The following is a 66875-nucleotide window of genomic DNA, read 5'->3' on the forward strand; positions in this document are numbered from 1 at the left end:
CACGGGCAGTGAAGGAAAAGGTGGTCTGCCGTTTCAAGGATCCCAGGGCAGCTCTCGCAGTGAGATTCTTCAAGGTTGCAAATGTTGCGATAAAGCATATGAGCGCGAGTATTCAGTCTCTCATGGTGAACGAGCCAGCCAAAGAACCGAACCTTGGACGGAAGCCTGGTGTTCCAGGAGCGGGCGGCGTCAGGGTCAGCAGGGTCAGCGGCGTGGACAACTCGGTAGGCAGAGCTAGAGCTGAGAGTTTCTTGTGGGAATTGAGTCAAGTAGCGGCAGTCCGGCGCATCATTAAGGTGAAAGATCTCAAGACAGTTCAACAGGAGCTGCTTTTCATCAGCGGCCGTGCGTGTCCGCCTGGGACGGAGGAGAGAGTCAAGGGGGCGTTCCAAAGTAGCACGAACCGAGAGGTCTTGAAAGATGCAATGGGAAAAGAGCTAAAGAAGCAAAGGTCATTAGCAGCCATTTTAATGGTTTCGGCGTGGAATTTATGGAATGAAAGAAATAGAAGGGTGTTCAGCAACAAGTTTCAGCAGCCTGCACAGGTGTTCGGTTTGATAAAAGCTGAGCTTCTTTTGCATGTTGCGGCCTGTGGGAGGCCAGAGTTACCTTAGGTTTCAATGTTTTGCATTCGAGTATGTTGTCGCTTGAGTAAGAGTAGTTTTTTTTTTTATGTAATATCAACTCTGTAAGACCTGGACTTCTTCTTTCCTTCTTATATGAATGAGCAGTGCTCCTGCCATATTTTCAAAAAAAAAAGAGCGCAGGGAAAGTTTCCGCAAGCGGCACACTGAGCAGCCATTTGTCATGCCAAAAAGAAGTATGGAGACCATTGCCGACCTGGACAGAGGTTAGTTGTCGATACAGAGGAAGTTCTTTGGAGAGGAGTTTAGCCAGGTAGCAGAGGTCAGGGCCCTGGTTTCCTAGCAGCGAGGAGTGAGTCAGAAACCAAGTTTTCCAAGGAAGCGGAGACGCATCAAGGAGTCTGTGCACGAACTTTATCAGGAGGCAGTGGTTCAGATCCGACAGGTTTTTGATCCCAAGACCGCCACATTCCTTGCTGCAACACACCTTGTCCCAGGCGAGAAGGCATTTGGAGCCATGGCATTTGTCCTCACCCGTCCACAAAAAGGCTCGCCGCTTAGCATCAAGAATCTCAATAATAGTTTTTGGAAGGAGGAGCGAAGACATGTAGTAGACTGGCAGGCTCCCAAGAACGGCATTAACAAGAACCAGCCTGCCCCCAGTGCTAAGGAGATGCGCCTTCCAACCAGCCAAGTATTTGTCGACCGAGGTGATAGTGGCTGGAAGCAGTGGCGGAGCCACCACTAGGGCGAGCTAGGGTGGCTGCCCTAGGTCTCTGTGGGCGAACTCCACATCATATAGGTAGTCCGCAGCTCCGGCGAGGTCCCATGGCGGCGCGACGGCGCCCTCCGACGGAGAAGAACGAAAGCGTCGTCCGTCAGCCTGAGATTGGGGGCGACCTGGCGAGTGTGGGCCTCGTGGGCCGCTGGCCTGGTGGGCTGCAGCTTGCGCCCTACGGCCCATAAAAACGCGGGCGTCCTCTTCCAACTAACGCAAGCAACGCACCCACCCGCATCGAGCCGCCGCCGCTCAACGCCTGAACCCTGCGCCCTCCGCTCCTCCCCGGCTCCCCCCTCCACCGCTCGGCGCTCGCGCCCCCGGGCCCCGGCCGCAGCCCCCGGTCGCCCGCCGCCGCGGGGATCTGCCTGCAGGGGCGCAGGGCAGCAGGGCCAGGGCAGCAGCCCGCCTCCGGCCGGCCTTTCCCCTGCCGCCGGCACGCACCGCCCCGGCCGGCCGCCGCCGCGGACGCGGGACGCCTGCAGGCCTCCTCGCCCCCGAAGGCCGAGGCCCCGATCCCGCCATCCCAGTGCTCAGACAGAGTAGAGGAGTGCACGTGCTCACTGCTCAGAGGACTGCCCAGATTTGTTCATTTCATTTGGATTGGATTTTTAGAGATTTTTAGTTAATTGGTTATGGACAGAGAAGCAGATGAAGTTGTTGTGGGTGGGGGAAATATATCTGGAGACCAAATTGGTTCAAACAGCAGTGGCATTGGCACTACAACTAGGCAGGCATCTTCAATTCCAGTAAGAAAGAAGCGCTATAAGAAATTAGGTATTGCCAAATCTGTGCTTTATTATTTGATTTGATTATTTATAGCCAATTGATTGATTCCATTCGTTAACTATACAGATTTGAAAAGCTTCTATGGTACTACTAGTAGAAACTCAGGAAGTGATGGTAGCTCGGGCCCAAGCACTCATGAAAGTGCTTCGTATTACTAATGAGTTATCCCTCTTACTACAAAAAAAGGATCAGAATATTGTTCAGGCCATGTCATTGCTTGTTGATGTCAAAACATGTTTGGTAAATTTGAGAAATGAAGGTTGGGCAGCATTATTTCAAGAAGTCAAAGATTTCTGTGTTGCAAAAAAGATAAAGCTGCCAGATTTCAGTGAGCTTAGACCAAGATGGGGTCGTTCAAGGCTTGATGATGACTTGATAACTAAAGAACACCATTATCGTGTTGATACTTTCTTGGCTGCACTTGATGCTATTCTCACAGAGATGGATCATCGCTTCAATGAGGCATCATCAGAGGTACTTGTTTGCTTCTCTTGTCTTGATCCAAGAGATTCATTCTCCATGTTTGATATTGATAAGATTGCTCGTCTAACGGAGATCTATGATCAAGATTTTTCACTTACTGATCGCTCAAATATAAGGGATCAACTTGAGACATTCATTTTACATGTGCGAAGAGTTGATGCTTTCAGATCTTGTAATGATTTTGCAAGTTTGGCCATGAAGTTGGTCGAAACTGGGAGGCATCATGCATTTCCATTGGTCTATCGCATCATTGAGCTAGCATTGCTTCTTCCAGTGGCAACCGCATCAGTTGAAAGAGCCTTTTCAGCTATGAATATAATCAAAACTGATTTGCGCAATAGAATGGGCGATGAGTGGCTTAATGACTTGGCTTTGTGCTACATTGAGAAGGCGATTTTTAGAGCACTTGATCCGGAGAAAATTAAGAGGACTTTTCAATCCATGAAAGATCGGAAGATGAGTTTTCCACATCAAAAGCGGCCTCGAAGTCCTTAGTGCTTTAGGAAAGGTATGTTTAGACGTCCTTTTTACATTCTTCAATGTTTTATGATTAATGTTGTTTTCTAATTGACTTGTGTAAAAAAATGACAGGTTCTGTACTTCATTTGTCTATTGAAACATCTATTATTGATACTTCCATTATTAAAAGGTAACATCTTGATTTTTGTTGGTTGTTCTACCATTTTTGCTCAAAACATGCAAGCTGTCGTTAGTAGCGAAAATTTTAGAGTATGAGTCCGCCCTAGGTAAATTCTCGGGCTGGCTTCGTCACTGGCTGGAAGTCAGCACCCCGAAGTTTGTGTGGGGAGATGGGGAGGCCAAGGTATGTTAGAGGAAAGGAAGCTTGTGCACACCCGAGAGCAGAGGCCATTGCAGAAGCAACTTGACCAAATGATTCGTGCATCGTTGGTGTACCACTAACGTTGTCGGCATACTACTCCAGTAGTTTCTACAGGGGTCAAGTCCGACAGACGACCGTATGTTTTACCAGTGACTTGGTACACGTACATTGTTTGGATTCCACAAGATGCATAAGCTAGTTTTTTTATAAAAACAAATATGCCTATTATTAGAGAGCAGTGGTCGCACTTTTTTTAAAACGAAAAGGGGGGGGGGGGGACTTGGATAGTGGTCACATAACCCATCGGCATGTAGCAAGAGTAACGTCAGATCTATCTGGCGGGTGGATCGATCCAGCAACAGTGTTCCTGTCTAGCTAAAAGCAGGACTGCAACCTTCACATCACGCTTGGACAACACACACACACGGAGCCTCCGAGCAAGTCGTGAAGTCGCCCACCGTCCCAGCGGTGGTTGCTTCCATGATTTTGTTTTCCCCGTCCCCCTGCGAGACTTCACGACTTGCTTCAGCAACACTCCTCTTGGGCGATCGACGAGCTGCCCTGCAACAGTCACGGTCACAGACACAACCACACGCAGGTATAGAACTTGCCCGAACAATCATGACCGGGCCTGTTACATTCGGACTGTGCTCCAGGGGAGGGGGAAAATAGGCAGGCAGGCAATGCCCGGGACGGGACGGATCGTGCGTGGCAAGAGCAATGGCCGAACGACCGCCGCGCGCATCGATTGGGCCGTTGCAGGACGCCGTATCGCGCGCGGGCGATGGATCGGTTGGAGCGAACGGGCACGGGCAGCGACGCGGTGCGCTGGCATTCGTGCATGGACGGAGATGGAGCTCACCGTCACCGATTGTAAGGATTGTACCAGAAGGGGTTTGAATCGGGATTTTTTCAAATTTCTACCAAGTCCTTAACCTAGACTAGTATTGTCTAATCTATAAATTTAAAAACTAGTCACTAGAGCATGCTAGCAAAAGATTTTTAGATAGGTAAACACACTATCATGATCATTTTATCTAGATGGTTGCACACTAGCAAGATCAAAACCTAAGCAAGAGTTCACACTACCATGCAAGTTGTCCTAGTCAATCTATAAGCAATCAAAATCAAGAATAACAATAAATGGATTTAATTGATTGAAATAAAAGTAACAGACACGAGACAACCAGATTTTTTTCCCGTGGTATCGAGGAGTTGACGCTCCCCCCTAATCCACGTTGGAGCACCCACACAAGGGTATAGCTCCCTTACTTCACCAAGGAGCAAGTGATCACTAAGAATGTTCCTTCTCTATCTCCGGAACGGCGAGCTTCACACCGTGTACAATCTTCTTGTCTTGGGGCTCCCACAAACTCAAAAAGCTCACCAAAAACCTCCCGATCACCAAGACCGGCTAGGTGCCGTCAAACACCAAGAGTAACGAGCTCCTAAGCCTTCACTTGACTTACACTCAGTTGGCCCTAACTCAAGCACACTTGCTACATTTGCAAATGTTGAATTCTTCAAGGTTGAAGCACAATCAATGTACTAGATCTTCTCTCTTTTGCTCAAATCACTTTCTCTTCTTCTCAAGGGTGGCCTCAGGTATTCAAGGTGTCAAAGGCACTTCAAATGAGCCAGGGGGTGCCCTTATATAGAGTGGAGAGGGTCACATAGCCGTTGGAAGTTCACTGCAGAAAAATCGTGACAACCGGAAGAACCGACGGGTGACAAATTTGAGGCGTCGGTTCAACCGGTCTCTTTGTGTCCAATTAGTAGCCGTTGGGGTTTCTGACACAGTATTCAGGCTTGCGTCATTGCACCGGTGCATGCTCCGTAGAGGTATCGGTTCAACCGGTGCTGAAAAGGTTCATTGATCAACTCAAACAAGCTCTCTGGAATATAGTACATCCAATGCACCGGTGGTTGATTCTGAAGCGTCGGTTCAACCGGTGCTGAAGACGAGTTGAGGTCCACCAAAACATGCTCTCTGGAACATAGTACATCTAATGCACCGGTGCTTTGCTTGGGACCATCGGTTCAACCGGTGCTATAGAGATTGTTGATTTGATTTCTGCTTGCATCCAGAGAGATAGACCGACAGGAGCGTCGGAACTTCCGCCAAGCGTCGGATGCACCGATGCTAAGGCATCGGTTAAACCGGTGCTGCTGTTTTTATTTGTTTTCAACAGAATCGACTTGGATTTGAATGTAACTTCGATTGTTTCTTCTTCCAAGCGTTGTGTTAATTTTTATTGACCATCTTGGGCTGTTTTTGAGCGAGTGTGCAAGATTTCTAAGGCCAACTCAATTTTGGTCAAGCTACTAACTCATGAACCCGGTCAAGAACTAAAAACTATAAACCCTAGCTAAATCAAGTGTCCTTCATCTCCTTGTGACACTTGAGACTAGAAAGATCCTTAATCTTTGAAATTGAGTCCTTGGCACGCATGATTGTTCCGAATTGAGAGGTCTCCTTTCACATTTCATATGAGACTAGACTAATCACTAATTTTTTTCTTTCAAAACACACATTAGTCGCATACAGTCATCATTAATCACCGAAACTTATCATTAACATTTATCGGCCTAGATGCGTTTCACCTTTCTAGCTAGCCCGGGCCACCGGGCACCGGCTGATGCGGTGCGTGGGCAAGCAACCCCGCGAGCCCCTGCTGATTCCTTTGTCCCTTAGCGTTGCCCTGGGCCGACAGATTGGGTCCTGCAGGATGGAGGAATAATTTGTGCATGCCATGTATCTCGGCCTGTGTATACTTGCATGTGCGGGGGGAAAAAACGAGCGATCACTGGTGTGCTTCCTGATCCGTCAGCGTCAGCGTCGCCATCGTTCTGATGCTTGTACGGTGATATGTAGTAGTAGTAAAACCTATTTTTTTTCCATGGATTGCTATTTATCAACGCGTGAACATTTTTGTGATGATGCTTGCACCCAGAGTGACCTTTTTCTAGCAATGACAATTTATAATTGACAATCTCCAACTAGCAGGAACGTCTACCTCGATCATTTCTGCTAGCAATGAAACAAAAAAATTGCTCGCATCACCTGGTGGAAGGGAATCTTACAAACTCAAGACATATGGGCTCTGTTTGGTTTGTGCTACGCTAGAACTGTAGCAACTTTGACCAATAATTAGGGGTACTAAATAATAAATAATGATAGTTTACAAAACTAACTTCAGAACTCCTGCGCTAGAAACCCTGAAGAATCTAATAAAATCTTTGACCGCATGATTTGAGGATGGTTACTGTAGCACCATGTAGCACCACTGTAGCCAATCATCGATTAATTACCGTCATTAGATTCGTCGCGAAAAGTTACACTCATCTCTGAAGAGGTTTTGCAAATAAATTTCATTTGGTATCCTATGCATGCAAAAAAAATCTGTGCTAGGAACTAGCACGGACAAACCAAACGAGGTAGACAAGCAGCTCTTTAGAGTAAGTACATATGTGCAGCTGGGCGATGGCAACAAAGCAACATTCTGGAACTGCAGCTGGTTGGATGGAAGGGCTCCAAGAGATATTGCACCAGGATTGTATAAACTAGCTTGGAGAAAGCATAGAACAGTGAGGGAGGATATCACAGACCAACAGTGGACAAGGGGGCTATGGAGGATGGATACAGTACATCTGATGGCACATTTCATGGTCCTTTGGGATGCTGTTCAGCAAATCCAGCTCACTAACACACCTGATCAGATTGTTTGGAAGTGGACAGCTAATGGCGCATACACGACCAAGTCAGCTTATCTTGCTCAACTGAAAGGAACATATTGCTCCTTTGATTCTGGCGCTGTTTGGCACGCTCATGCGGAAGGAAAACAAAGATTCTTTGCTTGGCTCTTGGTGCAAAGCAAAATTCCGAGAGCCGACAAGCTTGTGGTTAGGAATTGGCCTTGTGATACTAATTGTGCTTTGTGTGATCAGGTGTTTGAAACAGCGGCACATCTATGCCTGCATTGCCCTTTTGCAAGGCATGTTTGGCATCTGATTAGCACCTGGACGGCTGGTGTGATTCAGGTACCAACAAATCAAGATGAAGGTGTAGAAGCTTGGTGGAACAGAAGCATGGAGCATCTGAATCAGGTACAAAAGCGCTCAGTGGCAGCAATTCTTTCTTACACCACGTGGAATATTTGGAAAGAGGGGAATAGAAGGGTCTTTCAACACAAAAGTCTGCAGCCGCATCAGGTGGTGCTTTTGATCAAGGAGGAAATCAATCTGAGGAGGGTGGCTTGTGGCGCACCGGAGGCGTTCTAAGTTTTATAATGTTTACTTCATCGTGTCGACGAGTTTTAGTTTATTATGTAATATAAATCTGTAAACCTAGAACCTGCTTGCTTCTCTTCTTAAATGCATCGGCAGTGCTCCTGCCTAGTTTTCAAAAAAAAAAGGCATATGGTTAACATATCATGAATTTCTCGTCTCCTAGTGGGGACTTTGGAATCTAGCCTCTGGACCAATCCATGCATAGACGGGGGGCTGTGTGTGTGTTGGCAGCAGGAATCAGGATGGTGGGGTAGTATGTAATTTGCAGCATGTGTTCTAGGTTTTCCAGCTTGCCGAAATGGCCCTTGCGCATTCGGGATACTACCGGTGCATGCGTTTGTGTTTCCTTCGATCGGTTTAACGTTTGCTCAACTCGCCTGCCGCCGTACGACTTTTATCAATATGCAGACTGCAGAGTGCAGACCAAATTAAAACCAAGAGCCCGTCCCAATGCCATGCCCCATGCATGCATAACATAACAGTATATACTGTATAACACATGAACACTCGCTGCTGATCTCAGTACGTACGCCTCCCTGTCCGGGCGCAACGGCACCAGATCTCCCCGGCCGGGACCATTAACCATACATACGCGAGCCATGCCATGCCAGCAGTGCAGTGACGCGACGGCCTGTGCATCGTAATCTTTTTGTTTTTGAGGGGTCTCATCATCGTAATCCCCTCGCCTCCTCGTGCTTCCTTGGCTTAAAACCCAATCAACAGAGACAAGCGAGCGCGACAGGCCGGCGCTTTGAAGGATCACCATCAAGAGCGCATCGACGAGCCTCACCTCGCGCGCGCGCGCACGGACATGCCATGCCCGCGCCCAGCCTCGAATCGGGAGGCACCCCGCCAGCCAGGGCACCGCGGGCACACGAGACGCGCGCCGGGCACGGGCCGCCCGGGACCAGGACCACCCGGCTCCGTGCGGGCCGACGGCCGAGCGCCGGCCGCTCGACGGCGAGGCGCGCGCGCGAGCGGCGCGCGGGGGCTTGGCGACGGGAGCAGCAGCAGCCAGAAGGTCGGGCGGGCCGCGCGCGCGGGTTGTTGTGGGGGTACGGACTACAGAGTACTAGTGCCGGGTGGTGCGGATGTGCCCCGCGGACCACGCTAGCTCGGAGGGTCCGGCGCCGGCCTCCCGGGCCCGGCGGTCACATGGCTCGGGTCCGTGCAGTCGCGCCCCGGCCCTTCTGGCTTCAATGCGCGATGGCGACGTTTATTTTTGTTTGTTTGGGGCTGGGGTTGGGCCCGTTGGGGCTAACAAACCGTGGGTCGGCCATACTTGAGCTAGTAGACGACAAAGATCCGTCTCTGTACAATTTTTTCTGTGCACGTGTAATCTGTCCACAATCTTGCGAAGTAGTACATGTAGCCCAGCAGAAATGGTTGTGAAGGCCAGAAAGATCAAATGCTACGGCCTAGCCCAGTCACTAGCCCAACAGGCCCTTTGTTGCATCCCGGCAGTTCTCCGTGCAAGCCTGGGTTCTCTGGGTCCGGGTGCCTCGCTGGTGTCTGCCAGACCGAACTGGTTCGGCTTTCCTCTGAAAGATCCCATTCGAAGTGATTACGCCAGAATCATCAAGTCCCCAAGCCGAATCCAACCAAATACGTTATGCTCGTCGAACAAGCAGGCGAGTGCAGGCACGGAACGGCAAGCCGGCAGGGAGCGCCGGCGTGGGGACGCAGGACACGGCGGGAGGACAGAAACGTGGTCAGGGCGGGATCACCGTCGCACCCGGGCATAAACAGGCGCGCAACACAAGGTCGCAATGGAAACAGGCTCTGGGCCCATCACACGCACGGGGACAAGCTGCTACAGACGTCGCGTGGCGTGGACAGGGCCGGCACGCGGCCTTGCGGGACGCCGTCACCGCGTCGCGCAAGCAGGCGGCCAGCCCGAGGGGGGGGGGGGGGCGACGGACGGGCAAGCGGAGTGGAGTTCGATCTGGAAAGGTAGCTCCCGATCGCATCGAAATATGCCGGAACAGGCAGCTAGCCAACGGCACGAATCCGTCGAGATTCTGGGTTCTTGCTGAAACCGGATTTAATTACCACATCAGCTCGCAACCTCTTATCCGATCCCTGCATTTTCCCCTCGTCTGCCCCCCGTTGCCCCGTCCGGCCGTCCCCCTGGAGGTCTGAAAGGATAGGATTAGCTCATAGGCTCGTAGCCTCTACGACGATCGAGTACGTTGTTTGTCACTCTTGAAAGAAAATAGATGGAACGTGGTTGCCAAACTCGGCAGAGCCATAGCTGCATGTTATATAGGCCAAAGAATCATGGCGAAAGATTACAGGATGCGGTTGTAATTTTATCCGAAGAGTTTGTTACAAGAAAACAAATCTATCTCTAATTCTATCTCTAACAGTCCGGATATTTGACAACCACAACTAACTGCATTACAATCAAACCTGACTACTTCTAATAGCCCCTCTCAATCTAAACCTCCTTTACTCTTGAGATTTAGATTGCTTCGAAACTCCTCAAACTTCTGAACATATAAAGCTTTAGTAAACCCATCGGCTAGCTGATCTCCTGTTGATATCAACTTGATCTGCAATTTCTTGTTAGTGACACGTTCTCGAACAAAATGAAAGTCAATTTCTATATGTTTAGATCGAGCATGGAAGACTGGATTAGCTGATAAATAAGTTGCTCCTAAATTATCACACCATAATACTGGATGTTGCTGTAAGCTTATGCCCAACTCTTTTAGTAGCAATTCTAGCCAAATTTCTTCTGCTGTTGCATTTGCCATTGACTTATACTCAGCTTCAGTGCTTGATCTAGAGACAGTAGCTTGCTTTCTAGCACTCCATGACACCAGATTTGAACCGAAGAACACAGCAAAGCCTCCAGTAGACCTTCTATCATCAACACTTCCAGCCCAGTCCGCATCTGAGAACGCACTAATACATATTGATCTTGATTTTCTAATGTGAATACCCCAATCTGTAGTGTATCTCACATATCTCAATATTCTTTTGACCGCTGCCCAATGAGTTTTAGTTGGAGAATGCAAGAACTGACACACCTTGTTTACCGAGTAGGCAAGATCAGGTCGAGTAAGGGTGAGGTACTATAAAGCCCCAACTACACTTCTATACCTTGTACTGTCTTCAGCCGAAAGTACTTCTCCTTCATGCAATGACAGCTTCTCGGTGGACGACAAAGGAGTTGTGGCCGGTTTGCAATTTTTCATCCCAACTCGTGTTAAAATCTCCTTTGCATATTTCTCTTGTGTCAGCAATATTCCATCCTCTTCTTTTCTTACTTCAATTCCCAAGAAATAGTTCAATTCACCAAGATCTTTCAAAGCAAAATCTCTCTTAAGATCACTAAGCAAAGCTGTAATTGCCTTTGGAGAAGAACTAGTAACAATTATATCATCAACATAGATCAACATATATATTGTTACCTGTCCCTTCTGATAAATAAACAACGACGTGTCTGATTTCGATGTAACAAACCCAAGATCAAGAAGTTTAGAGCTTAACCTTGAATACCAGTCTCGTGGAGCTTGTTTCAACCCATAGATGGCTTTGTCAAGTTTACACATCATTCTAGGATCTCTTTCAAAGCCTGGAGGTTGCTTCATATACACCTCTTCTTCCAGAACACCATGAAGAAACGCATTCTGTACATCTAGCTGCCTCAGACATCATCCTCTTGAGACTGCAACTGACAGTACAAGTCTAACAGTAGCTATTTTAACAACAGGACTAAAGGTATCCTCATAATCAATACTATATCTCTGTTTGAAACCTTTAGCTACAAGTCTAGCTTTGTACCTGTCTATTGACCCATCTGCTCTTCTTTTGACCTTATATACCCATTTGCAATCAATTAAATTTTTACCTTATGAATTGGGCACAAGACGCCAAGTTTTATTTTCCAACAATGCATTATATTCAACTTCCATAGCCTTTCTCCACTTGGGATCTCCAAAAGCTTCCTCAGTGGTTTCTGGTTCTCCAGTTGCAGAGTAAAAACCAAACCTGACCATATCATCACGAAAGCGCTTTGGCTTAACCATTCCACTTTGTGACCACGTTCTTGGTCTAGCCACTTCAGCTTGTTCCGTAGCAGGAGAAACACCTAAAGCAGCACCGGATCCACCAGCCGCACCGGATCCTGGGGAGGCTGTCGACGTCGGCGCGCCCTGATTGGCCGCAGCGGATGGAGCCGTAGGCGCACGCGCAGGAGAATCTGCAGCTCCCCCTCGATGCCGGAGACGCTCCTGCAGTGCCGGAGCCGGACCCTGGATCCTCCTGGGATCGCTCGCCTGCAGTTGTCGGAGGATCTCCCTGGGATCGGACACCAAGATCTTCTGCAGCACCCGGAGCTTGTATATCGCCATTAACAGGAGCTACACCATCATTTTGAATACCGTTTTCTCCTGTGTCTTCCTGCAAATCATGTGCTTCCAGTACAAGATTAGTAAACATTTGGCCAATACTAGTTTGATCTCCAGAACCTAGAAGATGATGAGGCCAAAGAAGAACTTCTTTTTGAAGTAGAGCTCCGGCATTAGGATGGAGTTCAGAGAAGGGAAAAATAGACTCATCAAAAACCACATCTCTGGAGATATAAACTCGGCCGGTGGATGGTTCTAGACACTTATAGCCCTTGTGCATGGAGCTATAGCCGAGAAAGACACACCTGGTGGATCGAAAAGCAAGCTTCCTAGAGTTGTAAGGTCTAAGATTAGGCCACACAGCACAGCCAAAGATGCATAGGGAATTATAGTTAGGCTTCTCAAGGAATAACTTCTCAAAAGGAGTTTGATAATTAATGACCTTACTAGGAAGAAGATTAATGAGATGAGTTGTTGTGAGGAAGGCTTCATCCCAAAATTTAAGAGGCATGGATGAGTTAGCTAGAAGAGCCAAACCGACTTCTACAATATGCCTATGTTTTCTTTCTGCGGCGCCATTCTGTTGGTGAGCATGAGGGCATGAGACTTTATGAGAAATTCCAATCTTTTGAAAGAAAGAATTTAGTTTCTCATATTCTCCTCCCCAATTAGTTTGCATACAAACTATTTTCTTATTGAATTTCCTTTCAACAAGACTCTGGAAATTTTGGAAAGCTTGAAGAACATCAGATTTTCTTTTGAGGAGGTAGATCCAGGTGTATTTGCTGTAATCATCAATAAAACTAACGTAATAAGAATAACGCCCAACAGAAGAGGGAGCCGCACCCCATACATCGGAGAAAATAAGATCCAAAGGATTCTTAGATATACTAGTCGAGATGTGATATGGTAGTTGATGGCTCTTGGCCTTTTGACATAAATCACAAACAGTATCCTATCTTTATTGCTCACATACGAGAGTTTATTTTCCCTAAGAACACGATTAACAATGGAAAAGATAGGATGCCCTAAACGACTATGCCAAACCGAAGAAGATGGCTTATTGACTCCATAAACTTGCTTCTGGGAGAAATCTTGCGAGGAACGACACTGGAGAGGATAGAGCCCTTGCTTGCATCTACCCCGATGGAGAACTTGCCTCGTTGCTTGGTCCTTGATAAGGAAATAGTTTGGGTGAAACTCAAGAAAAGCATTGTTATTTGAAGTTAAACGATGAACTAAGACAAGGCTTTTGTGTGCACTAGGGACATGAAGAATTTTCTCAAGATGCAAAGGGCGAATAGGAGTATCAAAACTTGTACTACCAATGTTACTAATTTTCATACCTGCACCATTTGCGGTGTGTACTTGATCCCGCCCATTGTAGCGATCTCGAATTGTCATCTTCTCCAATTCCCCAGTGACATGGTCTGTGGCTCCACTGTCCACGTACCAATTTGTGTCGACACCATAGCTTGTTGTGGCTGCACCTGCAGTCTTTTGTTGCTGATCATCATCATCATCATCATAGCGGTACCAGCATGATGGCGCTTCATGTCCAACTTTCTTGCGGATATGGCAGCGAGGTTTTGAGTTGGAACCCTGGCCGCTGCCCTTGTTGGAGTCGATGTTGGAGTTGGAGTTGTTGCTGCGCTGTGGTCCTGATCGACCACGTCCTCATCCGCGACCAGCACCGCGACCATGAGCGTTTCCACACCCGCGACCAGCAGCATTTGCCGAGGATGCATGCTGTGAGCCTCCCTGAACATCTTGGTACATCTCAAGTCGTACATCATATGCAAGAAGTTGAGAGTACAGATCGTCGAGAGAAGTCGTGTCGACCCAGCCAAGGACAGAAGACACAAAAGGATTATATTCATAATCAAGATCATTGAGAGTTTGGGTTACCAATTCTTCATCTTCAATGGGCTTGCCGATGGCTGCAAGCTCATCCTTCCTTCGAGTATGCTCATAAGTTGAGCACCACGAATTGCTGGAAGAACTTGCGCCTTCCATAGGCGAAAGTTGTCCCTGGTCAGCTTCTCTGCGACCGGAGGACCAAGGCTTGGCGAGGCGTAGTTCGATGACGACGCCATGGGCAGTAGATGTGTTTAGGAAGAAGCTGCTCTGATTACCATGAAAGAAAATAGATGGAACGTGGTTGCCAAACTCGGCAGAGCCACGGTTGCATGTTATATAGGCCAAAGAATCATGGCGAAAGATTACAGGATGCAGTTGTAACTCTATCCGGAGAGTTTGTTACAAGAAAACAAATCTATCTCTAATTCTATCTCTAACAGTCCGGATATTTAACAACCACAACTAACTGCATTACAATCAAACCTGACTACTTCTAACAACTCTATGTTTTTAAGTTGATCTTGCTCCTGCAACTTGCAGTAACGCTTGGACAGTGTTTGCCTGCCATGCCTCTGGCGGATTGGAACGAGTGACACGGCTGCAGAGGTCACTTGCACTAGGTGCCCCACCATGTGTCTATACTTGGTAGCAGTCGAGTATGTAGGCTCTTTCCAGCACCGCGCATCCGGAACGGCTTCAAGCCTTCAACTATTCACTCTGTTCTGCTGGATGCTTCTGTTCTGCTGGCTGTGGCTGGTGACTGGTGCTGGTTTGTTGTGAGAAAAAAATATTGTTGGTTGTCTGGTGGCTGATGCTAATTTGGTGTGAGAGAAAAATAATGTTGGTTGGCCGGAGAAGCATCCAGCAGAAGAGTGAAGACCTATATTGTGGTACTGTAGATTGATAACATAGTTTGGCCCATGCTGCAAGTAGGCCTCTGATGGAAGATTGCAGAAGTGAAATGTGAAGAGACTTTTGAGCGTCTCAGAAGAAGAGATATTTTTATGGTTATTTTCATAGGTTGGAAATCTTTAACACGGAATTTATCACAGAGTTATTCTGAATGAAAATTATTTATGAAAAAAACATTAAGTCTTTTTCTAGCATGAGAATTATGTTAGAAATTACATTGCATAATTTAATTTGAAGTTAAAATTTCACTTGTATGTGGAGAAAAAAAATAGAAATCTTAGTTGGGCAGATTGGACCAGTCGAAATAGTATATTTGCCGCAGTAAATTGAGTCTAAATTTTGTTTAGAGGGTTAGGTGATAGAGTGGATTGGTGAGAGGACTAAAATAGACCTTTCCTTTTTTCCTCTTTTTTTTTTGAGTCACTTCCTTTTTTTACTTTTTTTTAGGGGTCCCTTTTTTTTACTGAAATCCTTATTTTGGGGCAACAATTGCAGGCCCATAAGCATTGTTGACATAGCCCGGCCCACAATTTACGAAACTGTTGTCCACGGAGCCCAGGAGGAGTCGGATGGCCAGGAACGTTACAGACAGACACGTCGGACAGAGAAGCAATCCTACGCGGCCGGGCCGTGCCACCCCCGTATTGACAAGTCACCGCCGCGATGGCACCTCCGCGGCCAGGTGTCCCTCTCCCGCTCGCCGACGGGTCGCAGTTAGTGGAGGCTCCAATACTACTGATCATGTCGAGTGTTTTTGAACTTACATTATTTAGTCGCTAATGATGAGAGTAAGTGCGGTTTTGGCGCCCGCCTCTTTTTTTGTTGTTTCAGTGAGCCGCTCTCGGCGCATTTTGGTCATACAAAAGTCAGCTTAAAGCCTTAAACACGCAATCTTCGGTGTTTGTTGCGCTCTCTTCTTCATCTTGTGTGAACTTTGTTCCCCACACTCTGATCCGGCAACAGTGGGAACAGCCTTTTGCAATTGCAGCCTCATGCCCTCATCTTGCAGGACACCCCCTCAGAGAGAGTAATAATCTCTGTTTTTCAGACTGGTGGATTGTGGAAACCTCAAGTCAGAAACATGTCTTTCCTTTTTCTTAGACTTGTTTCTGAATTGTTAATTCTAGACTTGTTTCTGAATTATGCCGCGCATCTGGCTGTTCATCAGGTGGCTATAGACTAGTGAGGTGCATCTTATCTCCATGACTCGATGTTGTCCCCATTGATCCACGTTCCATTAGTTTAGATCGATCGACAAGTCTATCATGTTAAGCTTAATCTCCTTTTTGGAATTGCCGCTAAACAATACACCGAGGGCGATCCCAAATATCTTACTGCCACTCCCAGTTCCTATATAAACCCCCTCCCCCGCGCCGTGCCGCGAGAGAACACTCTCCCGCTATAACAAGGTTGCTCTCGCAGTCTCGCTCTACTGCGCACCCTGATTTCTTCACGTTGTCGCAACTCTGCCACGATAAGATGGACGTCGAACAGCTCCGTGCAAGGAGGCTCCTGTCGCCCGCCGCGGCGGCGGCGGCCCCGTCGCAGGGGCCGGCGGCCGTGCACGAGCAGGTGCAGGCGGCCGAAGCGCGCGCGCGCGCCGCGGCGCCCTTCAGCTCGCTGAACGCGACGGTGATCACGGTGCTGTCGCTGCTCCTGTGCGGCCTCGTCGTCGTGCTCGCGGTGCACGCGGTCGTGCGGTGCGCGTTCCGCGTCACGTGCCGCGTGTGCTACGGCCAGGAGGAGCCACCTGGCGGCGGCGCCGGGGAGTCGGGGGCCTCGTCCTCGTCCTCGTCGTCCTCCTGCCAGGCCAACACCAGGAGGAAGGCCGGCCGGTCCCGGCGCGCGCTCCCGCCGCCGGTGGTGTACCCGCCCGAGGTCGAGCTCGCCGGGTGCGGCGCGGCGGAATGCGCCATCTGCCTCACCGAGTTCGCGCACGGCGACCGCGTGCGCGCGCTGCCGCACTGCAACCACGGGTTCCACGTGCGGTGCATCGACCGCTGGCTCGCCGCGCGGCAGACGTGCCCCACGTGCAGGCGGGCGCCGTTCGCCGCTAAACCCTCCCTGCCGGAGAGAGCGGAGGCGCCGGAGGGCGCGGCGCAGCTTCAGGTGCAAGTTGACGCCGGTGCCGGGCAGAACGAGACTCATCAATAGCGGAAAAAGGAATGGAGATTAACTGTATAGTGTTGGTGGACAGTGAAAATTTTTGGACGTGATCTCATCTGTGACACTGAGGTCATAATGCTTTTTTCTATTTTTTTTTCTCCCCTTATAAAGCTGTTAAAGTGGCTCGGTCCAATGGTGTGAGAGTGATACCTGCAATTGCAATGAGGCCTTTGTACAACTAGCATTTCCACAGCTCCAATTTGCAATGCTGGCACGGAAATTGTCCATGACTCACCCTTTTTGGTTTTGCAATAATTACGTGTTGGAACTCGGAAGTGATTGAGGCCCGATGTGTTCGGCTTCAAGGGAAACATGAAACGGCCCACACTAAACATTCAGCCCATGATCGTAGTGAACAAAAACCTGCTCTATGAAGAACTTAAAACACCTCTCGAGAAAAGTTATTAGGAGAAAGTATTGGCAGAAAGAACTATTGTATGAACTCTGAAGCAGTAATAAAGGGACCTCTTTCACGTGTCAAATATAGGTAAGCTTGGTTGTAAGCTTTTATGTAAGTACCAAAGGAAATTAAAACTAAAAGAAATAAAAGAGATTAACAGATACTCGTACGACCCTTTTTTTAAATGGGTACGACATATATTTCTTCCTTTTCCGAAGAATCAGAAATGAATGTTGCATTGTCTCCTGACTTGGGCGGTTAGGAGCATGGACATTATATAGAGTATGAAGCGTCAAACTTCTGATTTCCTTTTGACCATTTCACATATTTCCAGTGCGAAGACATGTTAAACATTAATTAGTCAAAATACTCCATCCGCTTTGAAACACCTGACGTTTACATAATAAATCCAAAACGCCACTTATTTAAAGATGGATGAGTAAAGTTTTTTTTTCTGAGAAAAGGAATGTGGAACCATCTATGCCAACAACACAACAAGAAAAGATTTGTCAGTTGAGCACTTCGTCCAGGGAGATAGAAAACGTCCATCCCAAGGATCTCATGACTTTCCACCACCTTCTTATTAATTAATTAATGACAATAATGGCACCATTTCGTCAGACGAGCACACATTTTTTTACCCTGAAAATACCATGTGCCCATCTTCGATTGCTTCCTTCGAAACCATCATCTCCTATTCTAGGTGCGGAGCTTTGCATTATTATTTAACAGTATTCACCGCAATAATATTATATTAATACGCGGGCCGATATAATGCGGAGCCATGAAGCACGCTTTTGGCCTGGACGTCGGAAGCTTCTCCCCGACCACCCCCTCCCGTCGGCTGGCTGGCGTGAATCACGTAGGCCTTCCACCACCGGAAGCATCACGGCGACGCGCGTGGCTCGCCGGCGCCTTTTTCTCCGTCGCCGGACGCCAATAATGCAGCCACCACGGCTGAAAGCGGCAGGCTTTTCTGCGAGCCCTGACCACCCAGATCCCAGTACGCTGGCTGCTGAGGCGTATTCGCGTATCGCCTTATCATGCGCTCGAGTGCTGAAAGCACCCACGATGTATCACCCCTTCACCACCCGGCTCGATCGGTTCACCGTGCCTGGCGTGGCGTGGCCTGTTCCGGCGTCAGAGGAACCTGACGGAATCGCGTCGGATCCCCGGCAGAACGTGCGAATTATTGCCACTTTGAGGAGCTGGGGAAGAAAAAAAAAGTCAATGATTAGACCTGTTAAACCCAGGGAGTTCGGTCTCGCGCTTTAATTTTGCCGGTCCGGGCGAGGTGATACGGGCCGGCCGGGCTAGTTTTTTTTTTTTTGGCTAGCTAGTGCGGGGCGATTTCGACGCTGATAATGGCGCGGTCGACGCGACGGTCTCCAACTATCGCGTTTAAAATCCCTTTGATAAGTTTCTGGGCTCCAATTGCTGCGGTTCTCGTTGCGATCCACTGGGGAGTAGGTTTTGAGGGTAACTGACGTCCTACCTAGTAGCTAGTCGTTTAGGGCACGGACGACAGGATCACATGAATGGCGGAAATCGCGATCATCCAATGAGGGATTGGGTTGGAGGTGAGTAATGGCATGTCGCCTCTGCTGAGTCTGCTATGCTGTGGTAGATCTTTGAGCTCAGATCGCACTCGGTAAAAAGGGTGAAATGGGTGTCCTCGAGAGTGGAACATGATGGGGGTTCATCTGAAGATCTCCGAAAACATCTTCCCATGTGATAAGTGACGTGCTAGAAAAGCGACTTTTCAAACTTTTCTTAAAAAAAAAACTTTTCTTAGGGCGGTATACATGGAAAGGCCGGCCCGGCAGAACGAGAAATAAAAAGGCCTAGCCCCGTCGGTCAACAAAGCCCAGGCGTTATACATCATAGAGTTTTTTTATATTATTTTTTTCGATTTATCAAAAATATATGTCGCTATTTTTTTTTGCAAATATGTCACCCTGCCGCCGGTTCGTTTGGCGGTAAGGAAATACCACCGGATGAACCGGCGGTATGCCCCGCCTGACATCATTTCGCCGGATCAAATGGCGGTAGGAGGCCGGCCGATGGGCCTTGGTGGGCCGGGAACTTACCGCTAGTTGAAACGGCGGTAGATGGAGCTTACCGCCGGCTCATCTGGCGGTAAGTACCTACCGCCAGACCAACCGGCGGTAAGACCCCCCACTTATCCCCGCCCGGCTCCGCAAGCGCCGCCGCCCAGCTCGCACCCCCGCGCCGCCGCCCGCCCAGCGCCACTGCCCGTCCGCTCCGCCGCCCGCTCCTGCGCCCGGCCCCCGCGCGCCGGGATTTGGCCGGCCGGCGCTCCCCCGGCCGCGCGTTCGCCACCTTGCGTCGCGCGCCTACTCGTGTCAGGTATATTTTAAAATTTAGTTTTATTAATAATAATTGGTAGATTAGTATTAGAAATATTAGTGATTTAGACATAGTTTTAGGTGTAGAAATAGTTTTAATAAATATTAGTGATTTACATATAATTGTTTTTAATATAAAATTGTAGAACATGAAATTGAAAATATTAGTTTACATACGAATATAATTGAAAATATTAATGAGTTCAAACAGACATATTAGTCTCATAAAAATATTATTAATTGATATTATATTACATGAAAACAGAAATTGTTGTCAGTAATAGAAATTGTAGAGAAACAATTAAGATAGATGTAAAAATAGCAGAAATATTTTTTAGCGTTGATTAAATTCTAAGGACGAGTAATTATTGTCGTAAATATTGGCAGGCATGTCAGATGATTTGTATTTTCAAGTGTTTTATGGGTCAGGAGAAATTAGATATAGTCCTGAAGGGGTAGATTTGTCAGAGTTTAGCTCGATCACAAAAAAGTACCCCGAGCTAGAGAGAGGACTTGGATTTCAATATCCAATTGGCTATTTAAAGCTTTCGGCCTTAGTCGAGATGAACATGAGATCTCTGTCATGCCAGTGGTCAGTCGAAGGGAACCAATATTTTGGGAGCTATTGCCGCTTGAAGGGACGCAAAACTGGAGGAACTATGTCAATATAAGTAGTAGCCGAGGCTTACCGCTTGTGTTGTTTGTTCAAGCATTCGGGAAGATTAGTTTTAGAACTGAAGCGGGTGGAGATCATGAAGGGCAGGGAGATATAGTATCGGAAGAAACCGAAACGATGCATGAACCTCATGAAGAAGGTGGTGAACTCGAGATTTTAGAAGATGATAGACATGCTGCACACGAACCTCGTCAAGCAACTGGTCAGGCTAATGAAGGGGAAAACATTCCAGAGATAGTTGAAGAGTTTTAGAGGGAGGGTGAACAACAGCACAATGCAATGAATGATGACTCCTCGGATGATAATGATAACGATGATTATCATGTCCCACAAAACTGGTCCGGGTATGATTTTTCAAAATTAAGTGTAAATGAAGGTGAAGCGGTCCCTTGGGAGTACGGGCAAAATGAAGTATGCATCGGTTCGGTGTATGCCAACAGTGACAATATGAAGGAAGCTATAAAACATTGGTCGACTCTCACTTTGCAAAGACAGTTCAAAGTTGTCAAGAGCAGTCCGAGAACATATGACGTGCGTTGTGTGAAGAGCGAATGTCCTTTCAGGGTGTACGCTTCTATGGGCAAGTGGCAGGATTTTTGGGAGGTCAAAAAAATTGTGGAGCACACATGACTGCTTGAGCAATTAGAACCACAGCACCACAACCTCAGTGCAGGTTTCATAGCTAACTACATGTACCCTTTGATCGTTGACAATCCTAGTTATGAACCTAAGTCAAACATTTGTGCTGTTGAGGAGGAGTTTAAATATAAAATTAGCTACAACAAAACTTACAGAGCGAAACAGAAAACACTGCAGATGAGGTGGGGGACGTATGAAGTTTCGTATCACAATATGACGGTATTGCTGCACACTATATGTCTTAGAAATCCTGGTAGCTACTACGACTTGAAAACGTATCCATGTGCCCAGAAGCCTGGAAAGCAGGTACTCCAACGGTCGTTCTTGGCCTTGGGCGCTTGCATTGATGCGTTTCCGCACTGTCGGCCAGTCATTTGTATAGATGGTACATTTTTGATAGGAAGGTATAAAGGCACAATCCTCACAGCTGTTGCAGCTGATGGTAACAGACAATTGTTGCCTTTGGCAATTGCCTTTGTGGAGAAAGAATCAGGGGATACTTGGTATTGGTTTTTGCAGAGGGTGAAGCAGATGATTGTCAAAGATGTAGAGAACGTGTGTTTGATTCATGATCGGCACAAGAGTATATTACAAGCAATCGATGACATACAGAATGGTTCTACTGAGCGTAGTAGGACTGCACTTTGGCCGGACCTAAAGATTAGGTGGTGCATGAGGCATATGGGGGCAAACTTTCATAGCCAGTTTAAGAACAAAACCCTTATGAAGCTATTCAAGCGGTTATGCAGCCAGAATTAGGAAAGGAAATTCAACTTCCTATGAAAAAAATTGGATGAGCTAACAAAAAAGCAAACGGCGGAGCAAGCGAAGAGATCTGTCAATACAGAGGAGGACGACCAGGTCTCACTTGAAGACATGGGCTTGGACGGTCTGAATGTTAGGCGCAAAAGGAGAACGGCAATTAAGACATTCTCGGAGTGGATTGAGCACGAACCAAAAGAGAAATGTGCTTTACTGTTTGATGAAGGAGGTGCTAGGTACGGTTTAATGACTACAAACCTAGCCGAGGTATACAATTGGGTGCTGCGTGATGTAAGATCATTGCCACTTGTTGGGATCGTGGAGTTCTTCTTGTATCGCACTTGCGAGTACTTTAGGGATCATTACGCTGTGGCACAAAAAGATATGATCGATAATCGCAAAGTTTACTGATACAAGGTTACGAAGTATATGGAGGAAGCTTTCAAAAAGGCCCGTTTACATCGGGTGACTCCAGTTGGCTCTATGGAACGTCGGTACGATGTGATGTGTAGGGACAAAGGCCGAATGGGGGGCCGGCGTGAGAAGCATGTGCAGGAGTGTGTTCTCTGTCCTGATGCTTGTATTTGCTCATGTCATAAGCCAAAGTTGCTGCACCTGTCGTGCACACATGTCATTGCTGTCTGTTTTGAAGCTGGTGGACTACAACCTCGTATGTATGTCTCAAATTACTTCATGAAGGAAACTATTTGGATGACTTGGAGGCACGAGATTTATGGGTTCTGCATCCTGGGAGACTTCATAACTGATCCTGGACACAATACAACTTACATTCCGGATCCAGATCCAGAAATGTTTCAAGGGGTGGGCCGACGCAAGAAGAAACACATTAGAAATAACATGGATCGATCGGAGGCTGGTCGAGACGTCCGCCTCTGCTCGAAGTGCCATGAGACGGGTCATACGTACAAGGATTGTACGGCATTGAGTTATGGTGGCCGCACAGATGGAGCGGGCCCATCAGAAGCTGCTCCAAATCCGGCAACACAGGCAACGGGTCGTCGTGGCCGCCGTCCGAACAACGATGGCCTTATGTGATCGATGACGATTGTCATCTGTGTAATTCGCTATTGAATCATGTTCGATGTTAAATTATGAAATATTAATAACTAATATGTCGTAAACTAATTTCGTCTTAGCGTACGAATATTTGTTGTAATGTGTGGCGCAAACGCATGTTCAATTTTGTTACTGTAATTGGAAATTGAAATTATATGATATGTAATTTGTTGTGCATTATTTATTAGTTTATTACGTTATGTTTTATTTAGTATTTTATTAAGTATTTGTTGTATTACTTAATGTTATTATGCTTAATATTGTTATTTATGTTCTGAAATTTTTTCTAATAAATCTTATTATACAGGTATGGCGCACGAGGAAGGAGCCAGCCCTGAGTTGCTCGATGCTCTCGTCGACAAGCGCCACCGGTCATACATGTCTGCGGTCCGTGGCATAAGCTTAGGGACGTTTCGGGCTCGTGTGCCCATGTCGACGATGCCGATACACCGTCGCTGGGTTCTTAGGTACGGGTTACATTTGTCACATATTTTAATTGTTTCCGCAACCGTTTGTTCTAACTTGATGTTTCATTTTCGCGATGCAGGCTACACGCTTCAGGTCTTCTCTCGATTGCGTGACTTGTGGAGGGAGATATGGCCGACCCTGCACGTCGACCAAGGGACAGGGCTCCACGATTTCAGTTCGACATGTCCCTCCTCGCGGCACTTCTCGACCGTTGGCGTCCGGAGACGCACACGTTTCACCTCCCGGTCGGTGAGATGACCACTACTCTTCAGGACGTGGCGATGCTTCTAGGCTTGCCGTGTGCTGGATGAGCTGTGGGTGCAGAGGACGTGGGACTCTCGTGGCGCGACAACCTTTTGGCTCGGTTCGCCGGGGTTCAGCGCAACGAGCTAGCGTTGCCGTACCGGCCCTTGCCTGCGAACCACGCACACGGACCGACAAAGAGGTGGCTCCTACAGTTCAGTGTGAGTACATAAATGTTGAATCTTTCCGTACTTATATTCGTACGTATTTGTATTGACGACTCATACCATTTTGAAGGCGGACTACATGAGGGCAGACGCAGACAACTTTACGGTTGCCAGGCACTTCGAGGCCTATTTACTGTGGCTATTCGGCTGGGTCATGTTCTGCAGCTCCCAGGGTGACTCGTGCCCCAAACAGCTCATTCCTTTGGCGAGGTCGATAGCTGATGCTCCACTTCACGAGGTCCCACAGTTCAGCTGGGGTTTTGCCGTTTTGGTAGCGACTTACAAGGGTCTTTGCACGAGCGTGACGAAGGCCTCAGCAGAGGAGCCCATTTTTGTTGGGTGTCCTCTACTGTTACAGCTCTGGTCGTACGAGCGCTTTCCCGTCGGTAGGCCAGAGATGGACTTCGAGCCGTACGTCCAGCTTTTCGCAGACCACGACGACGTCGACAGACCTACGATGGGTTCGTTATGGTGTCTCAGGAGGGTATGTTATATCGTTTGTTTTACTTATTGTTACATGACTTCACAACTGTACGATTTAGCGGTTAACATATTTTTTCGTTATGCAGCCTTCTTGGGTCAGCGTGCAGACGAGGAAGTCGTACCACGACTTCGTGGGACAGTTTGACGCTCTTGTGGACACGGATGTGAGGTGGACTCCGTGCACTGCAGCCGACATTTACGCCCGGGCACCGAACGGTTTTTCTTCCTTATGCCTGCGAGATCACGAGTACTGGATGACGAGGAAGCCGATCCTTTACGACATCCACGTCGAGGAGTACCACGTGAACCGGGTCATGAGGCAGTTCGGTCTCTACCAGCAGACCCCGGTCCCGATTGTGCACTCAGTGGAGGCCCACGTCCACAGGTACCGAATAAATAGTTATGTTAATAATTCATCTTTTTTTATAACCTACCATTTAGCATTGAATCGCTCAAGCTTTGTATTATAGGTGGACACGTCAAGGCCAGCCACCAGGCTCGCGGTGGGCCGACAAGGTCCGTCCTTACGTCGACTCTTGGGCCGCGGCCCTCGACGACGTCGTTTTCGAGGATCGGCCGCACAACGACGAGGCGTTCGCGGACTACCTACGGTGGTACCTGCCGAGAACGTGTACACGTGTCGTGCACGTTCCACCAGATGCTCGGATCGAGGCCGCAAGGGTGTCCGAGACGTACCCCATAGTTTGAGACCAGAACTTCGCCATAGCGGTACGTTTCTCTAATTGATTTTGCAGTCTACAAAAATGATTGCATATGATGTTACTACTTTCTCGGTTCAGTACGATGTCATACGAGCGATTGAGTCCGAGGCTTCGTCGAGCAAGGGCCAGTACCATGACATGACGCCCGTGCAGCACCAGAGCACGCTGCAGAAGGTCGTCGACATGTGCAAGCGGTTTTGACGAGCCGTGACCTGTCGTGAGGACGACACCTTCCTCCCACCTCATAGTTCGGGGCCGGTGCCTGTGCCCGGTCCATCGTCACGACGATCTGCACCCGTGGCACAGTCAGGTCCACCGCCACCGCCACCTGACACGATGGCGACACCTTCGGGTTCTGCAGTTCGGCCCACGTACGTGCCGCGGCCGGCACATTTGTACTCGGCAGGTAAATCGTACTCTAACCTCGTGTCACTTACAATACCGTATCATGTAAAACTTTATTCATTAACTTGTACTTCTTATTCGTGTAGCGCCCGGCTCGTCGTTGTTTCCGTCGATAGATCCGTACGGCGCCGGATCTTCGTCTCTTCGTCGTCCAATACACGATTTAGGTACGTCTAAGACGAGTTGTTAATTTGCGATAACAAATACATACTTAATCGAACATTGATGGATGGAGGTTTGTGAATAAGAGTACCGGCAGGTGGGAGGGACAGACGACGATGAGGAGATTCAGGAGGTGGACGACCTCGCGCAGATGGAGTGGGTGAACACGTTCTTCTCTTCTGCACCGATGCAGGAGGTTGTCGGCACTTCACAGCTGGGGGGTGCCCCACTCGCGACGCAGGACTACAGTCAAGTGGAGCAGACGCCTATTCCTGAGCAGGGTCGTCGGTCCACTCGCGAGACCATCCCGCCGGATCCACTGATGTACTCGCAGCACCACACTAGGGCGGCCCAGGCTGTAGAGCGACGTGGCAGGAGGAGAGGGGGCAAGCGCGGACGCATCTAGTTTACAGGTTGTAGCTTGTTAATTACTTTGTTCCGTCATACTATGTTATGTAGGCCTGTGCAGACTATGATGGGATGTGTCCATTACGTACCATTATGATGAGTATGCCGGTGCAGTATTTCGGGCGATGGTATGTGTCTGTGCAGTGAAATTATGACGATTAGGCCGGTGACGTGCAGTGTTCCGGGCGATAGGATGTGTCGGGGCAGTGTAATAATCACGAGTAGGTCGATGCAGTGACAGTACGACGATTAGTTTCGTGCGATAATACACTCGATGCGGTACCAGTGAGCGCTGTGGAGCGTGCAAGTGCTAAAGTTATGAGCAGTGAGATGTCGTGTCGTTGTTTAAAGTGGGAGGAGTGAGCGGTGTTGAGCATGCGAGGGTACAAATCAAGAGCAATGAGAGGTCGTGTCCGTGTTTAAAGTGGTAGGAGTGAGCGCTGTGGATCGTGCGAGTACTATAGGCTTTTCAGGTGCATTTACACTCCACACTCCAGGTATCAGACCTTTGTGCGCCTATAAATACTCCGAAGTTTGTGAACTCCCAGCAGCACTCAAACACCAAAGCTCATTGTATACCCAATGTCTGGAGGTGGGTCTAGCGGGAAGAATTACTACGGTTTTGGAAAAGGAAAAGGGGAAGAAAGGGAGACCCCATAATATGGGAGGGGCCTCTTGGACCTGATTCCTTTCCGGAACCAGTGTTTGAGTTTCCGCCACAGCACAAGAGTGAATTTACCAATGAAACTCCTCTTCGACATTACGATAACCGTAGAGAATCGTGGCCAAAATGCAGACATGGTGAGGATTGCTTAGTGCAGATGTGCACCGACGGGATGGATGGCGGTCAGCGTTTCTTCAAATGCCCACATGCATGGATAATACTCGGTTGTTTTATTTTTTTTATCTTCATTGAGACACCTTACATGAAATTTGTTTTGCAGTCTTCAGATGCTCCAGAAAACTGTGGTTTTACCAGGTGGGTCGATCCTGCACCAATTGATTTAGTTCAGGAGTTCATCGAGTACCTCCAGATAAAGATCTTTGATCTGGAGTGCAAGGTGAACCATTACGAGGAAGTGAGCGAGGGTAACAAAGACGACGAAGATGATGATACCAGCAATGCTGCCGCTTCACAGGATGAACCATGCACTATTCCTTACTGCAACTGCCCTTGTCGCAATAAGAAGGGCCCTGCCCCTCCGGCACCACCGCCTGCACCACCTGCAATGGGTGGATACTGCGGAGAAGGCTATTGCAGTGGTTGAAGAAGGTGAATGAAGATTTACGCAAATACGAGCGTGCAAAAGCAGACATGGTGGGACGTGATAAGGGTACTGCCCGTGAATGATTAATGTTGTACTGCTCCGTCTGAATAAATAATATAACGTTTGTTCGAATTACCTAAGGCATGTTAGATTTAGTCTTGGACCTCATTACCGTAGCTTGCAACAGGTCCTGACATGCCATGTCATGTGTTGTGTGCATTGAATTGTGTGGACCACTATTTTATTTGTGTTCAATGTATGAACGGTGATTGTTTTGTTTGTTTTTATTGTGTGTACGGGCCGATATATGCCCATGGAGTTGTCATCACGTCAGTCTGAAAAGTTTATTTGTAGAGCAATGCTTTTAAAAAATCTAGTTGTAGCTCATATTTTATGAAATGGGTACTTGTAGTAGAAAGTACACAATCCAGATTAATTAGACATTCAAATTACAAAAACAATTGCACTGGCATGTACATGGAACACGCTAACATCGTGTTCCATATATACCTAACATGCCTTAGGGAATATGAAATTCGAACATTACATGATAGTCATCTACTGAGTGCACCGAGGATACTTCCCCTTCCTAATAGCCTCGGGCCCCGCCTCCTTCGCACGGCGGGCCCTCTCTCGCTTCCTCTCCCTATCAGTTTCACGCTCCTCCGCCTGCCGACGTTCCACATCTGCGAACCTCTTCTGGATCTCTTCTTTATCTTTCTTGCGCTTCTCCATTTTTTTCTCTTGCAGCATTCGCTGCCACCTTTCCGCAGCCCACCTTGCTTCACGCTCAACGTGTTCCTTAGCTTCGGTCGATTGCTCCGTGCCCAGCCACTGTATGAAATCAAAAAAGGTGGTGGACTCTATTTCCAAGCCGAGTTAGAATTAACTTACTGAACTCCGAAGGCGCAAACTAGATAGGGCGAGGTGATACCTTCGATTTGTCCTTGCCGTAGCGCTTTGGCGGATCGTACTCGTAGTTCTCACACATGAAGAACCTCCTGCCGAAGTCATCGCCCAAAACTTTGGACTCCATCAGCTTGCACAACGAACCGCAGAAGCACATTGGAACCTGCACTCCTTGAGCCACAGGTTCTCTAATCATGTTCCACGAAATGTAGGTAGAACCAGAGAAAGACATGGTGGTAGTGCGGGGATGGCTAGTGACTTCGTATGAGATGATGCGATGTTCTATTTATAGATGGAGCTATTTGGTCTATAGGCATGGTTCACGCATGTCTATTGCCGTTTCGAACGGCGGTAGGTCCTCCCACATTTTTAATTATAGTGAGGGTGCAGAAGAATCTGATGCAAGGTGACAAGACATCGAAATCGTAATTGAAACTCATGAATATCTCATAAAAATATATTTTCACATTCTATTAGAGTTAAATCTAATTTGTATTAATTTTTTAAAAAATATTTCCCTAACCTCCGCTATCTCTATTATTTTCTGAAATATCTCTAAACGTAAAGAAAATAATTACAGTTCAGACAGCCTATAAAATAATTAAACCATTATTTACAGCAGTGAGAACATATAAAATAATTAAAAAAATATGGGAATACCTACCGCCGTTTTAAACGGCGAAAGGACACTGGACGTCTACAGTCCGGCTACAACCGGCTAGAGCCGCGCTGTAGCCCGGCGGTACCACCTACCGCCAGTTCATCCGGCAGTATATCCTTACCGCCAAACGAACCGGCGGCAGGGTGACATATTTGGAAAAAAAAATATAACGACATATACTTTTGATAAATAAAAAAAATAATATAAAAATAAAAAAATCTACATCATAAAGCCCATCAGCCCAGCTCAACCGTGGGGAGCTTGGAGCCTTTGGGCCAGCGGAAAAAAATCCGTGGGCCTTTCTCATTTTCCGTGCGGTTTTGGGCTGGTTTTTAGAACCTTCTTCTTCCTCGTGCGCGAGTTTGGTTGACGACGGCTCGGTCGCCGGCCAAGCCCAGGCCGCCGCCCGTGTCCCACACTCCCCAACCGCCCTGTCACCCGACGTGGACGTGCGCCGGTCTCGGCACCGAAAGCTCCCCCCCCCCCCCCCCCCCCCCCCCCCCGCGGCCGCCGTCCGCCCGCGATGATTAATCCCATCGGGCGGCCGCTGCGCCTCCATTGACCCGGCCCCGGCGAGGTTCAGAGGCCGCTGGCTGGCCCGGTCGCCGCCTGCGGTCGCGCGAGCGCTGCCGTCATGCCGTGCCGTGACATACACTGACGCTTCCCACCGGCGCTCGCCACCCTGCAGGCTGCAGCCAAACACGCGGTTCCAGCACCTGCAGACCAGTCCAACCAGGCGGGCTCGTATAAAGAGGCTCCCCGCTCTGGCTGCCGGCGGCTCTCTCTCCCATTTGTCTCGTCTCGCTCTCAGGCTCGCGTCACCGGAGCTCTCCAGAAGCAGAGGGCCGGGCGATCCGATCCCCTTCGCCTCCTCGTCAACCCGCCAAGGTACAGCCGTCCCGGGTTTTCCCTTGCTCTTGCACCGATTTGATCGGAGGCAACGATCGGCCGCTGCAGGCAGTTGGTTCGATAGATCGCCGCGCGAGCTTCTGACGGTGTTGACTTCGATTTTCATGTGAATTTTGCTTTTGTTTTGGGTGTTTTCCTCTGACCAAATCGTAACGAGCAAAACTACTGGCATGTGTGTATATGTGTCCTAATTTCTGTCTCTGTGGTGTTTGATCGGATTCTCTGTTTGTGTGATGGGCCGCTACGGTCCAACCAATTTTGTACGAGGTTAATTTAGCCATTTTAGAGTGTGCTAAAACTGCCTAAGACCGTGGTAGCATGTGCTAAGATAGGATGTGGCCTTTGCAATCCTTGATGCGTGCTATGCTAAACCGTTGCAGGATAGTGGAAAGCTCCAGGTCACTCTGAAGAACTGGAGATGATCTGAAGCTGCGGAATCACATTATTGTTTGTGTCGAATATCAAATTAACCATCTTCTTGAGTAAAACGCCCCCACCCCAGAGTCTGATTTGTCATTTGTGTAATATTTATGTTCACCGAATATGCATCCATATATGTGTTTCAGATAGGTGGTGTATTTTGGCTAATTTCTGTTACCATACAGGTATGTGTTTTATCATTGTGCATAAAAAACCAAAACTCTGATGTGTCATGCATGTATTATGTCACCGAACTCGATGCTAATCAAGATAGTAATGATTAGTACTATCAGCCGCCAATGAAGTCTAGTCATTACATTGCTTGGAAGCTTATACTTAAACAGTCAAGTAGCAGTTTCTTAATCATGAACAGTATCTGAACATTAGTTTTTGACTAATGGGTGGTATACTGAATTTTGATGCCATCATAGCATTTTCTGTTGTCTACTTGGGTCCGTGGACCACTCAAGTTGTGTGACGCTTTTAACGCTACTGCAGAATGCACTGAATTTGAGTGCATCCTGTGTATACTGAATATCGTAACATTCATGATTTCTGAATACAACTTTCTGCTGCAGAAATACTGTGAGGAATGGCTGAAGAGGATATCCAGCCCCTTGTCTGTGACAATGGCACTGGAATGGTCAAGGTTGGTTCTCCTGCCACTCTGCCAATCAATCCTTAGTTGGCACATAGGTCTTCAGCTTCGTTTTGCCAGTTTATGCATTTCTGACCTCGACTGACAACCTCTTGATGCCGAACAGGCCGGTTTCGCTGGCGACGATGCACCAAGGGCCGTCTTTCCGAGCATTGTAGGCCGACCACGCCACACTGGTGTCATGGTTGGCATGGGCCAAAAGGACGCCTACGTGGGCGATGAAGCTCAATCCAAAAGAGGTATATTGACACTGAAGTACCCAATCGAGCATGGCATTGTCAACAACTGGGATGACATGGAGAAGATCTGGCACCACACTTTCTACAACGAACTTCGTGTGGCACCTGAAGAGCATCCTATACTGCTGACAGAGGCCCCTCTCAACCCAAAGGCAAACAGGGAGAAGATGACCCAGATCATGTTTGAGACATTCAACTGCCCGGCAATGTATGTCTCCATCCAGGCCGTTCTTTCCCTGTACGCAAGTGGTCGAACAACCGGTATGATCACTGTGATCAGAACATGTTTGATGTAAACATTCAACTAGCAGTGCAACTGAGAACTATTTTCCTTGCAGGTATTGTGCTCGACTCTGGTGATGGTGTGAGCCACACTGTCCCAATCTATGAAGGGTACACGCTTCCTCATGCTATTCTTCGATTGGACCTTGCTGGTCGTGACCTTACAGACAACCTGATGAAGATCCTTACTGAGAGGGGTTACTCCTTCACCACGACCGCCGAGCGAGAAATTGTCCGCGACATCAAGGAAAAGCTTGCTTACGTTGCCCTTGACTACGAGCAAGAGTTGGAGACTGCCAAGACCAGCTCCACCGTTGAGAAGAGCTACGAGCTCCCCGATGGCCAGGTCATCACGATCGGTGCAGAGAGGTTCAGGTGCCCCGAGGTGCTCTTCCAGCCATCCTTCATTGGCATGGAGGCCCCTGGTATCCATGAAGCCACGTACAACTCCATCATGAAGTGCGATGTCGATATCAGGAAAGATCTGTACGGTAATGTCGTCCTCAGTGGTGGCTCCACAATGTTCCCTGGAATCGGTGACCGTATGAGCAAGGAGATCACTGCGCTTGCCCCCAGCAGCATGAAGGTGAAGGTAGTTGCGCCACCAGAGAGGAAGTACAGTGTCTGGATTGGTGGCTCCATTCTGGCCTCTCTCAGTACCTTCCAGCAGGTTGTTACTGTCTCAAAATATAAATGTAGAGTATTTCTGCTTCCTTTGCATTTCTGTTGCATCTGAAAGATGTTTCCTTGTTTTGTCTGTAGATGTGGATCTCCAAGGCGGAGTATGATGAATCCGGTCCATCCATCGTCCACATGAAGTGCTTCTGAGTTCCTGGAGCAGTATATCTGTACTTGTATTTTGAGTTGGTTGAGAATTAAGGTGCAAGATTTGGAGGTCCCGTGGCTTTTCTAGCATTGTTGGTTCTTTCTGAATCATTGAACAACTGTTGGCCACGGAGCATTGTAAAATTGTGGTAAAGTTGAGAGATGTACTACATGAAGACACCTGTGTAGTACTTCACAGTCTAGATCGTCGGGTCAGTTTAATTTTTTTTTTGTTCGACGACAACATTCATCAGGGCGTCCTGATGTATGCGGTCGATGTGGGTTTTTACAAGATGCAAGGGCATGGGAGGCTGTCGCCCTTGCAATTTGAGTCTTCGAGAGCTTTGAGTTGGTTTCAGTACATGGAGCAGAGTTTGCATTTTGTAGCCAGCGCCCCGGCGTGTGCGTTGATGATCTGTACTTGTAGGTGTTTTTTTTTCTTCTATTTGTTGATACAGATGTTTCTGTTTTCAGGGGATTAAATTGTTTATCCTTGAAATTTTCTACATAGTGCGATGATTGAAGCAAGCTTTATGGCGTACTCTCTTTACCATTAAACATAAGGGGCTTTGGAGTTTGTCCTAATTCAAACAATCCTAAGTTTAACCATATTTGTAAAAACATAACAAAAATTTATAATAAGAAATGGACGGCAGTGGATCCATTACAAAATATACTTTGAATAGTCCTATATTTAGGGAACAACATCTTTGATTTCATTCAAGTAGTATGCATAACTCTCAATCTTACAAGACAAATATTTATTTGAAAAACAATGGCAACCAGTGACGTTACTATGATGCGATAACCATATCATACATCTTTGATTTCATTCAAGTAGTATGCATGACTCTCAATCAGGGTTCACATTCTCGGTGCTACTGTAGCGAAAACCGTTTATTTTAAAAAATTGACTTTTGTATTTTTAAATTTTGAACCGAAAAATATTAAAAACCGGACCGGTTTTCACCTCCCGGTCATCACCGGGAACGGGAAATTTTCCCGGTTTTCGGCCTTCCCGGACCGGAAGTTGAACCCTGCTCTCAATCACCATATCGTGCATTCACGCCTAACACCACACATCCCCTGGCGGTTGCTTGTATTTTGCTGGGCGTACAGTTGCAGCTGGTGACCACTGTTCCGGCTGGAAAAAGTTGCTGGCTTATCCACTGAGATGGTTGGTACCCTAGCTGAGAATGTGCGACGCGAAGAGCGACGGGGGAGCCAGTCGCGGACGCAACGCAGCCGTTCGGCTGGGCTTCCGGATCAGCTCCAGCCTTCGGATCAGCCCAGCCAATTACGAGCAACCGAACAGGCTGCCTGAGGCCGTGTTTAGTTTGGTAAAAAGTTATTGGTTTTGGTACTGTAGCACATTTAATTGTTACTTGACAAATAATGTCCAACTATGAACTAATTAGGTTTAAAAAATTAATCTCGTGCTCTATACATTTGTCGATGTGACGGGGTAGTGTAGAATTTTTTTTTGAAAACTAAACACTATTTTTCCAAAAAAAAATTCTACAGTACCCATCACATCAAATGTTTGGACACATGTATTAAGCATAAAATGCAGTTGAAAAAATAACTAATTATATAGTCTAACTGATTAGCACAAGATGAATCTTTTAAGTCTAATTAATTTATAATTAGATACAATTTGTCAGTACCAAAATCAAAAACTTTTCGTCAAACAGAGCCCCGATGCAACCGGGCATGATCCTTCAGTTTCACTGTCCAGGACTGTCCAGCGCCAGCGGTGCTCCAGGGCACGCCCCACCGCAGTCCATGGGCTCGTCAACCAGCCAATCAGAACGCAGGAATCCCCTACCACGGATCGTCCGCATGATCCGCGTGACACCATACCCTCTCCCCGAACTCCAGCCAATAAGAACGCAGTATCCTCCTTCCCACGGATCCCTCCCCCACGATCCGCGTGCTCACACCCCAAACCGAATCCGCACCGTCCGTTCTCCTCCAATCCAACGCTCCACACCCCATTTCCCTCCACGGAGCCCCGCCGCGCGCCCCAAAATTTCCCAGTATCCCGCCCACTCCTCCCCCTATTTAATCACCCCGCCGCTCCATTTCCCCATCGCACTCAGCAATCCGCAATCATCCCGAGCAATCCCTCGTCGAATCCACCAGCGAAGCAAATCCCCAGCCTTCCTCCCCCTCTCCCCCGATGGCCCGCACGAAGCAGACGGCGAGGAAGTCCACCGGCGGCAAGGCGCCGAGGAAGCAGCTGGCGACGAAGGCGGCGCGCAAGTCGGCCCCGGCGACCGGCGGCGTGAAGAAGCCCCACCGCTTCCGCCCCGGCACCGTCGCGCTCCGGGAGATCCGCAAGTACCAGAAGAGCACGGAGCTGCTGATCCGCAAGCTGCCGTTCCAGCGCCTGGTGCGGGAGATCGCGCAGGACTTCAAGACCGACCTCCGCTTCCAAAGCTCAGCCGTCGCCGCGCTGCAGGAGGCGGCCGAGGCCTACCTCGTCGGGCTCTTCGAGGACACCAACCTCTGCGCCATCCACGCCAAGCGCGTCACCATCATGCCCAAGGACATCCAGCTCGCCCGCCGCATCCGTGGCGAGAGGGCCTAGGCGCCGTCGCCGTGGAGTGGAAGTAGTACAAATGGTAGCTTGTCATCTGTGTCCAATCGGAATGGTGTAGTGATGTGCTGGGTTCCTTAGCTTTGGTTGTTGGTCGAATCAAGAAGTGGTTGGTTGGTCTCCTGCTGTAATTTATCCCATTGTATCTTCTGTACCTTGGAGTGGCAATGGATCAATGAAATGGCAATGGGCACCGAGTTATCATGATGTGGCGAGATCCCTGCTTGTTCTTTGTTCTGTCATTCGCGGTGGTGCTGCGAATTCGCTCTTCGGAGTTCAGAGTTCGTGTTGATCTCGACAGGGTGGTTTCGGCTGTCAAGCTGGGCCCACTGTCATTGACTCACAGTCGTCTTGGCTTAGTGCGTTGCGACCGAATCTGGCAAGAGGGGAAAGTGGCGCTTGCTTCATATCGTCCTCGTCTGCGAGCTCCGTCCATCCAGCCGTCTCGGGGCAGCCACGAGATCGCGAGCGGCGTAGATCTGCGCGTCAGGGGATGAAGATTACCGCGCTTCTGGTGCTGAAGCCGTCGACCTCCGGCGCCGGGAGCTCCTCGTCAGGCGGCGGGTCGGGCCCGGAGGCGGTGGTGCTCGCGAACGCGACGGACGTGAGCCACTTCGGCTACTTCCAGCGCGGCGCCGCCCGCGAGTTCATCGTCTTCGTCGCCCGAACCGTCGCGCAGCGCACCCAGCCTGGCCAGCGTCAGTCCGTCCAGCACGAAGGTAACCTCAGATCTGCTTAGCTTTCTGATCCGATGAGATCCAAGGCTCGTACGGGTTTGGCCGGGGAGCATAGGGCATGGGCATCCTTTGCCTGCGGATCCGCTGGTAGTTTGATTTCTGGAGCAAGGAAGATGGTGACATTGTTTGGAGCTGGTAGCGATGTCTGATGATACAGGATGTTCTAACTGATCTTATTGGTCAAGTTGTGTTTGGGCTAGCTGTTTGTTATCAGAAGAGATTTTGGCATTTTGGGGCACCCCGTGAACCAATTCTAATGATTATAATTTGTCCGTACTTGCATCTTGTAGTAGCTACTAGCTAGGGGAGGATCACAGTTCATGGCTGATCCTCCTTTGGTTTAAGATTTGAAACACATTTTTATTGTGCATTTCCTCATGCTCTGGTGATGTACCATGTTTTTTCAGAATATAAGGTCCATTCACACAACAGAAATGGTCTTTGTGCGGTGGCATTCATGGACGATCACTATCCTGTACGGAGTGCATTTTCTCTTCTGAATAAGGTACCAACCATTATTCCAGAGATTCCGCTCATGTCTTTGTATTCTGCTTAGGTCGAGCTTACTGATTAAAAGTACAGCTTGCCGGTCAAAAGGTTGTTAGTTCGAAACATATTTAAGTTGGATGAATCACACTATAAGTTGCTGCTTCGCAGCACCTTTGATAATTGCAGTCATACTCAGCACTGTTACAATGTTAGCGTGCATTATTGGACATGTTTGATTGGCAATGTCAAAACCTAGACTGCTTGATAGCCAGCTGGTCCCTTAAATTTTTGTTACAAGGCAACCATCTGCGTCCACTATCAAAATGTTGTACTTCTTGTAGTCCCTTTAAGAAATCCAGTTGTTGATATGATGAATTTTGTGTAGGTTCTTGATGAGTACCAGAAGGATTTTGGGGACTCCTGGAAATCTGCTACTGCAGATGGAACTCAACAGTGGCCTTTCCTCACGGATGCTTTGACAAAATTTCAGGTTCACAACTTTTTTCGAAATAGAAGTGACTTCTTTCCATGCATTGATTGATATAAGCTTATAGAAATAATCACCATCTATTGTTAGGATCTAACAGATTGTCACTGTTTTATGCTACCTTCTATGGAAAAGAACAGCTAATTGAGTTGAATTTCAACAATATGTCTGTTTCTGGTATATTCATCGCAACATGCCATTTTTATTTTGGATGAAACAAGAGGCTTTTGGGGCTTGGCCTTTTGGGCATTATTACACAATAATACATTCTGCTTGTGCCTACTTGTCCTAATATTTGATCATTCCAGATTGTCATATCACTGCATTACCACTAAAGAATTATTCATGCAGCTGGGTTGCTCTGATGGCTGCCCAGAAGGAACATGTTAATTTTTGGAAGTAATATTATATCATGTAATGCATACTGTGATGTTTGTGGCTAAATGAACTTGGTTATATTTGTGCAGCAGATTATGCCTGTGTTTTTCTTACTTCCTATATATCACAAAAGGGAACATATTCACAACTGTTCTCATTTTGTAGGACCCTGCAGAAGCTGACAAATTAATGAAAATCCAGAGGGACTTGGATGAAACAAAAATCATCCTAGTAAGTGTTACATATTTAAAACTTTCTTTGTTGGAGATGTTTCAGTTTTGCAGAATGCGTCCACCATGAAATTAAGTTTTTTCTTGGATTACTGCACTAGATGATTACATTTCATTGCTATAACATAAAGTTTGGGCATTACCTTTATAGAATATTCACTCAAGTACGTGCTCATGCACGGTCGCGAAAAAAAAGAATATTCACTCAAGTATGGCTTTAGGCCATATATGCTTGTGCCGACACTATATCTAGATGGGCTTAGAGATCCTGCTTCAAGTCTTTTTTCGAGCAATCATCCATTCTGCCCCATCTCGTTCTGAAGCTACTATGTTTGAATATGGGAGTGATTTGTCAACTATTGCTAATTGTGGATCATTTATGCTTGAATATTTTAACAGCATAAAACTATTGAGAGTGTCCTTGCCAGGGGAGAGAGACTGGATAGCTTGGTTGAGAAAAGCTCTGACCTGAGCGCTGCTTCACAGGTAACCCTATCTTTGCTTTGTCTGGTTAATGATTGCTTTGATGTCGTACAATGTGAAACATATTAAAGCTTTGCTACTTCCTGCTGTCATAAGTTAAGCAATCAACAACTTCAGATCCTCATGTACTAGCACTGTTTTCAGGTTTATATACTCTGTTGGATGTATATTGCTGACTTTTCTAGCTAGCAATTCACTGTTTGCAGGAGTATTAGAAGCGAATTTTTAACATGCCACAGTCTGTTAGTAATAAATCAGACATTTATGGATTGGAATAAGCTAGTTTCCGACACACTTCAGTCACTTTGATAGTTATTACCATTGGTGAATATCAGTCTAAAGTGTAATGCTCAAGTGGTAGCGCTTGCCTGGGGCCTATGATCTCTTTATAGCTTAGAGCGTTAGAGGAAGCAGAGCGTGGCTTGTTAGTTGCAGTATAGGTTTGCTGAATACTATTAAGTCTCTAATGCTGTAGTGGCAGCGTTTGCTAAGGGGCCGAACAGTTGCGGTTTGCATATCATGCAGAGTGACTGGTGCAAAGTGTAATAAAGGCTTTAAGGCCCTGTTTCTCTAGGCTAGATCTGCGCATTTAGAACTTGTTATTGCTCTTCAGCTTAACCTAAATTTAATTATTAGTATCCATTATCTCAGAGTTCGTTCGTGTATAGTACTTCATCTTCTTGCGGGTTATTTTTGTGTTCCAGATGTTCTACAAGCAGGCAAAGAAGACAAACCAGTGTTGCACTATACTTTGAACTCCGCCGCATGTATCGTTGTTGCAAAGTGCCAGGTTAAAGCTGTTCTTTCACAAGATTGTAGTTATTGTGAGGCTTTGTCTTCTCTTTTCATCTAATAAATTTTTCAGCAATCTCTTTTATTCCTTCTATTTTTCAGAGACAAAAGGATCTATATTGTACGAATTTACTGTGAGTTAAATTACCCATGGAGCGTGGTTACAAGGCCCGAAGTCGATGCTGGTGGATTGATGTTAGGCAGACAGCGGTTTTTTTCCTTGAATATGTGGAATTGAGTTTTTTCCATGTGAAAATCGCTGTGTTACGATCAAGCTCTGTACCGTCATTCTTTGGTGATTATGCAACCTTGTAGCGCCCACTAACATCATTTATTGTACTATAAGGCTTACCGCAAACTACAGAAATCACCGACATCTTTGTTTCCCCTGCATAGATTGTTGAATTCTCATTAGGTGTCCTGTTCCCAGCCCATACGTTACATCCTTGCATTACTTTACCAAGGTCCAAGTACAGTATGTTGTACGCTTGCTGGTGTTGCTACTCTGTTTACGTGGTCATCCGGATGCTGCCAAATCGCCAACATGGTTTTGTTCCCTGTGAAATCCTCCGTTCTGATTTACTTCAAAAAAAAATCCTCCATGTTGATAGTCACCCTCGCCCGAGCTTGTGGCGTGCTGGCGTTCTCAGGCTCACAACCTCCCTTTGTGCGGACAATCTCAACCAGTCACTGGACCAGAGAAGGCAATTTGTGTAAAGCAACTCCCCCAACGGACCGCACCTGCCTAGCGTAAAGGCGAACTGTCCAATCGGCATGGTATCGTAATATTCCATGGCGTAATATTACGATATTATTTTTTGAATTATTATTATTCATAATAATAACGTAATATCGTAATAACGTAATTACGGTATCGTAATAATAACAATATTATTAATAACGTAATATCGTAATATACCATGGTATCGTAAAAAAAATATCGAACATGCCCAGCCATGGCGCGGTCTCCCTTTTGAAGCTGGACCAGGCATATTCCACGCGTAATGGCCAGGCCATCACGCGGCCGGCATCATGGATTCCTGGAAGCCTGTGAGCTCCCATTTGCCAGTGACGCCACACATACAGCCATACACTGATGAGTGACGACTGATGAGAGCCGTCTCGCTGTCTTGCGCGTCGGATTCAGGCCGTGCTGCCGTGGCTACTGCCTACTGCCCCTAATCCCCCCTGCCCGCGTTGCCGCCTTCCCCCGCCGTTTCGTCGGCAGGCGCCGCGACGGGGCAAAGCCTCGCTCTCGTCTCCTCAATGTCGATCGCTCTCCCCTACCATCCCGTCGCCCTGCGTTGCCGCGCGCCACGGACGCCGCCGCACCCACCACCACAAGCCGCAGCGGATAGAGGGATAGGCCTCCGCGCCGATTCCGTTGGATCTCCGCGGCCCTTGGCTCCCAGCCTCACTTTCCGTTCGCCCGCCGCGCCGGGCCGCGCTACCCCACCCGGCAGAGGAAAGGAAAACCACCGCGCGACACGTCACGCCGATGCCAGCCACCCACCCAGCTCCCGGCCGCGCCGGCATATACCCTGCGCCCGGGAGCAGCCGGTGAGCTCGTGCCCCGCGCGCTCTCCGCACTGCGCGATCACTAGCTAGCCAGCCAGCCAGCCGAACGAACGAAGAGGGAGCGAGGAAGGGCGTGCGAGCGCGGCGGCGTCGTCGGCGGCGAGATGGACCACACGGCGGAGGCGCACCAGACGGACCTGATGACCATCACGCGGCACGTGCTGAACGAGCAGAGCCGGAACCCCGAGTCCCGCGGCGACTTCACCATCCTGCTCTCCCACATCGTCCTCGGCTGCAAGTTCGTCGCCTCCGCCGTCAACAAGGCCGGGCTCGCCAAGCTCATCGGCCTCGCCGGCGAGACCAACGTCCAGGCAAGTGCGCCGCCAGGCTTGCTTATATATATACCTCGATCGATCGCGCGCTTTGGATGGATCGCTCACAATTTTCTCCTGCAAGATCGAGCTGCCTAATTAACTTGGTGCGAGCGACGGCATGTGACAGGGAGAGGAGCAGAAGAAGCTGGACGTGCTGTCCAACGAGGTGTTCGTCAAGGCCCTCGTCAGCAGCGGCCGCACCGTACGGATCCAGAATCCTCCTTGTCCATTTCCCCTCGTCCGTTCCAGTTCTTTCTTAGCGTTTTGTTCTCTGACCCGTCGCCGGTGCACGCAATGCATGCAGTGCGTCCTTGTGTCGGAGGAGGACGAGGAGGCAACGTTCGTGGATCCTGCGCTGCGTGGGAAGTGAGCCCTGCTTGCTATTGCCCATGGTGCGAGCTTAGCTTCTGCTACTCTGTTCCTGGAGATTGAAATGCGTGCGTCGATTTTCTGCAAGGTACTGCGTCTGCTTTGATCCGCTCGACGGCTCCTCCAACATCGACTGTGGCGTCTCAATCGGAACGGTATGAACACGACCCGGTCCTTTTGCGGAAAGTAGAAATTTCGTTTCAAGATCTGAGGATAGTGACGCCAAAAGCAAGGTTTAGCAAACGAGAAGTTTATTTTCTGATATTATCTCTGGAATAACAGAAAATTTCAGCACTGACAGTGCAGAAGTACATGCTGTATCCAATTTGATTTTTTTTCTCATCAGTTACTTTACTGATCAGTAACAAACTGCGCACAGCCAAGCTTTTGAGGTTTTACATGCCCCTTTTTCCTTCAGAATATGGGCCTTCTACATTCAGCATGGGGCATGTTTTCTCCTTCCTCTTATTTTATCACATGAGCTTCATTTAGGTAACTTTTTTTTATAGATCTTTGGGATTTACATGATCAAGGACAAGGATAATGTGACTCTGGAGGACGTGCTGCAGCCTGGCACGAACATGCTTGCTGCGGGATACTGCATGTATGGCAGTTCCTGCACGGTAATCAAGTCTTCTAACCCCGTCTTCCCTCAACACAATCTTCTTTTAAGTGTCCCATCTGAAATTGACTTGTACAATCAATCTGCTGCAGCTTGTTCTGAGCACTGGGAGTGGTGTCAATGGCTTCACACTTGACCCATCACTTGGCGAGTTCATACTGACTCATCCAGACATCAAGGTTAATTTGAGTCACCGACCGTGGTTCAATCATTTTTTGTTTAATGGTTCAGGCAATACTGATGACCGTGGCATTCATCCTTCACTCTGTGCAGATACCTAAGAAGGGAAAGATTTATTCAGTCAATGAAGGGAATGCCAAAAATTGGGATGCGGCTGTTGCGAAGTATGTATTGTTCATGTGCTCGTAGTGCTACCTTGCTTAAGACTGCTCAACCTTTTCTGATGAAACAAAGCTCCAGCTAAAATTTAGACCATAAATGTCAGGTTTGTGGAGAAGTGTAAATACCCCAAAGATGGTTCGCCACCTAAATCTTTGAGATACATTGGAAGGTGAGTCAATCTTTCACTAGATTTTCTTCTTCTGAACGAACATCTTTCACTAGATTCAGTAGTAAAATGAACGTATGAGTCCTTTGTCATCTGGATCAAATATTACGTAGGATTGTACTACTTGGATATTAACACACACTCTGAAGTTGATGGTTTACTTCTTTTACAGTATGGTTGCTGATGTTCACCGCACCTTGCTCTATGGGGGTGTATTTTTGTACCCTGCTGACAAGAAGAGTCCGAATGGAAAGCTCCGGTAAGCTGAGGCCTACTCTGATTTGCTTGGCATCCGTTAGCCAGTTGCATACATACTTCTGAAGACGGCTCGATTTGGTTTGGTTTTGCAGTGTCCTGTATGAAGTTTTCCCCATGTCATTCCTCATGGAGCAGGCTGGAGGTCAGTCCTTCACAGGCAAAGAACGGGTAGGATTTCTGCTTCTGTTTATTTTCTTCAGAAATAGTATAAACAATTTTGTTTTCTTGTCCACATTGCGCGTTCAGTTTGCCGCAAAACATGCTGACACATTGGCACTGGCAGGCTCTTGATCTGGTCCCAACCACGATCCACGAGAGGTCCCCGGTATTCCTCGGCAGCTACGACGACGTGGAAGAGATCAAAGCATTGTACGCCGAACTGGCAAAGACAAGCTCCGCTTGATCAGGGCATCATACGAGGTGTAAATCGACTTCTGGCCTTGCTGTAACTTGATTCAGACATTTCTTACTTTTGTGTCGCCTTAAGCTTGTACGGGGTAAGATTCAGTATAATAGTATGGAGGCCTTGAACAGTTTCACAAGCAACTAAAAAGGCCTCCTTACAAGTTACACCATGACCCTAATAATACATACATGTATAGTACATCTCTAGCAGCCAAGGCTTGTGTTCTCTGGCTAAGCATACTCATAGTTCAATTCGACTTCTCGACACATGGCAAGTACTGGACTACTGGTGGAGAACCAAGTGCCCAGGCGCCACAAAACTACTGCCGCAGGCTCTGCAGATTGTACTGCGCATAGAGATCCCTGCAGAAATGTGATCGTGTCATCATCAGTCAATTATTCGATACCGGAAGGCGAAAATTCACCCTCCGAGGCCTGAAAATGCTCGATGACACATTGACACTAACATGGAGTACTGGATGGCATCGCGGGCAGTGCTCGCAGGCTGAACCTCGTCCACAGCAACCTCCTTGTTCTCGTTCTTCTTATCTGAATATTTTGTGGGATAGTTACATGGAGCAGCAAAAACAGGAGGGGAATGGAAGGACGTTGGGGAAGCTTACAATCTTCGAAGAATCGTCGGATCTCCTGGACCCGGTGAGGCGAGAGCTCGCTGAGGTCATTGTAGTGGCGGTACTCGGGGTCATCGGTGCAGACGGCAATGATCTTGTCATCCTTCTCTCCCTGTCCCAAGAGTCCCAATAACAGACCGATCTTATTTTTTTCTCGACGACAACTGGTCTGAAGATACAGGGGCATACCTGATCAATCATGGGCATGAGCCCGATCGCTCTGGCTCGGAGGAAGCAGCCAGGAAGAACCGGTTCCTGCATGAGGACCAGCACATCCATGGGGTCGTTGTCCTCGCAAAGCGTTCGCGGGATGAAGCCGTAGTTGTGCGGGTACACCACCGACGAGTACAGCACGCGGTCGACCTGACAGCAGGAGCTCGGATCAGTTGCGTTGCGCTGCAGTGGGCATGAAATGAAACAGAGAGATCACTGATCGTGACCGCGTTGGCTGACCTTGATGAGCCCGGTTTTCTTGTCGAGCTCGTACTTGACCTTGCTCCCTTTCGAGATCTCCACGACCTGCCCAACGTTCAGGAACGAAGATACTCCACCTGTCAAGGTGTGCCGTGAGAAGATCGATCGGTACTTGGCTTGCACTTGGTGCTACTTACAACGTTGAACGCAGCAGGAGCGTCAGGGCCTGGGCGCGCGTACGTACACAGAGTCACAGAAATTGTCGAGCGTTAGCGCCACTCATCCGAAGGTCACCCACCGGGACCAGAACGCCCGGTGACGCTGGAAAGAAGAAGAAGAAAATTCCCTCTCACCGATCTCGAGGTCGTGCCATGGGTGCGCGGCCACGGACCTCCGCGACAGGGACGAGAGGATCCTCTCGTTCAGCCGCGGCGCGGGGCGGCTCGGCGGGTCGCCGGCCGCCGCGCGCCCGTCCGCCTCGCTCATCTCCTCCTCTCGCGGTCTCGCCGTCCCGCGTCCCCCGCGCGCTCACTTGCCTCACTTGCCCTGCTCGGCTCGGCACGGTTCCGCCGCCTCGCCCGCCTGCTCCAAGCGGCGGCGGGCTCGGCCGATCACCCAAGCGCGCCGCTCGTGTCCACGAAGCAGGTCGTGTCCCGTAGCGTGCGTGGCTCAGACGACGGACTGTCGGACTCCCCCGCGCGTGCCCGTGTATATGGGGGCGGGGCCGGGACGTGTGCCCGGTCGGCTCTGGCAACCAGCAGGGGAACACGAAGGTCCCAGTCCCAGGCGAGTGTTGCGCACGCGGCACCGCTTCTCGCGAGTTCTTTCGGCTTCCTCGGCGTCGAGCCACAGGCACACTCCAGGTTTCGACCGGCCTCGCACGGTGAGGATCCATTGGCGGCCCACGTCACGGCCGAAGCTTCGAGCACGGATTCGGGTACCGGGCGTTGCGTGCCTGCCCTTCCGGTATTCTCGGGCTGGCCCTATCAGGATCCGGCATCCCACACGGTGCGGTTTGGCGCAGATGGTCCTGGAGTGTGGCTAGACGCCGATGGTCTTGTTCTTCCCGTGGCTGACACGTTTCTCTGGGATCGAAAATAAAAAAAAGTTCATTTTTTACCATCCAATTCTGGCCTCAGTTTTATTTTGGCCATCGAACTCCAAAACCGGATATTTTTGACCATCCAACTATCAAAATCGTTCAAATTTGACCATCGAACTGTTTTTTTGGGTGGTTTTAATTTTTTTATTTACAATTAAGTCATTAGATTTTAAAATAATTATTACTTTTTGCCCGTACCTCCGATTTAGGTAATTCTTACTGTCACGCATTCATAACGGTGAGCTTTATTTTTAAAATATTCTTCATACTATTTTATCACTAGTTGTTATATTATCCTTATATTGTTGTGCAAAAACAACAATATAAGAAAAGTAAAATAAACAGTTACAAAATTATATAAATAATATTTTAAAAAATAAAACTCATCATTACGAAGACATGACCACAAGAATCACTTAAATCGGAGATACGGGAAAAAATAGTAATTATTTTAAGATCCAAGGACTAATCATTTAAAATAATTAGTCCTTGGATCTTAAAATGATTACTATTTTTTCCTCATATCTCCAATTTAAGTGATTCTTGTGGTCATGTGTTCGTAACGATGAGCTTTATCTTTTAAAATATTGTTCATATTATTTTGTAATTAATTATTTTATTTTTCTTATATTGTTGTTTTTACACAACAATATAAGAATAACATAATAAATAGTGACAAAATAGTATGAAGAACATTTTAAAAGATAAAGCTCACCGTTACAAACGCATGACCGCGGGAATGACCTAAATCGAAGGTACGGGCAAAAAAGTAATAATTATTTTAAGATCTAAGGACTTACCCACAAAAACAGTCTGATGGTCAAATTTGAACGGTTTTGATAGTTGGATGGCTAAAGATACACAGTTTTTGAATTTGATGGCCAAAACCAAACCGAGACCAGAGTTGGATGGTCAAAAATAGATTTTTTTAAAAAAATCAAAGGGAGTACTGGAGGACTAAGTCTCCCGATGGACACGATTTCAGTTCCAGGACTCGGAACGCGCCTCCTGGAAGAAAATCCGGGCAAGAACAGCGTTTTTTTTTCTCAAAATGTGCTGTCACAGGAAACAAAACGGCAGCACAGTTTAGCACGAATTCTGCATTGAAGCAGCCACGCCCATATTTTCTAGCTTAATCGAGGCCAGGAGCAATTGGAGCGTTACTCAAATCAGGGCTTTTGCATTTACAAAGAAAAAACAAGTCTAGGCATTGGGAGTGAGCTTACCCTCCAGATGTGTCCGTCACCACCTGAAATTGCAGAGGCACAGCGGCGGAAACGGTTAGGGTTTAGGATGGAGATTGATGGGTTAAGGGAAGGGGTTAAGAGCGAGTGGAGGCTTACGAGATGGGAAGGGCTGAGGGCGGAGGTGATGGCCGCCTCGACGTCCTCCTTGGTGACGCCCATCGCTTCTTCGCCTCCTCTTCGCCGGTGGGCTCAGGTGGAGCGACGGGATGGGCAAGCAAGAAGATGACATGGCCTGGCGTCTGGCGGCGAGCCTCTTTATTTACTTCTTTCCGGTTTCCAGAAATTGTTCTTGCTGAGCACAGTTGCAATATTATGTTGCTCCTCCAAGAGCCCTAGTGGCCTGGGAATCGAATATTTGGGGGATTTGTATGGTTGGAAAATTTTATACTATATTCGACTTACGTTGCCAAGTTATAATCTCCAAGTAACTGACGATTCGGGCTTAAGGCGTTGCACATTTTTCATTTCAACCACAGCTTTCCTGTCGAAACATTCCCGTTGGTACGACATCAGTAAGCTATCAGATCCAGATCAGACACTCAGACAACAAATATTGCGCACACAGTACAGATTTTGCTCCGAGTCTTATGAATGTGTAACTTGCCAACTCGTTACTCAAGTCACTTAGGCTGTTATGCAAGCGCGTTGAATTAGCTGAGAACAGCACATAAGAATAATTCGACTGAAGATTCAAACACCAGGCAGTAGTTACATGATCGTATCACTCGTTAAGCCTACAATCCATCAGAAAACAGTAACAGTGCAGCACATGGCATACACTCCAAGCCATCAAGTGGCCAAATACAGAGTAAATAGTTGGCAATCAGCTCCATCTAACTTCTAGCATCATGCAGTTCGCAGGGGTGGAGAAACCAATATGACACCATCACCTCGGACAAAAAGGAAGGGGATAGTGCGTTTCGTTGTCTGCAAAGATTATCTAGCAAAGAGTTAGTGTATCAACATCTTCATTACACATTTCAATGATTGACAATAGATAAAGTAAATAGCTGTCCTGTGTCATCAGGTTACCAGTAATACGAGTCATTAACTCATTATCAAAGTATTATGGAATTATGCCACCTTATAGCAGCAGAAATCAGAACCATGAAACTCAAGGAGTCTAAAAGTTCAAATGAATAATGATAATTTGACAACCAAAAGTTTGACTTTACAAAACATTTTCAAGAATTAGGGCAAAAACGCCAATGGACTTACGCGCACAATTTCTTCATATGTTTCATCATCTATCTCAACAGTTGTTACAACCTCCTCAACATCACCAAGGATCATGTTTAAGTGTTGATCGTATGCCTGAATTCAAAAGGAAGACGTCAGCAACAGTCATCCCATAATACAACAACCAAATTACAAGATATAAAAAAATGATGTGGGCTACGGGGAGGTATTAAATACCCCACCTGAACAAATGTGAGGAACCAGGATTTGAACCCTGGTCCGCTAGTTCTTTCCCAAGGACACTAGCCAGCTGCACTAAGGCAGCTTCTCAAATTACAAGATATAAATCCCCACAGACAAAAATAATTGACGAACTCATGAGAAAGATGGGAGTATCATGTACTTGTAACTGAAAGCAAGAGACAGTAGCGGAGAATGCAACTGAGAATTAGGGCATCAGCAATGGCTCGCTCGAAAAGTCGACTCATGCATGCCACGTATGGACCTAGCAAATAATTTTATTTTTCTCCTAACACACTTTATTGATTTGGTATTCCTCAATGGGCCCACAATAGAATAGTTAAAAGGTAAGATATCTTTCAAAGTTTTGGTTTCTCTCTCCCTACACGGTTGGAACTTTAATACTGAGTTAATCAGCAGGAATCGACTCCTCTTAGGAGGTCACTCTTCCTCTCTCCTTTAAAGATCGGCATGCTCCAGCGGTGATGATTCGGTTCATCAGGTCCAAGTAGGACTATGCACCGGCCACTGGAGAAGCCCTTATATAGCATAGCATGAGGTGGAATAAATGCAAGCCATGGAAGGGATCACAAAGCTATAAAATGCTCAGCAATAGAATTTTCATTCATCATGAGGTTCTGAACAGATTAGTACAAACTCACTATAATGCCACATGCTTACATGACATTCATGAATTCCAGGAGTCGTACTGATAGATGCTATCCATTACCTTGTTAAATGATAAAATGCCCCAAGGGTTTCATGTCAAATATATGCTTATTATTTAGTCTGCAGGACTCATGCATTAGCTCCCCTCATCAAAAATGAAAGAGTCTCAAACAGTTAAGCCTGACTTGCAAAGTTCAGAAAAAGGGCTTACAGTTGAGACATCACCTTATTCTAAAAAGAGAATAATTCATTACATATGAATAATGGAACTTCTACACGTTCCAACCCTCCCCCTTTCTTATGAGCTCTCATGTCCCTTCCATGTTATTGAGATATTAATCCTTGTAAATGGTTTCGAATTCACAGCACCTAGTTCTGGCATATCTAACCTCTAATTTTCATCGAATTGTTGCCCTGCACATCAGCACATGAACTGCCACATTTAGTTCTGACAGATTTGACTAGTGGTAATACAAAGCAAAGATACAATTTAACTAAAGGAGCCTAGAAGCTCAAATTGGATGCGTTGAATCCCATATAACAAGCCAGCCCATTGCAAATCGTTCACTTAAACCCGTCGCTTCGTACCCAACGCAACAGCCACTGCAACCAGCCAATACGCTACTACACACCCAACCAACCACGAGCAGAGAACAAAATAGAATAAATTGTCCAAAGAGAAGTAGACAGGTTAATTACATGGAGCTTGCCGCGGAGCTCGCGGTCGGACCGGAGCTTGACGTAGATGCGCTCGTCGAGGCTGAGCCGTATCAGATCCAGCGGCTCCTTCACCGCGATCTCCTCCTCCGCTGACGCCATCGCCTCCGCCTAATCTCCTGCCTGTCCGCGCCCAAAACCCTCTAAACCCTAGCAACCCGATCAATCGAACGCCCGGTCGCAGCAAGCACGCACTGGCGGCGGGCGGCGGCTTCGGCGGCGGATGCGCTCACGTTTTTTGGGTGGAGGTGCTGCGGCGCCCACCGGACCTGTTTGCTGTAAAGCATCTTGCGGACCCGGGCCAATGGGCCTTAGCTTTACTGTAAGTGTGACCGTGGGCCTTATGCCTTATGGGCATCCACGGACCAATGGGCCTTATGCCTATGCCGTAAAGCATCCTCAGTATTCTTTGGGCCATCAAGTATCCGCATCACGATTTCTTCAGCTGCAGAAGGATGTGAATCTTTTATTAAATAAATGTTCTTGTATTTTCTCTATTTTTTTTGCGAAATGGGGGTTATATTAAAAAGGAAGGACAGTTCATCCATGGAAGTTTACAAGAAATACTCTGGAACTACTGAAATTTACAGCATCACACCCCCATCGGAGAGGCGAGCCTCTGAGGTCCGGTCGCCGGCGACGAACACCCCGACCAAGGTCAATCCACCTTCCTCCTCCACGAACGACTCCAAAGTATGGTTACGCCACAAGAGCCAACGCCTCGACTCGCCAGCACGCATCGTAGACTTTGAATGAAAATCGGCCGCCGACACGTAGAGAAAGGAAGAGGCAGAGCAGTCCATCGCCGCCAACACCGTCGCCGGCAAGCAGACCCACAGTCCAGCGTCGGTGACCAAAGCAGCAACGCGGACAAAGAGCACACCCCCATGGATGCACAAGATCTCCCCCCCTTTCGCAAGGACGAATAAAACCAAACCTAGTACCGTTGCCGACGATGATGAAAAGGAAGAAGATGAAGCCGCCCACCACGCCGAGGATGGATCCGGATCCACCGTCTTCCCGACCGCCGCCGGAGACCCAGTACCCCCCCCCCCCCCCCCGCAGGTCGCGCAGGGACCAGCAGGAGCAAAAGACGCCGCCATGAAGCAGTAGACGCTGCCGTCGCCGGGAACGAGGACATCGTCGCTGGCTTCACCGGCAACCTAGCTACCTAGCACTAATCTACCATAATACTAGTAGCAATAAGTACGCCAACCTTCAATCCACCCGATTCCCCACCCCCGCACGGCCGCCGGAGAGGCCGCCGGCGAGGGGAATCGAGCGGATCGGCGCAGCGAAGCACCCCTATTTCGCCTTCTTCGGTACTGTGCAGAAGGGGAAAGAAGCACCAGAGTAGCGCACATGATGGCTTGTATTTTCTCTAAAGAACGCTTGCTACGAGAGCAGTAGAATAAAAAAATTGAAAGAAAATCGGCGCATCACGTTCTCACGTACTTTATCATGAGTTACGATTTTCCCTCCTGGAGCCTTGCTCCTGTTCTCAAAGAATCCAGGCAGCGGCACCTGCTTGTCAGCAAGGTCTGACGAAATGCGTCGCAAGAGCTGCCGATAGTGGAACAGTTTGATGACAGCCATGGGCGCGACGCTCAGCATCCAGGTTGCGCCCTCTTGTCCTCTCCGTGACGCCTCCCCGTTGTAGTTTTCCCCATGGCTCCTTGCTGGCGTTCGGAGCTCGAATTTTAGCTCGAACTGTCGCTTTCGTTGATGTTCCACTGACAGTTTTTTTAAGCAGAAGAAGGAACATGTTGACTGACCTTCATCTGATGATGATCCTCGGCGTTTACATCCACACAGCACACATATCTTTTTATACGCAGAAACAAAGGCTATCTAATTTCGTGTCAAAATAAAAATAGTCCCTGGACGGCAAAAGTTGTCCTCAGCTGGATCAGGCAGTCGCCGTACACGATCGGTATTTGTACGCCCCTGTTTGACATTTTCATTCACGCGTCTCGTATAAACGACTTGTTCTCTCCTCCCAAAAGTCTACAGCTTTATTGGTCTTGCTCTGGCAACGAAAGAAAGAGATGTCTGTAGTTGTTTATATTCTTATACTCCCTCCATCAGAGTTTAAGTGGACGTATAGATTTAAACTAGAAGTCTTACTGTTCATGCAAAATTACCATAATGCCCCTATAAATGTGTCAGCCATCTTTCCTGCACGCGCAGGTGACAGTGCACATGCAAATAAAAAACAAAGTCTGGCCAAAGAGAGATAGCACGTGGCAGCATACTTTCTCAACAAATGTGTGGCTATGAACAAACTCAACACAATAAAAAAACAAAAGTCCATCAAAGACCAGTACAGAAACTTCTAGCAACTCTTTGGACGTTTCCAGCAACTCACGAATAAAAAAATCCTGAAATGCGTCCGCCAGCTGCCCATGCGTGCGTCAATTGAGGCACCAGGTCTACGTGACCGTTTAATATGAGAAAAATTTTGAACTCTAAACGTCCACTTAATCTTGGACGGAGGGAGTAGGCATTAGCAGCGTTATCCTGCTGTCCCTGTTACTGTTTCGAACGTTCACCACTCGATCTCTGGCGTTCATGTCTACCCTGCTTTTATCCTCTTTCATGCTGCCGTTGAATGGAAAGAAGCATCGGTAGCATCAATCCACCTTTTCTTTATCCAGAGACGCAAACGTATCGGCTGAAAAAGGAGAAAACATACAGCAGGATGAAACCAAAACGTCCTTCTTTGCTCTGCCAGGCAGCCTGCAGCTACAAGAACTGCAGGGATTGGACGAGACGAGACGAGAGCTCGGCAAAAGCCCTGATTGCAATCGCTCGGGCCTGCCATCCGTGTCTTTCAGGGCAAAGAACCAAGAAACTGGTTGCAGATAGATCACAGAAATTAGGAGTAGCCGAGTAGGGCAGAGATGACGGAACAGCTCATGCTCGTTTCTTCGCGTTTCGTTCTTCCGTCCGGTAGCTGACAAAGGCGTGGACTCGTACGCAGTATTACGAGGGTGTTCGGCTGATTCAATTTCGACTTGTCTCAGCTTATCTCGATTTATCTCCTCTCACATAATACTATTCATTCTACCAGTCGAATACTATTTACTGAATCAGCCGAACAGCTGGATCAGGCCTGGCCCCTTGCTGCATGATTCATGCATCGGCTGGGGTTTAGTTACGCGCTGATGCGAGCAGCCGGGATTGTTTAGACGGTGCAGTGGTTGGAGCGATAACGCCGATGAGTTCAGCCTTTCTGATGCATCCTTTTGACAAATGCTCGTGTACAGGACGACGCCATTATTTCCCACGGGGCGCAAAAGACATCGAGATTCAGTACAGCGCTAACTGCTAAAACCTGATCAATCGATTAATCTCGATTAGTGATGGGAACCTGCCACCGGTGCCCTACCATAATATAATATAATATTTTAAATTTAAAACCGCCGTCTTTCTCTGCAGCTAGCTAGCTGCCTGATTCCACGAAACCATATAGAAAAAGGAAAGTTTCCCGGTCACTTAACAAATCAACACCCTAGCAGACTATTCATGATCATTTTTTTTTGTTATCCAGTTGTTTCGAAATTGGTGGTAAGATCTTTTTGGCTACTTCAATGAAGTAGAGTAATGCCCGCGGGTGAGTTTACAGGATCTATCTTTCGTCCGTTTTGGTCGAAAACTCCTGTGAATTTCGGGGGAAGGGGAGCCTTGTCCTGCCGCCCGGTGGCGCTTCGAGGCTCGGCCATGTTTGGTTCATATCTTGAAATTTTTTTCACAAAAAAATGAATGCATGTATGGAGTATTAAATCGGGTTTATTTGCGAAATTTTTTTATGAATATGTGTAATTTTTCGAGACAAATCTAATGAGCCAAGTTCCACTATAATTGGTTACAGTGATGCTATAGTAACCGCCGCTAATCATTCTCTAATTATACGGTAAAAGGTCTTATTAGCTACAACACATGCTACAATACTATAATTATGAAAATTATTTTATAATTAAACTTTATTTAATACCTTTAATAACTGATCAAAAGGACAAAACTTTTTCACTGGCCCTCCATTGGGCCGGGGCTGGCTGGCGTCAGGCGGCGCCCGGGCCGCTGCACGCCTGATGACGCGGCCCCGACCGACCCCAACTGGCCATCGCCACCTGCGCTCGGTGACGTCCCGATCGCTGGAACCTTCTTGGCCAGGCAGGCAAGGGCAGGAGCCACGAGCCGTCGAGCCCACGGGCTCTAGCTCAAGCTCTCTGCGCGCGCGACGGCGACGGGCGACGGGGGTGACGGGGCCGTGCGCCCGTGCCTGCTCCCACCCAACACCGACGGCGCGGGGCCGTGAAGCGTGCGTCCCCGGACCGTACCGAACGTCCGAACTGCACAACCACCCTATGCCGCCGCAGCGGCAGCCGGCCGCTACCTTCCTGGCGCCCGGCTGCAAGCCTGCAGAATATACTGTGGCAGGCTGGCAGCCAACGGCCGGACTCTCCTTCACCGCTGGAAAGGGAAAAGCTCTCCCGGCTCGATCCGCCCCAAGGCTGCTTGTTTTCCCCCACCGCGTCGGCCTCTTTTTCCCCCACCGCGTCGGCCCCAAGGCTGCCTGCTTGCTCACCTGTGCACGGCAGGAATTCACCGTGCCTTGTTCGTCTCCGTCTCCGGTAAAAAAGAAAGTGCACGCGTTGTAGAGTTCCTTTTCGCTCCAGAAGAACCGCGCGACCCGGAGTGAGCTGAAGGAGTGGACTCTCTTGGTAGAAAACGGCAACCTCATCTGATCTCCGATGTGGACGGATCAAGCGGCTGTTCTGTTCCCGAGTCAAGTCAGCCGTGGGAGTCAAGTCTCGACCAACCCTAGTATATATATAAAAAAAGAAACTAGGAAACTGCTGGACAAAGTCTAGTTGATGGATGGGGACGCTCCCAGCGGAAGGAGTCGCGTACTGTACCCACTGTTTCTCACAACTTTAAGCGAACGTTCTACTCAAAAAAAAAAACTTTAAGCGAACGTTTAGGTGCCGTTACGCACTTACGCTCACCAAAATCCTGTTCTAGAATCAGTCTCCCGTGCGCCTAGAATGCGTGCACTATGCAAAAAAAAAATTAGCTCGAGTCAGTGCCATGAGAGCCGACAGTACCCAGCGCGGTCAGAGAAGCATCGAGTGCCAGACACAGTGTGGCTCGCTACCACGGTAGCGTCATGATACGTACAACAATCAGCCGCCGTGGATTCCCCTTGGATTAAGTGAGCTGCTTTTTCTTCTCCTGTGCAGGTGCCTCATCATGTCACCATACGGTTAGTTTGACCGCTACTGCTCTGTTACAATTCTATTCTACCGCGTCAGCAGCAGTAAAAAGTTACCGTAACCTGCCACACCACCGTAACACCGTAACAGCAGTAAAAAAAACACAGGCGCAGTGCCCGCCCCGCTTTTCATGGCGTGAGCGCCGGGGCAAGGCAAAGCCGCCTCCTGCCTCTCCTGCCACCTGAGCGCCGTTACGGGGGCGCCCCGCGACGGAACGGACAGGTGCGGTCAACCCACCCCGCCCCACCAGGCACCACCGCCGGGGCGGATAAACAAACCCAGCGCCCCCGGCTCACTGTCCTCTTCATTCGGTTCCTCTTCCTCCTCCCTCCCCTGCCCCTCCTCCTCGTCTCACCTTCCCCGCCTGGTCTTCGCGTGCGCCGCGGCGGCCGTGGCCCGTGGAGGACGGACAGCCCGGGGGACGCTCGGGGCTCGTGCCGGGCGCACTGATCTGCGGCCTGCGTGTCCCCGGTGGCGGGGCGGGCCGGCATCGGCTTCGAGGAATGTGAGTTCCCGTTTCGCAACTTGGGGGTGCTGTGGTTCCGGTTCTCTTCTGATCTTCGTAGGTTTTTGAAGGGTTTGTCTGGTGAACGTGGCGTTGCGGTGATTCGGTGAACGTGGCCAGCTTGGGGGGCGTTCATGGCCAGATCGGTAGATGGTTTGAGCTGATTCGGTGAATACAGCGTTGTCCAGGGCAGATTTCGGGGAGGAATCTAGACTTCTAGGGGTTTTTCTTCACAAGTCTTCGTCCTCTTAGCTTTGCCGGTTACATTGCGTGGTTGACGAGCGATACCTTTCGACTACGCGTTTACCGTGCGTATTTCGCATCCAAATTTATGCCAACTTGCATATAAGAAACAAGTTAAATTTCCTGGAAGAAAAATAAGGAGGAAAATGGATCCTGGTAGCTTGTACGTTGGTACGGTATCGTTGGTCCTGTACATCCCTATATTTCCTTCGCGAAATGCTATTTCAACTAGCGACTGTCTTTATTGTTGTTCTGGTGCTGACAGAAGTTCCTATGGGAATTTGGCAATTATATGTGCCTATGTTTACCTTAAAGCCCAGACTTCTTGGGTTTAAAGTGATGCTCCGTACCTAATATAGGTTGTGTAGTCAAAGTCAAAAGTCCCTGCTTGCACCCGAGCCATGATGGATTTGGAATAAGATTTGGTTTCTAGTTTGGCTATGCATGGTTCTTATGATGATGTCTATGTTGAATCAACTTTTAGTTGTGATGATGCGACCATATTTCAACTAAATTCACCCATGTTAAGTTTCATTCTCACATTAATTCTTTTGTTTTTTGTGCAGGAGCAGATTGTAGCATCTGTTTCTTCTGCATATGCACTTTGTATTGTTGATATCATTTCAAAGGAGGTACTGTAAGACTTGTTCTCTGTCCATCAACTATCCAGTGCAATTTTTGAGAATGTTGTACTTAGTAACCCTTGATTGTTTTCCATTGTCAGGCCATAGTCTCCTGGATTTTGTATGCCTTGTTATCTGGAATTGGTTACCGTAGATGTCATTTCGTAGCATCGTCCGTGATGTTAGGGATGGCTTCGGTAGCTTGTCCAGACGCAGCTTTGACGTGACCCTCGCAAGCATTTATGGCCTTACCGGGCATCACAAAAGGAGGACCCAGAGCTCATCGCATGAACTCGATGACTCGCCTTCCATAATCCGAGAAAGCCGCTGGGCAAGCCTACCTCCTGAACTCATCCGTGATATAATACGGAGACTCGAGGCTGATGAGAGTACCTGGCCAGCACGGAAGCATGTTGTTTGCTTTGCAGCTGTTTGTAGGACATGGAGGGAAATGTGTAAAGAGATTGTGTTGAGCCCAGAGTTTTGTGGGAAGCTCACTTTCCCTGTCTCTCTAAAACAGGTAAAGGGAAAAGGAACTCACCTCCTTCGGTTAGAGTAATCTTGAGCTGAATGCTATTGCGAATTTACTCCAAACCATGAGCAGCAGATATCTTTCTTGTCCTTGATACAGTACTTGTTTCTTTGACAGCCTGGTCCTCGAGAAGGAAATACAATGATTCAATGTTTTATAAAGAGGAATAAGTCAAAATCCACCTACCATCTCTACCTGTGCCTTAGCAATGGTATGTTGTCTGCTTTGCACACTTTCAAATTTCAATAGCACTGTTCATAAGTTTTTCTTGCTTGATTTTGCTGTTACATCTCATATCATGCAAACCTCTTCACAGTTGTTACTTCAGAAAGTGGAAAATTCCTCTTATCGGCTAGAAGACACCGCAAAGCCACATGCACAGAGTACACTATATCAATGGATTCTGGCAGCACCTCAAGATCAAGCAGAACCTACATTGGAAAAATAAGGTAAACATTATGTTTATGAAAGGTATACTCTTTGTTTTGTTTTTTTTGGTTCGTTTGAAAGTTTAACAAGCCTAGTATTGCCAATTTTCAGGTCGAACTTCCTTGGCACAAAATTTTTAATTTATGATACACAACCCCCCTATAATGGGGCTGTAGTTCCTCCTGTTGGAAGGACCAGCAGGAGGTTCAACTCCACAAAAGTCTCTCCGAAGTTGCCTTCTGTTAGTTACAACATCGCTCAGGTGTCATATGAGCTAAACGTCCTTGGAACGAGAGGTCCAAGGCGGATGCGTTGCATCATGCACTCCATACCCGCCTCATCAGTGGAGCCAGGTGGCATAGTACCAGGACAGCCAGAGCAGATTGTACCTCGCGCTTTGGAGGACTCATTCCGCAGCACAGCTTCCTTTTCGCAGTCATTCCGTAGCACCACCTCACTGTCCAAGTCCATCATGGACTCATCCATGGATTTCAATAGCGCTCGCTTCTCAGACATTGCTGGCAGCAGTGCTCGATTCTCTGGCATTGGCAGCAGTGCTCGTATCTCGGGCATTGCTAGCGGCAGATTGGATCACGACGAGGACAGTGAAATCAAGGAGAGACCACTGGTTCTTCGTAATAAGCCACCTAGGTGGCATGAACAGCTGCAGTGCTGGTGTCTCAACTTCCGTGGCCGTGTGACAATCGCCTCTGTGAAGAACTTCCAGCTGATTGCCGCAACAACTCCACCCGCAGGTGCTCCAACTCCCTCGCAGCCTGCTCCATCAGATCCTGACAAAGTGATTCTACAGTTTGGAAAAGTGGCAAGGGATATGTTCACGATGGACTATCGCTACCCGCTCTCGGCTTTCCAGGCATTTGCTATCTGTCTGAGCAGCTTTGATACAAAATTGGCCTGTGAATAAATGGAGAACAAAGGTAGAAGGAGAACGCAGATGCCCTGGCAATAGGCCCTCGGTATCTCTTTGCTTTTTCCAGTCGTGTTATCTTGCTTGTAATTGTTCTTGCGTGCTTGCTGTAGCCATGAAGTGGACATATGTGGGATGCATGTATTGTTGGCCCCCTCTCCCCAATTGATTACAAGTTCCATTAGGACCACATGTTACCCGATCTGTAATATACTTCCAGTGGCATTGCCACATGATAAGAAAGTTCCCACTGGTGGTTGTACCTGCATGGTTTCAGAAAAGATGGCAGCAAATAAAGCTCGGTACAGTGTGCATTTTTTGCTCGTCTCTGGATTGGCTATACCGTTTAAAGCCCGCCGCATCTCGTCCTGTGACTGGAGAAGTGTGTGAGAGGGGGCTTTAGGGGCTTTTGCTTCCCCACAAAAGGGATCGCCAAGTGCCAATAAGGTCACCTGCCCATGCTTTTATCAGTGGTTACGAGCACGCCTGTGTCTAATCATCATTGCTCGCATTACCCAGCCCGCCAGCCGCGTATGCGTATTGCGTATCCCCCACAGTGCGGCGCACAAGATTTATCAGACGCGGTTGCAGCAGCGGCTTGTGCTGTGTGAGACAAGGGAGCATCACCCCACATGAGCCCCTGCGTGCCTGCCTTTTCGGCCCGAATAAAGCCGGGCTCTTTCGGTGTGGCCCTGTCTTTTGCTTCGAGTTGTTTCCGAGGGAAGGAAGACGCCGGCCGGGGCAGCTGAGCTGAGCTAGGTGAAGCATGGCAAGAAAAGAACAGAATGAAAGCGAGAGGGCCCATGAGCGCGATACGGCGAGCGGAATATTTTGCTCCGAGCTGGAGCGCACCACGGAGCGCGAGATCCGCCGCGCGCGCGCACTATTCATTTCGCTTCGTTCACCGCCTTTCTCCGGAGAAATAATTATATCGCTGGCTCCGTCGAGGCGTCGACCAGTGCTCCATCCACCACGGGCGAGTCGGCGAGAGGCCGAGAGCGACGGCGTCATCTCGTCCTCGCGCCGCACGACGGCACGAGACGAACCGCTCCCACCTTGTATCGCAATGGCGACAGCGCGCGTGCGTGCGCGGCGCGGAGCTGTCCCGCTCCGCGCCGTCCGATGTGCGCGCGGGCTGGTGTGGCGGGCGCGGCTAGGGGAGCGACCCGGGCCGGTCGCCCACTCGTCGCGCGGCGGCGGCGTGTGCCGTCGCGATCGGGCGCGATCAGTGGCGGAGCCAGGGGTGCTGGGGTGCTCCAGTCCCCTACTCCCATGAAACCCATGGAGCCCCTCTAAAACCCCTCAATATTTTTCAAACATGAGTGAAGAAGAGAAAGAAAAAGAAAAAAGATAGAAAGAAGAAAGTAAAATGAGCCCCGAATCCCAGCTCCGTCTATGGCTCCATCCGTTCACCGATGGCGATGGGTAAAACCGGCGCGTGGTAATAACCAATCGGGATTCCCTGACTTGCTGAAGGCAAGTCAGTGAACACTGTAGCGGTGACTTTCGGTGTATTCCCGGCCGTCCGATCTGAGATGGATGGCCAGGATTGATTGCTACAGCACCATGCTACAGTGTAAAACAGTATCTTTTTGAACAGTGCCCGTGAAACAGTGCCAGCTACAGTGATTTACGGTAGGGATCACTGTTCATCCAGACTCAGATCACTGTTCATCGTTGTGCCTTCGCTTCTTCAAGTCAGTGAAGTTGGACCCGGTAATAACTGGCGTCTTCGGTTTGCGAGTTACGTGTGATCTAGTGCAAGCGTAGAGCTGTGGTTTTCGGACGTGCCCTCGCTGGCGTGGCGAGTGAGACATCGACAGCGGGGCAGGATATTTCGTGCGCATCCAGGTTCAGATAAGCATCGATGGAGATGAGCGCAGCCGATATCTCGACAGGCCGGCCGGTACGTGCTGACGTGTTCTTGCCCTTGTTGGGCTGAGCCGGGATGGCAAAGCTGCTGCTGCTGCGACCATAGCAATATCATGCTGCTGCAAGAAAAACTTTGAGGCTGTGGAGGTGGACAGCTAGCGGATGGATTGGCCCGGTGTGGACTGTCGAGTGTGTCGTCCCAGCTCGTTTGGAAAAAGAGAAAAACGATGCGAAAGGCTTGGACAGGGCAGAAGCTTCGTGCAATCTCCGCGCATTGAGGCATGTATGGAGCGTTTTTTTCTTTTTTATATTAAAACAAAAATCAAAATTTCAAAAATATATGTCTTTTTTGAAAAATTTCAAAAATACCCCCCGGTAGCCCCCCATAGGGCGACATGCCATAAGTGTAATTTTTTCTTCTTCAAATTTGCAATGAGATCCCTGGCAAAAAAAAAGGGGCCGGGCCTGTCGCCCACCCCAGGGGCGACAGGGTCCCTCCCCCCTATATATATGCCCTGGCAGCCATTCCTTTGTCATTTGAGCCTAAAAATTCAGGAAAAAAGAGAGGGGTGAGGAGAAGAAAAGCGGCGAAGCTCTGCCGAATTCCGCACTTGTGATCTACCGGTAACTTCCGTATGAATCCGTTGATATTGTATAACAATTTTATTTAATTAGCGGATTAGCTGAATTAGATTTGATGCTTTAGAACACTCGTTTAGTATTACAATTTGAGTACTATTACAGACCTGTTTTTAAATTAATTATGCATTAGAATAGAATTATGACAGTACCTTATTGATATTGCAACATAAGACAATAGAATTATGACAGTACCTATATTTTCACGCATCGATTTGGTATACGATATGCGCATTATTTAAATCATTGTTCGTCATTTGGCGCACCACACTATAGCGCCTATGTCTTCGTCAGGATCAACCTACATTCCGTGGAGCAAGTGTGTAGCCACCGTACCTGAAGGAATTGATGTGCCAATGTGCTTCTGCGGTTCGTTATGCAAGTTCATGCAATCTGAGGTTTTAGGAGATGACTATGACATGAAGTTCTTTATGTGTGAGAACTACGAATATGATCCACCTAAGCGATACGGCAAAGACCGGGCCAAGGTAGCAGGACAACATACACTATTTTTCTTTGTGACCTAACATTGAGTTATGATTCTAATTTTTGTTGGACAAAGTCTCCTCCGCCTCTTTGTGATTTTATGCAGTGGTTCGACACCGTGTAGTCGCAGCAGGCAAAGGACTTTGTGGAACAACAAGCAAGGTAGACTGCAGAACGTTGGCGCCGAATGAAGCACGAGGAACAGCAAGAGGAGAAGCGCAAGAAAGAGCAAGAAGAGATCCGCAAGAGGATGGAGGAGGTGGATCAGAAGGCGGCGGCCGAACGTGAAGCCGACAAGGAGAGAAAGCGAGAGAGGGCACGCCGTGCGAAGGAAGCCAGCCCCGAAGCAATTAGGAAGGGCAAATATCCTCGGTGCACTCAGTAGAGTAGTACCATGTAATCCCGGCATTTTACATTCCATAAGACATGGTAGGTTTAGATGCAACAAGAAATTAACTTGTCGCGTGCACATGTCACTGCAATTAGTTGTTTATGTTTTCAGTTGAGAGCTTGACTCTGTGTATTGTAACTTGTACCATTAATTTGCAGTTGTAGCCGGGAATCTATGAAATGTTTGAACTTGTCCTTAATATTTTCGGAGCATTTCATGTCACTAGAATCCCAAAAAGCACACATTTAATTAATATAACGATAAGAAATAAGAACTAAGAAATGCATTATCTAATGTGAACCATCAAATTTTACATCATAATATAACGATAATGAAACACACATCACACATGCAGTGGCATGGAAGAACCCGTTGCAAACTATGGTAAACAGATTCCGGACTAACCTAACATGCCTTAGGTAATTTTAAAATAAACACAACAACCACAACGATGCAGCATGTCACTAGCACTAGGGTAGTCCTAGTAGCCGTACCCCCACGTAGCAAACTGCGTTGAGCCTTCTCCGCAGTATCCACCCATTGAAGGTGGTGCAGGCGGTGGTGCCGGAGGCGCAGGGCCCTTCTTCTTGTGACAAGGGCAGTTGCAGTAAGGAATAGTGCATGGTTCATCTTGTGAACCGGCAGTATTGCCGGTATCATCATCTTCGTCGTCTTTGTTACCCTCGCTCACTTCCTCATAATGGTTCACCTTGCATTCCAGATCAAAGATCTTTATCTGGAGGTACTCGATGAACTCCTGAGCAGAATCAATTGGTGCAGGATCGACTCACCTAGTAAAACCACAGTTTTCTGGAGCATCGGAAGACTGCAAAACAAATTTCATGTAAGGTATCTCATTGAAGATAAAGAAATGAAACAACCGAGTATTACCCATGCGTGTGGACATTTAAAGAAACGCCGAGCGCCATCCATCCCGTCGGTGCACATCTGCACTAAGCAGTCCTCACCGTGTCTGCATTTTGGCCACGGTTCTCTACGGTTATCGTATTGTCGAAGAGAAGTTTCATTGGTAAATTCACACTTGTGCTGTGGCGGAAACTCAAACACTGGTTCCGGAAAGGAATCAGGTCCAAGAGGCCCCTCCCATATTATGAGGTCTCCCTTTCTTCCTCCTTTTCCTTTCCCAAAACCGTAGTAATTCTTCCCGCTAGACCCACCTCCAGACATTGGGTATACAATGAGGTTTGTTGTTTGAGTGCTGCTGGGAGTTCACAAACTTCGGAGTATTTATAGGCGCACAAAGGTCTGATACCCGGAGTATGGAGTGTAAATGCACCTAAAAAGCCTACATGACAACACAGTGAAGATGCTAGCTGACCTAACACTGAAAAGGCTAGATTCGATTCTCGAAATGACTACTCGATGCATCTCTGTGCATGCAGACTCACAGCACTGCATTGCTGCCGCTCGGTCGATCGCTCCTAGATGCCGCCTTCCCCACTACAGGCCACAGACCTTCACTGTAGAATGACAGGTCCGTCGTCCTCGCCAGAGAGACTGCTTTGAAGGTGAGCTGGTGTGGTTGCCGTGTTGTCACATCTTTCTGAAATAGTGGAAGGGCACTGCTATTGGGTTGTCGTCTTTTGTCACGTATGTCTAGACAAAGAATGCAACATTTGGGAAACCCGTGATCGCCGTGCTGAGCAGTGGCAACCTGTGATCTCGTACTCGCAGCTAGATACACTATGGTTCCTATTTTGAGCTATTCGAGCGTGTAGTCGTCATCATCATCGGCAGGATCTCGGCCGCTAACTCGTACCGCACCTAACTTGTCCTTTATTAAATCACGGAAAAATTTCACAAGAACTTTCCTTATTTCACGAGCATTATAGAACCCACAAACATAACAAGTTCACATCAATAGTATCTATAGAAACAAATGACAAGTAAACTAGCACAATCATAAACATCGGATACAAATAAGCGGTCCACAGCTGCTGAGAGATCCCAAGTGGTGCGGTGTCTACTGAGACATCGTTAGATTCGACACGAATGTATGAGCCAAGTTCATTCATAATTACCTGTGGTCCTGGCGACTGACACGGTCCAACGCGGTGGGCACCAGAAACTCCTGGTGCTGCCCAAACTGTCTCCTGACTCTCCAGGGGAAATATGCCTCAACCGCGATGTCATAAACCAGGACGGCTGTAGTAAGCCACAGGCTCGCATTCGCGGAGCAGTGCGAAGACAGGCCTGCTGGTGCACGGGTAGCCACAGCCTCTGGGCTGTAAGGCTCCCAGACAACGTCCTCGGGCGTCAGCATGTCGAGCTCTGAAACAAACTCAGGATATGCGCGTCTAACCTGCGCATGCGCCCAGGACCTCTGCATTCCGAATAAGTAAAATTAAAAGTGCGCTAATGCATCATGTAACAATGAATAACAAAATTAGATTTGTTGCGAACGTACCTGACGCCATATCCAGATAGTTCCCATAGTGGGCCTCTCGTCCTCCTCGTCGCCGTACATGGCCCCGTGGTAAGGCTCGTGGCTGACCATGGGCCGACCAACGGCTAGCCTCTCGTACGACCAAAGCTGTAGCAGTAGTGGGCACCCTGCTAGGATAGCGTTCCCATGTGTCTTCATGCAGCCGTCGCAGAGTCCACGGTAAGTGGCTGCAAGTACCGCATCACCCCAGCTATAGGGCGGTACGTCCTCGTCCCCATCCGCAATCTCCCGTGCATACAGAAAGAGAATCCTATCGACCGAGTTGCCATGAGTGTTGTTGAACATGATGTAACCAAACAACCAAAGTAGGTATGCCTCCAGTGATCTGGCCACACTGTACTCGTCGGCATCCGCAGCCAACAGGGCAGGCTGCATAAACAATTAAGATTAATGGTTTCAACTGACAATGGAACATGTGAATTGTAATAATTAAATTTAAATATGGATTGAGTACGTACTGTAAACTGTAGGAACCAGGTCTTCGAAGGACCTGTTGCTCGCGGGTGCGGGTTGATCGGACCTGCTTCTTCCACGTGGTCAACCAGGGCAAAACGGGCCTCCAGGTCATCCTTCCACGAGGCCGTCACCACACGCGGACCTATAGCCTCCCCAACGATAGGGAGGCCGAGGAGGTAGACCACGTCCTGCAGCGTAGGAGTCATCTCCCCACACTGGAGGTGGAACGTGTGTGTCTCCGGCCTCCAGCTGTCAACGAGCGCCGTCAGGAGGGATCGGTCGAGCTGAATAGACCCAACCTCGACAAGACGGCTCAGAGTCAGTAGACCGGCCTCACGTAACTTGCAATAAACAAAATTGTCGAAACAAAGGAATACCGATGAATACATAAGTGATAAACAATAATATTTCATTACATACCTGACACACCAATCGTGGTGTATAGAGATCGCCTCCCCGGGTGGACGAGGACGTAGCACCTCTAGGGCTCGGTGCTCAACTGCTGCAAAGTAAGACCTATGGCTCGAGTCGATAACTGGGTCTAGCAAGGAGTCCATCTCCATACTTGCATTCAAAAATATATGAGAATACATAGGTACATATATGTTTCATACAAACTGGACGCATAATATTTATACATTACAGATAGGTTCGATACAAACTCCACGCACGATTACTATATATTACAGATAGGTTCGATACAAACTCCACGCACGATATTTATACATTACAGATATGTTCCATACAAACTGGACGCACGATTACTACATATTACAAATATGTTCGATACAATTGTGGATCATGACACCGAATGCCTTCCACGAGCAATTCTCGCCGATGGTCGTCTGAACGTAGGAGGTGCTCCATCTCCGGGATTTCCGGAAGGACCGACGTCAGCAGCATCGTGAAGTGCATTCTGAGGACACTTCTTGTAGTTGTGACCCAATGCTCCACATTGGCTGCAACGCTTTTGTGCCTTACTTGCTTTGGACTCGTCCATACCATTCCGAATACGACGTGTCTGACGGCGGCCTTTGCCTTTCTTAGTGGCTGGATCAGGAATAAACATTTTATTCTCATTATCCTGAATGAAAGGCCCCCACTATTCCAATCCCGTATACCTCATGTCCCCAGGTGGATACAGCTGCTTCCTTGCTGAAATAAGGTGAAACAAATACTCCTGGCTGCAACCCATACTCTGCACATGCCGCAATAAGATGCGAGCATGGCAAATGCAATAACTTAGGCTTCATGCAGGTGCAGAAGGCTTTGCCATCTAGTATAATCAAACTCTCCTGTACCACCCTATCTCTACAGATACCACGACCAGTTCTATCCTTGCATAGAACCTCAAATCTATGCTCCATTGTACCTGTCGATATGACGCGGTGCAGTTTGGCCTTTTCAATCTTCTCTTGCATATATTGTGTCACTTTTGTGCAAAACTGAATTTGGGAGTTACTGATGTTTATGCTTGCAGCCATTTAACGCTCTTTGAAATACTTCATGCACCCATACATGATGAACTCAACAATTCCCACAAGAGGAAAGGCACGACAAGAACGCATAACCATATTGATGCCTCGTATGTGCCGAACCGCATCTCGAACACTCTTTGTTTAGCCCGCCATGCCTTCAAATAACTAATGGTGTACTGGTAAGTCTGCTCAATGTGTCGAACAATCATTTTTTGCTCATAATTTAGGTTGTCCATAATCAACCCATACATTTGCTTTACAACAAAGTCGCATGATGTATTGCGCTGCGAGGGAAGAACTTCTGACATCAAACAAGTGTGCTCTGTCACAATGGAACATTTCCAGTTCGACTTCCATTTTCCCTTGAATGTATGTACTCGCCATGGACAACCATCATTCACACACTTCACCTCATATTCTTTACTGCCAGACTTTACGACTCTGAATTCTCATTTCAATGATATTGCCCATAGTCTCACAGCATCTTTTACGGTTTCAATGTTTGGATATGTTGCACCTTGCACTACCTTATTCCCTCTGTACTCCCACTTCTGATTTCGTACGTCTTCTGCGACATGACTGCCAAAATCATGCTCCTTCCACTCTTTTGGCAATGAGTACTGCTCGTCATCAGATTAGCCCTCATATTCTTCCATCTCTATTGCGGTTTGGTCTTCTGCCTCCATCTCGTCCACAATGCTATGTATCCTCTCTCCCTCATCAGGAAGGCCCTGTGGTCCCATGTTTTGGTTCTCTATCTCTTCTGACTCATCTTGCTCAACATAATTGGTCTCTCTTTGAATACTCGGAGTTGCTTGATCTGCACCATGTTGGATTTCATTTTGTGTCTTCTCCCGGATTTGAACAAGAATGGCCAGAGGCCACCCACGCTCTAGAGCTGCTTGCATGTACTTCTGCCAGTCATCAGTGCTGTGTATCATTATCAATTCCCATAAATCACTTTCTACCTCCTAATTAACAAGAGACTGGATGGTCATCACATGTGTCAACGGATCAACACGGAACCCACGCTGCAGTCACTTACATATGGAACCAAAACTCCTTTCCAGAGGTTTATCTATGGCGCTAGATGTGCACTTAAAGACAGAAAGATCTACTCCATTTGGCCCATACAAAACATTGTAGTCACCATAAAATACTTGAAACTGCATCTTGCTCGACATATCTGTATATTATAGAATACTTATCGAGTTATACTCTTTACTTCACTACCTTATTCAATAATCCGTAAAAACTAAGTATGGAATTCAACTACAACGTATAAGTATTCATAACTACGTGATGAGACTCCAATTCTATATTGCATATGCCAAATTCTATTCTAAATCATAATTAATTTATAAACACGCCTCTAATAGTACTGCAATTGTAATAATAAATGCGTAGTACTAATTTTCTAAACTAATTTACTACTACGTAACTACAAACTAAAGTATCATTAAACTCCTACTTAAATGGTTCTACTATAGCACTAATTAAATTAAATTACTCTACAATACCAATGGAAAAATACATAAACTAAATATACTAACCTGCAGATCACAAGTGCTGAATTCGGCTGGGCTTCGCCGCTTCCCTTCTCCTCACCCCTCTCTTTTTTTTGGATTTTTGGTGGAATTTTCGGGCTTAAATGAGGAGGGAATGGGAGTCGGATGTTTATATAGGGGAGGGTACCCCAGTCGCCCGAGGGGGGGCGACAGTCCCCCCAGCCGCGCTTGTGGGAGGGGCCGGTGGTCGCCCGGGGGGCGACAGGCCCCCTGTCGCCCGTTGGGGGGGCGACAGACCCTTTTTTTTGCCAGTG

The 66875-nt window shown here is 47.9% G+C and overlaps 9 protein-coding genes and 1 non-coding gene across 14 annotated transcripts; 7 read left to right on the top strand and 3 right to left on the bottom strand.

Moving 5' to 3' along the window:
- Nucleotides 1–13913: 13913 nt before the first annotated feature.
- Nucleotides 13914–14052, bottom strand: LOC120710872. Its single transcript, XR_005690043.1, has one exon. It is a non-coding gene; the product is annotated as a small nucleolar RNA Z247 (small nucleolar RNA).
- Nucleotides 14053–16198: 2146 nt separating this feature from the next.
- LOC120708781 (RING-H2 finger protein ATL74-like) lies at nt 16199–17393 on the top strand. Its single transcript, XM_039994190.1, has one exon. The coding sequence runs from the start codon at nt 16375–16377 to the stop codon at nt 17047–17049; it is 675 nt and encodes a 224-aa protein (XP_039850124.1). The 5' UTR covers nt 16199–16374; the 3' UTR covers nt 17050–17393.
- Nucleotides 17394–25430: 8037 nt separating this feature from the next.
- LOC120710270 lies at nt 25431–26100 on the top strand. Its single transcript, XM_039995909.1, has 3 exons — nt 25431–25533; nt 25619–25699; nt 25781–26100. The coding sequence occupies exons 1-3, from the start codon at nt 25464–25466 to the stop codon at nt 26098–26100; spliced, it is 471 nt and encodes a 156-aa protein (XP_039851843.1). The 5' UTR covers nt 25431–25463.
- A 3386-nt stretch (nt 26101–29486) lies between these two features.
- Nucleotides 29487–32776, top strand: LOC120708777 (actin-7-like). Of its 2 annotated transcripts, XM_039994186.1 has the most exons (6): nt 29672–29828; nt 30230–30454; nt 30848–30918; nt 31034–31427; nt 31505–32118; nt 32211–32776. In XM_039994186.1, the coding sequence occupies exons 3-6, from the start codon at nt 30862–30864 to the stop codon at nt 32274–32276; spliced, it is 1131 nt and encodes a 376-aa protein (XP_039850120.1). In that variant the 5' UTR covers nt 29672–29828; nt 30230–30454; nt 30848–30861; the 3' UTR covers nt 32277–32776. The 2 variants fall into 2 exon arrangements, with proteins under 2 accessions (XP_039850118.1, XP_039850120.1); XM_039994184.1 differs by lacking the exon at nt 30230–30454 and having other exon boundaries at nt 29487–29828; nt 32211–32772.
- Nucleotides 32777–34350: 1574 nt separating this feature from the next.
- On the top strand, nt 34351–35082 carry LOC120708783 (histone H3.2). Its single transcript, XM_039994192.1, has one exon. It carries the CDS (start codon nt 34456–34458, stop codon nt 34864–34866), a length of 411 nt encoding a protein of 136 aa, XP_039850126.1. The 5' UTR covers nt 34351–34455; the 3' UTR covers nt 34867–35082.
- A 155-nt stretch (nt 35083–35237) lies between these two features.
- On the top strand, nt 35238–38885 carry LOC120708782 (VAMP-like protein YKT61). 2 transcript variants are annotated; one of them, XR_005689477.1, is made up of 7 exons: nt 35238–35594; nt 36020–36117; nt 36487–36591; nt 37132–37197; nt 37596–37682; nt 38384–38503; nt 38574–38885. XR_005689477.1 is itself a non-coding variant. In XM_039994191.1 (7 exons), exons 1-6 carry the CDS (start codon nt 35369–35371, stop codon nt 38432–38434), a joined length of 633 nt encoding a protein of 210 aa, XP_039850125.1. In that variant the 5' UTR covers nt 35239–35368; the 3' UTR covers nt 38435–38469; nt 38574–38885. The 2 variants fall into 2 exon arrangements, 1 of the variants encoding a protein (XP_039850125.1); XM_039994191.1 differs by having other exon boundaries at nt 35239–35594; nt 38384–38469.
- Nucleotides 38886–39935: 1050 nt separating this feature from the next.
- Nucleotides 39936–42752, top strand: LOC120708779 (fructose-1,6-bisphosphatase, cytosolic-like). The gene is made up of 11 exons (XM_039994188.1): nt 39936–40360; nt 40491–40565; nt 40668–40729; nt 40821–40887; nt 41242–41355; nt 41447–41533; nt 41628–41698; nt 41800–41865; nt 42035–42121; nt 42213–42288; nt 42404–42752. Exons 1-11 carry the CDS (start codon nt 40154–40156, stop codon nt 42521–42523), a joined length of 1032 nt encoding a protein of 343 aa, XP_039850122.1. The 5' UTR covers nt 39936–40153; the 3' UTR covers nt 42524–42752.
- Nucleotides 42567–44221, bottom strand: LOC120708785 (soluble inorganic pyrophosphatase-like). The gene is made up of 7 exons (XM_039994195.1): nt 43925–44221; nt 43769–43797; nt 43611–43676; nt 43347–43520; nt 43149–43269; nt 42993–43074; nt 42567–42888 (listed from the first exon to the last, which is right to left on the bottom strand). The coding sequence occupies exons 1-7, from the start codon at nt 44055–44057 to the stop codon at nt 42846–42848; spliced, it is 648 nt and encodes a 215-aa protein (XP_039850129.1). The 5' UTR covers nt 44058–44221; the 3' UTR covers nt 42567–42845.
- Nucleotides 44222–46511: 2290 nt separating this feature from the next.
- On the bottom strand, nt 46512–49023 carry LOC120708784 (sm-like protein LSM3B). Its single transcript, XM_039994194.1, has 3 exons — nt 48708–49023; nt 47139–47234; nt 46512–46847 (listed from the first exon to the last, which is right to left on the bottom strand). Exons 1-3 carry the CDS (start codon nt 48825–48827, stop codon nt 46767–46769), a joined length of 297 nt encoding a protein of 98 aa, XP_039850128.1. The 5' UTR covers nt 48828–49023; the 3' UTR covers nt 46512–46766.
- Nucleotides 49024–54139: 5116 nt separating this feature from the next.
- Nucleotides 54140–57578, top strand: LOC120708773 (tubby-like F-box protein 3). Of its 3 annotated transcripts, none has more exons than XM_039994178.1 (6): nt 54140–54509; nt 55319–55384; nt 55477–55895; nt 56025–56118; nt 56224–56356; nt 56448–57578. In XM_039994178.1, the coding sequence occupies exons 3-6, from the start codon at nt 55530–55532 to the stop codon at nt 57259–57261; spliced, it is 1407 nt and encodes a 468-aa protein (XP_039850112.1). In that variant the 5' UTR covers nt 54140–54509; nt 55319–55384; nt 55477–55529; the 3' UTR covers nt 57262–57578. The 3 variants fall into 3 exon arrangements, with proteins under 3 accessions (XP_039850112.1, XP_039850113.1, XP_039850111.1); XM_039994179.1 differs by having other exon boundaries at nt 54296–54509; nt 55325–55384; XM_039994177.1 differs by lacking the exon at nt 54140–54509 and adding an exon at nt 54602–54709.
- The last annotated feature ends 9297 nt before the right edge of the window (nt 57579–66875 follow it).

This window comes from Panicum virgatum, chromosome 5K (genome assembly GCF_016808335.1).
Source record: "Panicum virgatum strain AP13 chromosome 5K, P.virgatum_v5, whole genome shotgun sequence".
NCBI lineage: Eukaryota > Viridiplantae > Streptophyta > Magnoliopsida > Poales > Poaceae > Panicum > Panicum virgatum.

Bases quoted from the DNA above. Each gene is read 5' to 3' on its own strand.
- LOC120708773 (XM_039994178.1), top strand. From the start codon at position 55,530: ATGTCATTTCGTAGCATCGTCCGTGATGTTAGGGATGGCTTCGGTAGC. The intron at 55,896-56,024 runs GTAAAGGGAAAA...TTTCTTTGACAG, and splicing joins TCCCTGTCTCTCTAAAACAG to CCTGGTCCTCGAGAAGGAAA. The intron at 56,357-56,447 runs GTAAACATTATG...GCCAATTTTCAG, and splicing joins ACCTACATTGGAAAAATAAG to GTCGAACTTCCTTGGCACAA.
- LOC120708783 (XM_039994192.1), top strand. From the start codon at position 34,456: ATGGCCCGCACGAAGCAGACGGCGAGGAAGTCCACCGGCGGCAAGGCG.
- LOC120710270 (XM_039995909.1), top strand. From the start codon at position 25,464: ATGGCGACACCTTCGGGTTCTGCAGTTCGGCCCACGTACGTGCCGCGG. The intron at 25,534-25,618 runs GTAAATCGTACT...TTATTCGTGTAG, and splicing joins GGCACATTTGTACTCGGCAG to CGCCCGGCTCGTCGTTGTTT. The intron at 25,700-25,780 runs GTACGTCTAAGA...TTTGTGAATAAG, and splicing joins TCGTCCAATACACGATTTAG to AGTACCGGCAGGTGGGAGGG.
- LOC120708779 (XM_039994188.1), top strand. From the start codon at position 40,154: ATGGACCACACGGCGGAGGCGCACCAGACGGACCTGATGACCATCACG. The intron at 40,730-40,820 runs GTGAGCCCTGCT...ATTTTCTGCAAG, and splicing joins GATCCTGCGCTGCGTGGGAA to GTACTGCGTCTGCTTTGATC. The intron at 42,289-42,403 runs GTAGGATTTCTG...TGGCACTGGCAG, and splicing joins CCTTCACAGGCAAAGAACGG to GCTCTTGATCTGGTCCCAAC.
- LOC120708782 (XM_039994191.1), top strand. From the start codon at position 35,369: ATGAAGATTACCGCGCTTCTGGTGCTGAAGCCGTCGACCTCCGGCGCC. The intron at 35,595-36,019 runs GTAACCTCAGAT...ATGTTTTTTCAG, and splicing joins TCAGTCCGTCCAGCACGAAG to AATATAAGGTCCATTCACAC. The intron at 37,683-38,383 runs GTAACCCTATCT...TTTGTGTTCCAG, and splicing joins ACCTGAGCGCTGCTTCACAG to ATGTTCTACAAGCAGGCAAA.
- LOC120708785 (XM_039994195.1), bottom strand. From the start codon at position 44,057: ATGAGCGAGGCGGACGGGCGCGCGGCGGCCGGCGACCCGCCGAGCCGC. The intron at 43,270-43,346 runs GTATGCCCCTGT...CTCTTGGGACAG, and splicing joins TCATGCCCATGATTGATCAG to GGAGAGAAGGATGACAAGAT. The intron at 42,889-42,992 runs GTTAGTGTCAAT...ACATTTCTGCAG, and splicing joins GATGCCATCCAGTACTCCAT to GGATCTCTATGCGCAGTACA.
- LOC120708784 (XM_039994194.1), bottom strand. From the start codon at position 48,827: ATGGCGTCAGCGGAGGAGGAGATCGCGGTGAAGGAGCCGCTGGATCTG. The intron at 47,235-48,707 runs GTAATTAACCTG...TTTTGAATTCAG, and splicing joins AGCTCCGCGGCAAGCTCCAT to GCATACGATCAACACTTAAA. The intron at 46,848-47,138 runs GTAAGTCCATTG...TAATCTTTGCAG, and splicing joins CATATGAAGAAATTGTGCGC to ACAACGAAACGCACTATCCC.
- LOC120708777 (XM_039994184.1), top strand. From the start codon at position 30,862: ATGGCTGAAGAGGATATCCAGCCCCTTGTCTGTGACAATGGCACTGGA. The intron at 30,919-31,033 runs GTTGGTTCTCCT...GATGCCGAACAG, and splicing joins ATGGCACTGGAATGGTCAAG to GCCGGTTTCGCTGGCGACGA. The intron at 32,119-32,210 runs GTTGTTACTGTC...TTTTGTCTGTAG, and splicing joins CTCTCAGTACCTTCCAGCAG to ATGTGGATCTCCAAGGCGGA.
- LOC120708781 (XM_039994190.1), top strand. From the start codon at position 16,375: ATGGACGTCGAACAGCTCCGTGCAAGGAGGCTCCTGTCGCCCGCCGCG.